The following is a 72089-nucleotide window of genomic DNA, read 5'->3' on the forward strand; positions in this document are numbered from 1 at the left end:
AAGTTGTCTTCCATTCTTTGCTTGCCTCACCAGTTAAGTTCTCTAGTCTATTCTGGACTGATCATGGCCATGGCGTCATGCACTGATCGTGGCCATGGCTTCTTTTGATGATCGTCGCCATGGTGACATGCAGCTTATCATGGCTTGCAAGAGAAGTAGATAGAGGCTACAAGATAGGAAAGCTGAAAAGCCAGGTCAAGGCACAAGGAACAGAGTGCAGGTTGAGGAAAGCACTGGCATGGTATCGAATCGGCAAAATGGAAGACACTTTTGCAACATCTATGAAGGGAGAAAAAACAAGAAGAAAGAAGACTCCTTGCAGAGCATCAATAGCAGTAGCAAGAAGCAGTTGTAGATGCATTTGAGGCAGCAAATGCATTGCCATGAGAGCAAAGAACACAAGCTGTGGTGTCACGATTGGTGGAAGCATTTGAGGCAGCAGAAGTGATGCACAATCGTCCCGATCCAAGAAATCTATGGGCTTCAATAGAACACAAGAAAAGGAGAGACAACCTAAGTGCAGAAGTCACCGCTACAATGACGATGTTTTGGCACAAAAATACAAGAGAAGAAGAAGGGACACAAGGTGTTTGAGGAGCACATCATACACATGCTAGATACAACCTAGGTCAGTGGTGGCTAAACTGGCCCGGTGGTTGTTTCTGATTGAGCTTTGGGATAGTTTACTTGTTTCATTTCTTAAACGAGGCTTGGACTAAATGTGATTGTCCTAAACCAGCTCGATGGTTGGAACATCCATAGGCTGGTTCAGCCCAATCTCCAGTTATGTGATTGTCATGAACCAGTGTGGTTGAATAGACATTAGTTGTTGTCCAGCCCAGTGGGACGGTTGAGCAAAAATTAACAGCAATATATTTCACAATATATTGTTATTTTACTAAACCATCCCGATGGTTGGAACATCATGCAACCGTTGGCTGCTTCAACTCAATCACCAGTTATGTGATTGTCTTGAACCAACGTGGTTGAATAGACATTAGTTATTGACTGGCCTAGTGGTTGAAATTATTGTGTTTCTTAGTACTTAAATTCATTAAATTTTATTTCTTGCTATTCAGGTCATATACCACTATTTCTAGACCAAGATGGCTACTTAATGTGATTGTCCTAAACCAGCCTGGTGCCGGTTCACGACAAACAGCAAGTAGTTACTAACATAGATTGTGAAATTCAAAAATGAAAAGAAATATATTGTTATTTTCTAATTGTGAAATTCAAAAATGAAAAGAAATATTATCTAATATGTGAAGCTGAGACCGTTAGGCTAAACCAACCCGGTGGTTGAAATTGTGAGTGTCCTAAATTATCCCGATGGTTGAAATTGTGATTGTCCTTAATGTGTCCTAAAGCAACCCAGTGGTTGGCTATCCTAAACGTGTCCTAATCCAGCTCGGTGATTGAAATTGTGACTGTCCTAAACCAGTGCAGTGGTTGGAAATTGTTTTGCTTCATTATATACTTTAAATAGACTATGTTTTGTCTTCTTTTAGTACTAGCAAAAAGGAGGCTCACTGTTTTGTTGTTCCCGCATGTTGGGTCAGCAGACGGAGCTATATCTCAAGTTTATGGATCAAGATTTGGACATTTCAATTGGAAAGAGGAGCTTTGAGAATTGTAAGCCTTGGTATGTTAGGAAACTCAAAGACATGAATGTTTGTTGTTGCAAAACACACATAGACTTTGACCTGCCTGGCAAGCTATGAATGACTTGAGATTTGGTCATGTTGGAGCATTGCTCCATGAAGATTGATGCCCATGCCTCCCCGATGAATGCGTAGTCTATAGGCCACCTGGATCCTCATTGTGTGTTGCAAGGGAGGGCAGGTTTTTTAGCCTAAGGCCTTTGTGGAAGCCAGCGGTTTGTCCAAAGGGAGATCGTGAGTGGCACTGGATTGAATGCATTCATGGCACATTCAAGCATTGTAGTTTGAAGCTAAAGAAGAAGACAATCAATGTCTATCCAAATGAAATGAGGATCATGCCAATCCTGAGTGAAGTCTATGAAGGCATTGTAGGAGGACACTTCCAAGGGGAAGCCACAGTAAGAAACGTCCTCCTCATAGGCTATTGGTGGCCAACACTTTGGGCAGATGCCTATGAATATGTCAAAGGTTGTGATGTATGCCAACAGACTATTAAAGCACAACACAAGGACTTCAATCTCCTAACAATAGTTGTTGCACAAAGTCCATTTGAAAAATGGGGGATTGATTTTGTAGGTCCCATCCATCTAGCAATGAAGGGAACACAGGAATGCTACATCATTGTGGCCACACTAATTACTTTACCAAATGGGCTGAAGTAAAGCAATCAGAAAGGTAGATGCCTAAAGCATAGCAAGATTATTTTACGAGAATGTGATCACCCAAATTGGATGCCCCATTGAAATTTTGTCAGATAGACGCATGCATTTTATCAATGTGGTAATCCAAGAACTCTTGTTTGGCTTTATGGAAATCCATAGAAAAAGCACACCCTACTACCCCCAAGGGAATGGATAGGCTGAATCCACCAACAAAATATTATGCATTATCCTCACCAAGGTAGTAGAACCACAACATTTTGATTGGGCAGAGAAACTAAATGCAGCCTTATGGGCATACCAAACCACACTCAAAGTCAATGCAAGGGATACAACTTTTCAATTGGTGTACGGCCTTGAAGCTATGGTCCCACTAGAATTTGTAATACCAAGCCTACACATAGCAATACAGGAATGCATGGGAGATCATGCATCCTTAAAAGAAAGACTCTATTAATTGGAGAAGCATACAGAGACCAAATTAGCCACCTACCATGCCATGACAATAGAAAAACGCAAAAGAAAGGTGTGGTTTGATAGGAATCTTAAAGCCAAAGACATCAAGGAAGGTGACCTAGTCTTGTTATACAATGCCAAAGTACACCAGGGAAAACTCAAGTATCTAGCTCAAGGACCCTACTGAACGAGTAAGAAAAATGAATCCTATCGGAGTTGTGCTGCTAGAAACATTGGGTGGAGTCCAATTCAACACAACCATAAACAGGAGCCAACTGAAGTGCTACTACATCAACACACAAGCCATCCCCAACAAAAATGAAGATTTGGAAACCCCAAGTCTTCCTTAGTTAGTATTAGATTGTATCATAAGCACTCACTTGCATATGTATGTCTTCGCACATGTAGGTAGCATCAACCGATTTCAACCTAGGGGTCAGAAGTGATGCTTGAGTCCTAGGTGCGCTATGAAATTCTAGCAACAACAAAAAGAGCATATAGTTAGTCCCTACCTAGTTACTAGGTCACATGCACTCACATGTTTTCACTTAGACACAAAGTCAATTGCATGAATAATTGTTCCACACAATTTCATTCCACACTCTCAAAGCATGTGTAAAAATACGATCTCTCACAATACACACACAAATGTCATACTTGCATGCCAACTAATCTAATGATCAATGGTACACCATATGAATATGGATCCAGGTTCAGAAACAATGCCGCCACTAAAGAGGATGCGAAGAAAGAGCCCACTGCCTTAGCCACACGACACCCCCTCCAAAGTTCACAGCCATCCACCTCTCAACCATGGTGACCATAGGCATTTGTGGTTTAGAGCTATAGGTGTGAGGAGGATTCTATGCATGACATGGAAATGAAAGAAGAACAAATGCCACCCAGTCACCATCAGCCTACACAACCATCAATGGGGCCCAATCCTTGGAACTTATGTGGCCACCTACATCAACTTATGCTCTTTCCAATGCAACAACATCTCTCTTAGAGCAAAGGGGTCTAGGTAGTTTCTATGAGCGCCTCAATTCCTTGGAGGATAGTCCTACAATGACCACATACATCAGGGACTTTCTCCATTCTTACCACTCCAGCAATGCATAGGTTGGCAAGTATGGCACCATCAGTGTACATCAAAGCCCACTCAACATTATCCTCGATAGTACAGTAATTCAAAGGGCCTTCTCACTCCCAACTCAAGGTACAAAATACCCTACAAGACCTACCAATGCTAAATTTATTGAAATACATCCTCTCCTCCGCCAAGGGCACAAATTTCCATAGGGACATATATTACTTTGCACCATCATTAACCCTCGCCTCAAGGAAGTAGCACAATTCCTATCCACAATCCTGGGGTTTAAGTGTGGCAAGAATGGATCCGTTCCACTCCGCACATTTGTTTTGCTGAGTAGGAAGCTAAAGAAAGACTAGATCCAGCACTTAGTCATCTTCTTTACAAAAAAAATCGATGGTTCATCAAGCCAAAAATGTAAAATTCCACACTTCTACAGGAACGATAAATGACTCTGCCCCAACCACTAAAACCTATTGAGGGCTTGGACATTCCCTTGTCACTAGCATCGGAAACTACACCAACTTCTCCTATTATCACATTGGCAAATGTGGATACCTCAAAAGAAATGCCCATTCTAGAGGTTGGAATTGAGGAATTGTCCCCGAGATGCTACAGCTCGGTGCACAATTGCAACCAATATATCTCCAACAAGAGCAATAGCCAGATCTTGAGGTTACATCGGCACCAACGCCACCCATCAATGCCATGCTAGTCCAAGAGCCACAAGGGGAGCTAGTGCCAGATCAACAATATGACTACTTTACCCAAGTGGCTGACTTACCATTGGAACAACCCCCAACAAGTACGATAGAATCATCAGGATGACTACATGGGCACCAATTGTATCAACAATATCACTAATCCTCATCACCGTCTCTCATTCTCCATCATTAAGCTAGCCAGATGCTTCAAATGTCAAAACTATTCACTAGCTTGGCCAAGGAGGAACATGCATGAGAATTGGAAAGACAGACTATAGTAGCAATCGAAGACCAATTCCATGGAATCGCCATAGAGGTTAGGGCACTTCGGGTGCAAATAGATGAGAAAGAGGTTGAAGAAGTGTGCATAAACCAAGATCTCCATGCTCAAGAGAAGGCAGTGAGGGATGTGACCTCCTACCTCCACCAAAGCCAAATACAGCTGACAACAGCAATAGAAGCTATCGCAATCTTATAGACCTCCTATGACTACTTGACCTTTGCACATGCTCAGCATATGGAGGAACTGGCACAAGTTTGACTCACTCTAATCCACAAAGAAGAAGAGCTCCAAGATTGCCAAGGAAAGCGTGAAGACATGCAACAATATTTGGCAATATGCACATTCAACATTGAAGAGCTTACAAGGGACTACCAAATCTTAAAGGACCAAATTGCTACCACTAAAGGGGCCAACACTTCTCAAGCACAAGTCTTGGACCACAGTCTTGGACCAATGGTCCAATACCATTGAAGTCATTCCTCAACAAGTGCAAGTCACCTTGCAAATGAAAAAGCTTAAGGAGGCATATACAGCCATCTACCATAAGTATAAAGGAAAAATGGATGAGATGCAATCCCAAAAGCTAGTCATCTCCAAGCTTGAACTCCAATTGCTAATGCACAACAATGAGGCAATGGAAGACAACACCAATGAAGTCCCACTACAATGAGCAATGATGGTGTACCAAGACCTTGTGGCTGCTCTTCAAGTGAAAGATCACCTCAAAGCATGAGTGCTTATCTAATGGAAGCAACTCCAACTCATGATCCCATCCGCTCATCCAACAATCAAATGGGAACGTTCCATAGGGGCCAAAACTCTACACATAATTTGCCAAGCCTTGTTCGAAGATGAAAAAGATATATTCTATTTGTCTACACATGCTAGGTTTATAGCACTCAGAACAGATGCTTTCATTGCATAGGTATGCCTCATGGGTAGTCCACCCCTCAAGGTTATTGCTGGTTTTTTGCCATTGCTACAAATGCCATCACTATTATCTACAAGGAATGACATAACCAACATCCCACCCGTGCAGCTGATGATCCCATCACACCAACAAAAAGAAGTGTCAGAGGATGACATGGCCTATCTCACATCCAACGTCCCATATCTAACCACTCTCTATGCCAACCTCATAACCTCACTTACCCTTGCTGCTACCACCCTCTTAACCTTGTCGAAGCTCTAGCCTAACATCTACTCCCTTCATTGTCTCTTTGCTCATGCCTCTCACCACTTTCAACTAACCCAATAGTCACAAACTTACAAGCCCCTCACACCTAACTTCTTCCCTTCCCTTGCTAATCCTACCCTCGAGGATTACCAAGATGCTCAAACCATATGTCCCTCCCCTCTGATTCCACTCCCACAAGTACCACTCTTCCATATTTCTCCCCCATGTCCCCAAATTCTCTCCCAGCCCTGCCATCACCTCTGACACTACTTGTGCTGCCATCAACAGAAAATAACCTAGTATTTAATTTGAATATCAGGATCCAGATAATCCAATTCGGACTCCGATGCCAAATTACAATGATGGGTATGATTTTGATGTGATACTACTTCCTAGTAACCCCATCAAGGATTTTTGGAGAAAATATCCTTATATGAAAACTTGAGGTGGATGGACCTTGGACAACTTCCCTACCAACCTTTGTCAGTATCATGTTTGTGAAGGTTGGGTCAACCAATTGGATCCTCAACTTGATTGGTGCCGCCCCAAGCTCTTTGATGTAATCTTCTTGAAAGAGTACCTGCTTACACCTCCATGTCTCACAACCCATCCCAAGTGCTATTCAGTTCCACGAGGTCAGAGATGGGAGGCCAATATACACACTTTGGGTGAAGATCGTACCATTAATTGGTCAATGATCGAGCCATACTCTGGTGTAGAATGGAACATCCTCCGCTCAGTTTCAATCCCAATGAATGAATTGATGCTCAAATTACAAGCCAACTCTACCAAAGAGTCATGTTCTTAGAAGCACGCCACATATCTCTGTTCAAACGAATGGTTGATACAAGCTACTTGGAAATAGAGCAAAATTTGTATGGTGCCAAGGCTTTACAGCAGAATTGACTGGCATGCCACAAGTTCCATAACCACTGGATTACATGCATGGCATCCCAACTCCATGATCTCAATAAGCCATAACCCGAGGACGGGTAATTAAATGGATCTGGGAGTATGTTTTCTCTATGCCAACATGGACTTAGGTAGCACATAATGTGTGTGTAGAGTAGTGGCAAAGATCCGCTTGTGCTTGCATAAGGCTAGGAATAATCTCTCTTAGGAATCCTCAACATGCGAGTTCTACTTGCAACTCCTACATGCATGTACTACATGCAAGTCCTACATGCGATTCCAACATGTGAGTTCTACACTGAACTCCTACATGCAACATGTGAGTTGTACTTGCAACTCCTACATGCATGTTCTACATGCAAGTCCTACATGCGATTCCTACATGCATGTTCTACATGCGAGTTCTACATGCAACTCCTACATGCAACATGCAACTTGCAACTCCTACATGGAACTTCTATATGCAAGTTCAACATGTAGAGAGAGAATGTTTTACAATTCCTACATGTAGAGAGAGAAGCTCTCAAACTTGTATAAATACCCCATAATGGAATGTATCCCACACTCTTTGGGGCATTGTGTTGAGTTCTACTTTGGTATTCCAAGCAATTGTCTCCAAGTGTCATTAGGGAAACAGGGAGCTCATTTTGGGGCCCTGTAAGAAATTCACTATTTTTTGATTTATTTCTCTCCTAAAAGACCTCAAAAATAGTAAAATTCAGAAACATGGCTCAGAACTGTTAGTAAGGACTACAGAACTATTAGTTCAAAAAGGAATAAGATAATCTTTTGCCTAACTAACACGATTTTGCATTAAATATCTCCTTAGCTTTTTTTTTGTTTCCCGAAGATTCCGCATCTCTTTTACTGACGTGTGCAAGCCTTTCATAAAGAATCCATCACTGAACTTGGTGATTGCATGTTTTTAAAATATTTACATGGATACCGCCACACTTCCACGATTCATGTTACAAAACGACTATGAGATTGACAAGCAAACTTTGCAACCTCAGAAGCATAAAAAATGGCCGATACTAGTGAGTCACTATCTCAGAATAAGCGATTACACCATCTTCACATCGACTTAGAAGAACAATATGCTCCAGCACAAAAAAGACGAAAGGATACGGTGCTGAATGCTCAACAACGGGAAAATATGAGAAGAGAAGGGCTTCAACATATTGACTTATGGTGCGATGGAAGCATATATCCAAAATGTCAAGTAAAAAACTCTACACCTCCATTTGTCAATCCCACCACATTATTGAGGTTTGCTGATGATGGACAAAATGGACTTCTTGGTTATATTTCAACACAGTCTGCATTTGCAGAAACGTATAAAATAATGTACCTACAAGAAAAGGGGGCCAGGATGCAGGAGATAGCCATTCGTGCAAAATTGGAGCAGCAGTTGCAGAATGAAATTGAGGAGCATTCAAAGAGTAAAAAAGAGTTGACAAGAGCAAGAAAGAAGAGAACCGTGCTTGGAGATAGACTATGAAGCAGGAAGATTAAAAACATTGCAAATTTGAAGGCTAGGACTGGTGGATGCAAGCGAAGAATTCAGGAAGCAAGGTTAGATTGAAATTTATCATTTTGTATACTCAAAAAGGCTCTCAAATGACTATATCTATTTCGTCCATTACTGCAAAACAAGAATGGAGGTGTTGAATGATATAGGCATATTGTGTTGTTACTATGGGAAATTATTGGAGCTTGCAAAAGAAATATGGATCCGAACCTTCTTCCTATTAAACAAATGAAAGGATTGCTTTCTTATGGTGTAGCAAAAGGTTTGATTAAGGAAATAAAATACAAAACAGTCAAATGCAATGTTGTAGAGGACTTTGTATCCAATAATCAAGTTGATGGCACTACAATCCAAGAGGCTCTTGATGTTAGTGGAGTTAGCAGGAAGGGATAGTTCGATTTTCCATGCGATATCCTCAACTTTGAAAGATCAAAGGATTAAATGAGTTTTACTGCCAAATCCAGCAACCGTGTGGAGGATAAGAGGTCATTTGAATAAAAGTATAGATGAGTTTATTGGGCAATATATCCATATTGAAGAATTATTTCATGGTGGTAAAGGAACCACAGTGTATGACCCTTGGAACAATATATTTGTAGATCTACAACAACTTCAAAGAAGAATGGTTGAGTTTTATGGAATAACATTTGAGGAGTGCAAAGGCATTTTGAAATTTGTTATCAAACTGGATGAGTGTGAGGTTGTAAAGGAAAAGAAAATGGAAAGGGTTACTATTACATTGATGAATGGAGCACTTGATACATCATTGACTGAAGTGAGTTTGAAGTATTTTAGTGTGCAGTCGGAGAAACACATATGGTGGTTAGGCTCGTTCTAGGTATGATCATTTTTTGTTTCGTACTTGATTTTGGTCATTGTCTTCAAATCTGTTATAGTAAAACTTTTGTTTTCTATAATCTGGCAGGTGAAGACAGAAGACCATGAAACACTAGATTGGGTGTTTCACCACACGAAAATACCAAGAATAATCAAAAGACAAGTGCAAGGCGAGAATCTCCATGTTGCAGGAAAAGGTGATTTTCAAGTAGAGTGGCACATGGCGGGGGATCTTAAAACACTTAAGTGCATGTATAACGTTAGTAAAGGAGGCAACTCAAAGTCTCCTTGTCTTTATTGCAAAGAATCTACTCAAGTAATGGATTCCAAATGGTGGAAGAGAGCACCTAATAGAGATAAAGTTGACCCTGACTTCAAGGCCATTCTGGACATTCCACTATGTAATGTTCACATCTGCACATTGCATGGTCTATGTCGAATTATTGAGAAATTGGTATTTTTGTATATTGGATTTGCTTGGAAACTCCATCGCGAAAAAAATAGAAAGGATGCTCTTCAAGCATTGGAAAAAGTGTTATCTGATATAGGTCTGCATGGAGGAGATGTTCAAATCACAAAGGATTTTAAAAAGTCTACCAATGGCAAGGAGGTACCAATCAAGCTCAAACCAAACATAGTAAGCAAGTAAGGCAAGGCATGTGACCTCGTGTGCAATGCAAGAGATGTAGGCGATGTTTGGAGACGAGCGTTGATTGTAGAGGTTGTCGGCTCCTTGAAGCTGTGGCACCAGCCTTGTATGGAGTCGCCAGGAGAGGTTGGAGCTGCTCAGTCATTGAAGTCGAGACAAGAGCCGTCGGTGCTGCCTGGCTTTGAGTGGTGACTAGCCGTAGGAGAACTGTCGGATTTGGGTCGACGGCGGCTAGGAGGTTGCTGATTGCGTCGCATGCGGTCAAGCTGATTCTCTGAAGACTGGAGGCGCCTCTAGTGGAGAGTCGTCGTGTCCTGTGGGCGCTTCTTGTTTGTTGGGCTGTGCCTGAGCAGAGTTGGATCGGTGCCTGGGCAAGAGGTCATTGATGCAGACATATAGAAAGCATTGCTAGTGTCTAGAAGCCAACTGCTCGTATGCTAGCTCGGCTATGGCAGACGCCTTGTGGAAGGAGCCGCCTATTCTGAGGCGGGTGTTTTAGGTAGCAACTGCTACTCGTTGTGAGTAGCTTGTGAGCTTGCTGTTGGAGCTATTTTTTGTCTCTTTCGTTTGGAGAAGTTCAGGCGGCTTTTGTGTCGCTAGTTTGCTCTTAGTTGCTGGCTGAGTTACCTTGTTGGAGGCGCTGTAGGCTTGCTTTCAGTGGTTGAAGCTAGCTATCTTCAAAACAGACATTTGGGAGGAGAGTCTAGAATCTTCTCTGTCTCATACGAGGTCTTACAATCACTGAAGAACTCAGAAATGAATCTCATAGGAGAACTTAGAACACTAGAATGAACATAAGTGAGGCTCCATAGACCGAAATGATGAACTTTTTGAACCAAAACTAGAGAAGTGCTCTAAGGGAAGAGCTGAAGAGGTGATGAAGGTGTCTCAAAGGGAGGGCTTGTGCCTTGATAGAAGCAAGGAATTAACTCTCTCTCAACGGAAATCCTCTATTGAACTTGACGAATCTCGCTCTCGGAGAAGGAGGATGCCTCACGGAAGGAGGGCTTGACACTCATGAAGGGAGAGGGAGCACCTGGTGCTCTGATACCATGATAGCGGAATTGAGGGAGGGAGAGAGAGGAGTGCACACAATATAGCTACCTGTACACTAAGTTGTATTGAACATGAACATGAAGATATACATGTGAATCCCTTAGGGTTAGGGTCAGGGTTTTCCCCTAATGCCCTAGAGGTATGGTGTAGTTTACACCATCCTCAATAGGGTAAAGTTGGCACTCCATGGAATTGTGTGCACTAAATTGCCCTTATAACCAACCGAACTTAAGACTAATTAGTCTCTTTCACCAGCTGCCCTGACTGTTACTTGGTAGAACCCCTTCCCAAAATCCACCAACCCATACTTGAGCTAGCATGTTTGGTTAAACCATTATTCAAACTCATCTTCTTGTGGCACTCTACCCAAAAAGAACATGAAAACACCTTAATCTTAAAGCCGATTGTATTCTCTATAAATTGATTCCGGTTAAATTTCGACAGCCAGATGTAGCATTTTTCTACTCTCAGGGTCATCTCGTTGCAAAACCTATTCCTTCCTAGTATTAATCTTTTGAAGATCATTTTCCAAACAAGCGAGATTGATCAAATCAATGTTCTAGTTACGTCTACATAGGAAATTCCTTTGCATGTCACATCAGCCTCCATCATAGCTCTTGAGGAAATCTTCATAACTTTTTGCATGTTCATCCTACAACCTTTGGCTAGTTACGTCTGCATAGGAAATTCCTTTGCATGTCACATCAGCCTCCATCATAGCTCTTGAGGAAATCTTCATAACTTTTTGCATGTTCATCCTACAACCTTTGGCTAGATTCCACTCTAATGCACGACCCCTTGTCAAGCATGGTTAGTTGTAGCAACATAGAGTCTTCACTCTCTTAACATTCAGTTAACAGTAACATGCAAAGCCTCTAAGTACAAAAATGAGCTCTAGGAAGAGCTCCGAGGTGACACCCGGGTGACATCAAAACTTGGATCACTTGTTGGTTTTCCATGGTTTCTTCACAAAAGAGAATTTAGGTTTTGTAGTCAACTAATTTTTTCATCCCCCCTACCTCTAATCTCGCCTCCTTCTGCCTTCACTGATCTCACATCCTTCCCTCCACTAGTCAACAATTTTCCTGCTTCACCTCAACAGAATGTCTGAGATGGAAGCAGAGAAGTCTGGGCTTCTCCTGCTAGTTTCCAAGAAGGAACCCAAAGAGGAACCGTTGATCGAGGAAACGTCTTTACCTTTTGAGGCTGTGGAGGAAGCAGGCTGGGAAAGTCAGCAGGTCGTGGTTCTTTCAACTCCAAAGCAATGACAGGTTTGGCCACCTGGACAAGCTTCAACACCCAGCTCCTCATACGCGGGGGCTCTCTAGTAGAGCAAAGGGGGCTTCTTCTCAGCCCCCTTCAGAGAAAGACAAAACCTATTAGAAGCGAAGCATGGGTCCCAGACCACAACTACGAAGCCATCCCAAGAAGATGGTCCATCATCATCCAAGAAGTCCCACAAAGCTAATGCCCCCTCCACCGATGGCACAGAGTAAGGAAACCGAGCACCTAAACTCCACAAGGTGTTCAAAAGCCGAGGCCTTCCAAGAGAGAGGACGTCTACTGAACCAGGTAAAACTAAATTTGTACAGGTTGATGAAGATCTACTTCAAGAGTCTGTCGAATGTCTTGAGTCGCATGCACTTGTCAGGTATCTACATGAAACAAGAAGAAGAAGCATGCAAGAAGGAAGTAGATGCTGCCATAGAAAAACTCTGACAAGAATGGGCCCTAAAAAATCCAATACAAGAGGAAGAAAACATAATAGATATTACTTAGGAGCCTAGTGGACAGACCCCTCCTCACAACTCGATAGGTGGCTAAACCCAAAATCTGACCCAGGAGCAGGTCAAGAAGCTGTAGCCAAGCAACAAACACAGGGACAAGGAACACTAGACACAGTAGCCTCACTGTCCAAATGCCTACCAAGACATGAACACTATATCTCTGATGCATACAACTTTGTAGAAGGCTCACTAGACTTATGTGCAAGGACACGTCCTCCAGCTATGTTTCTTGAGAACTGGTTTAGAACCAACTGGAGTAGGAGAGGCAACTTAGTCACCAATGTTCGCATCCTTAGACGAGGATACTTCATTTTTCTCTTTGAAAAAGACGAGCATGCTTCGAGAGTACTTCTTCATGGTCTTTGGACCCCGTGCTCAATCAATCGCTCTATCAGGATAAGTGGTCTCCTTTCTTCAATCCAGATAACCCACGCTCCACTATTCTCCCGGTTTGGGTAGAACTTTTTGACTTGCCGTTCTCACTCTGTAATCAAGTTGCTTCAATTTGTAGCAGCCTAGGAGAGGTAGTCAGTGTGATTCGGATGACCCATTTAAATTGTGTCAGACCTACTACCCCCAAGGGAATGGACAGGCCGAATCCACCAACAAAATATTATGCATTATCCTCACCAAGGTAGTAGAACCACACCGTTCTGATTGGGCAAAGAAACTAAACGAAGCCTCATGGGCATACCGAACCACACTTAAGTTCATTATAGGGAATACACATTTTCAATTGGTGTACGGTCTGGAAGCTATGGTCCCACTAGAATTTGTAATACCAAGCCTACGCATAGTAGTACAGGAACGCATGGGAGATCGTGCATCCGTGAAAGAAAGACTCTATCAATTGGAGAAGCATATAGAAAACATATTAGTTGCCTACCATGCCATGACAATAGAAAAACATAGAAGAAAGGCATGGTTTGACAGAAACCTTAAAGCCAAAGACATCAAGGAAGGTGACCTGGTCTTACTATACAATGCCAAAGTCCACAAGGGCAAACTCAAGTATCTAGGTCAAGGACCTTTCCGAGTAAGAAAAATGAATCCCATCAGAGTTGTGATGCTAGAAATATTGAATGGAGTCCAATTCAGCACAACCATAAATGGGAGTTGATTGAAGTGATACTACATCAACACACAAGCCATCCCCAATAATAATGAAGTTTTGGGAACGCCAAGTCTTCAATAGTTAGCACTAGATTGTTACACGTGCACTCACTACCATATGCACGTTTTTGCACATGTAGGAAGACCTAATCAACTTAGGGATGATTGAGTCTTAGTTGCCCCATGAAATCCCACAAATAAGCATATAGTTAGTCCCTACCTAATCCAGAACACGTGCACTCACACCATTTTGCATAGGCACATAATAGATTGCATCAATAATAGTATCACACACTTTCATTCCATTCTCTCAAAGCATGCAATGAATTCACAAGCAGGGCAAGAAGCTATGCCAAAATTCAAGATGAATCAGCAAAAGTGTTTGCAGCATTAGCAACGAGACCCTCGCCAAACATCACAGCGATCTCTTAACTGCACAAATATCACACTTGCATACAAACTGATCTACAAGTTCAATGATCCGGGTGCAATCGCATCCAACATGAATGCAAAATAGCAAGAAATGCCAGCCTCGGCAACAACAAGAACCCTACTAAACCTCTTCCCAAGAAGATTCAATGGCAGAGTCCGCAGCCTCAGCAAACGAGATCCCCTCCAAAATTCACAACCATCTACCTCTCCTCAAGTGGAGATAAGCTTCCTAACTACAGACAAAAAATCCACAACCATCTACCTTTCCTCAAGTGGAGATAAGCTTCCTAACTACAAACCAAAAATGGTATGGTCCAAAAGCATTATAGCAAGAGCCACTGGCATGCCACAAGCTCAACAACCACGCATGGCATCCCAACTCTGAAATCAAAATAAGCCATACCCGACGATGGGTAATAAAATGGATCTAGGAGTATGTTGTCTCTGTGCCAACATGGACTTAGATAGCACATAATGTGTGTGTAGAGTAGCGGCAAATCTCTACTTGTACTTGCATAAGGCTAGGAATAATCTCTCTTAAGAATCCAACATGCATGTTCTACATGCACGTTCTACATGCGATTCCTACATGCATGTTCTACATGCAAGTTCTACATGCAATTCCTACATGCATGTTCTACATGCAAGTCCTACATGCAAGTTCTACATGCAAGTCCTACATGCAACTCCTACAGGCAAGTCCTACATGCATGTTAAACGTGCAAGTCCTACATGTAACTCCTACATGCAACTTCTATGTGCAACTTCTACATGTAGAGAGAGAATGTCTTACAATTCCTATGTGCAGAGAGAGAAGCTCTCCAACTTGTATAAATACCCCATAATGGAATGAAGCCCACAGTCTTTGGGGCATTGTGTTGAGTTCTACTTCGGTATTCCAAGCAATTGCCTCCACGTGTCCATGCTTCCTTGAACTCTACATCCAAAAGCATGCCCTCTCCCTCTCCTCCTCCCTCCTCCTCCTCCCTTCTCCTCCCTCCTCCTCCTCGCTCCTCCACCCTCTTCTCCTCCCTTTTGCTCTTACACCTTCTTCCTCTCCCACTCCTACGCTCCCCCTAAATCCTTAGTCCCTCAACCCTTGACCTCCATGATCTACGAGGGAGAAGAGTTCTCTGCCATCTGAACCCTGAACTCTTTCTAAACCTTGGAACCTCCTTCTAAACCCTGAACCTCCCTCTAACCCTCAAAATCCTCCTTAACCCTTCAACCCCCAATGAAGGATTTAGGGAGACGAGTTCTCCACCATGTTCTCTACCCTGAACCTTGGATCCTCCTTCTGAACCCTGAACTCCTTCTAAACCCTAAACCTCCCTCTAACCCTCAAACTCCTCCTAAACCCTTCAACCCCCAATGAAGGCAAAGGCCTTCATTACCCCAATCATGATGGTGCACGTTCCTTTCACACATGCATGCACTATGTTTGCTTACCACACTTAAGCCTACGTCTCTCATCGGAATATGACCTGAGGTCCTAAGCTACAACTACAAATGACGACACTGATATATATGAAGGTGACAAAAAGCCTCGGAACCCTGCATACTGAGAATACCCTGCTCTTTCTGCAGAAGCAGTGGGAAAGAGCCAACAACTGTACCCTCTATGTCAGGTTTAATCCACCATTCTCCTTCAGTAAAATAAATTTGATCCAATCTTTCTAACCTCCAACTACAAGCACCATGATGATTATGCCAAGTAAAGACTTTATAGGGTCTTAATGCTTCATAATCAACCCAATCAACTAGTCTACAAGCCTCAACTAAGCATTCCTAATCACACATTTCTTGATCAATGATTAAGCATATCAGTTCTTATGTGCAATCTATCCCCACTTTCAATTACATTGTTTCAATCACCAAGGCATGTCACATGTTTGCAAGATAGAACTTGCTTGACCTTCTACCATAAACGAGCTCTTTGCATAGAGCTATTGGGTGCATATACAAACCATACACAAAGGATTCACCCAATAAGATTCATTCAATGACAATATATTCGCCATCTCCATCCTCCCTCCATCCATAGTAACTGCATCAACCTTACAAATCGCTCTAATCAAAATTGATGTTCCATCCGTACCAACATATGAACAATTACAAAAGGATTGGTATCTCGGCATTTGAATGATTTCTAGAATAATATTGCCGACTTTTAGCTCTTGTAATGCAATAAACATTGGACCATTTCTATTCACTAAGAACTTAATGATAGCCTTCTTCCATATTGAGCAAGTGCTTATAACATTCTAGGACATGCCCACTACCAAAAATCTTCTTTTTAGTTAAGGCAAGAAGATTCTTGTCTCAATCCAAACATAGTAAGCAAGTAAGGCAAGGTAGAACAGTTTCAAAGATTAATTATGGATTGTGGAAGCAAGTCCATAATGCCGTGAAAGATCATGAGGCAGATGGGGAAGCATGAAATGTGAAGGCAGAGGTGTGGAGGTCTCTTGATCAACTCTTCATGTTCTGTGACAAAGTAACATGGACAAAGAGTGATTACAAGAACTTTGAAGAGGCAATTAAACATTTTGGGAAGTCAATGAAAGATGCATGGACAGCCTGCAATATAACTCACTACATGGTAAGGTTATGTCTTCTTCCTTTACTTAAGTGTGATCCTCTTTTTTTTAATTACTTACTATGCATTCTTATGTCTTACAGCATATCATCTACAACCACCTTCCCTATTCTGTCAAAAAGTATGGATGCCCAGCAATTTGGTCTACCCAAGGCATGGAGAAGTCTCACTACATGGCACATAATGCATTTTTCAGACACACACAACACTATGGAGGGAGTCAAAAGGCAAATAGTCTGAAGGAAGTCTTCCGATGGTTTTACTGAGGCATACTACAGAGGCTGCATGCTAAAAGAAAAGTTGCTAGCTCCAAAGTCAAGCTTGCTTTTCTTCTAGCCCAAAAGCAAAGACGAAGACAAACTCTAGACAATTCAATGGTAGCAGAGAGACATAGACAATGGAGGGAATCGAAGATATTTAGAAACCATAAATGGACAAGTAAACATGAATAGTAGTTTGTAACTTATTGGTGTTTTATCCACATGTTTTCAAACTCAATCAATAGAATTTTTTTTTGTGGAACAAGTGACTCTTAGTGTTATGCCTATATGATTTGAGACTCCATCAACAGTATTTCTTTTGTGAAGCATGTGATCTAAACGTAATACAATTTGTTCACAATTTCAATATATTGTTTGTTTAATATTTAATGACACCACTCTATCTATCCAAAGGACTTTGTACAAATCAATTCATCTTCAACTTATTTTTCATTTATACAAGATCATACCAGACATCAAAGACTTTGTACAATTCAGTTCAACTTCAATATAATGTTTGTGCTATATTTGATGACTAAATCCTATTTCTCCTAGGGCCTGCCGATCGGAACTCTCTTTTTAATCTTGATTGGACTCTTTTTCTTCCTTATTGGCTTGATGTCGACTGTCTGTTTATCAATGCTTGCCTCTGTTGCTTATCTGGGAGGGGTATCCTTTTCTTCAGTTGTCTCCACGTGTTCTTCTTCTTGGATTGTGTCACCTGATGCAATCATGGGTGGTTCTCAAAACCTTATGAGCTTGTGTTTTCCATAGCCCTCCAGACATTTGGGCTCCTTAACATGACATGCTAATGCATAAGAAGTGTAAGACAAAAAGTAAGAGGCCCTAGAGGCCTGCTTATTCACATTATCCCCAAATATATCTATGGCAGACAACCTCTCTATCAAAATGATCTTTTCCTTTTGCCATGAAAGATCATGTCCACCTAAAACCCTGGACAAACATTTTAAGAAGTAAACAATGGCTTCTTCATTGTTGCTGAACTACCTATGGTAAATCAAGATCTTAGCACTACCTAGATCATGAATATAATGAGTTAGGCTTGATAGTTTGCCAACCCAGCCGGCCTGCTTCCACTTGTTCTCTGGAGGAATGTGTCATCCTCAATTTGTAGCTGCCACATATCAAAAGATTGGAGTGAGACAATACAAAACCTACAAAACATTTAAGCAGAAGACAAAGTATTTGATTTGACGTAACAAGATCGTACCTTCTCATTTTCATCAGCAACAAGCAGTTCATCTTTCCAAATATTTATTCCTCTCCCCTCCAGTCCAGCCTCTTCTTTAAGCTTTTCCGTGTATAGTGCTGAGAGATTCATAGCTTCCTGTGTGAGCTAGAAGGCAGCTTTACCTAGCTCTTGGAACTTTTCAGCCTCTTTGAAACAAATAGTAAGGGCCTCTACAGGATCAAAAGTTGTTTCCAAATCCAGTAGTGAATGGTCATCCTCTATGCCAACCTCCTTGTCAAGCCTTGAAGCCTGGGCAATAAGGAATTGGCATAGTCCTCCCTCAAATTGAACATACACTCTATATCATGGGGGAAAACATAATCTTTTCCACTAGTCAAGACACCTAGAAGCATGGGCACTACATAGTTGCTGCTCTAAACATCAAAATCTTCAACTGGTTGTGCTGCCCTAAGAGTTTTTGTCCTTAGTTGAACAAGGTCAAGAGTAGCCACTTGTAGCCCCTCATCCTGGAGGTTGATATCTTCTTCTTTCTCTACCATTTCTGTTACCAAAGGAACATCCTCTTTTTCCTCTGCTTCAGGTGTGTCTTCTTCTTCAGCCTCCTGCCCTTGTTCATTCAGAGAGTCCTGATGGAAGGCAATGTACATAAGGAATGCCATGGTTTCCTCAAGCACTCTACACTTTCTGGTGTGCAAGTTACAGTTGAATTTATATTGATCAGGCAGGCTATCAAATCTTCTATTCACATGGTACCTCAGCCTGTCAATGGAGACAATATGATTTATATGCACAAAAACCTTTTCACCTTCCACAATTCTTCCTGCCTCTATCAGTTGTTTGAAGGTATCCCAATGGTCCAAAAGAAAATCTTTGTGATGCTCCAGTACAGAGCTCATAGTGAACTCCATGTTGAAAATACTATGGTATATGTGGAAGTTCCTCTGAGCCTTGCATTTGTGAAGAAACTCAAATAGGAGCAAATCTGGAGATTTGTCCTCTTCTGGTTCCTTTTGTTTTGAGATGGAAGACTCAGCATTCTGCTCCAGTCTCTTCCTTTTGCCTGTTCCAAAATTTATATACATTGAATTCTATATGCTGACATATGCAATTAGGGAATGCATAGGATATCACCAAATAATTCCCTTCATGAGCTCTCATGACTCACCTGGTGATTGCTGTGGTCTAATTATAGTAGCAGAAAAGTCCAGCTTCCTCTTGAAAGCAAGGGCCTGAAAGTCAACTGTTCCAAAGCAAAAACATTTCTCATCATCAAGGAAGAATTCCACAGGGCCAAAGATAGCAAAACAATGAGGAAGAAGTGAGAACCAAAAGAGACATAGGAATTTGCAGGAAAACATGATGTAGGACCATTTGGAAAATGTCAAGCACTCTCCTCGCATTTTGTTGCAAATTTTCTAGTTCTGTTGATATCCATGTCAAATCAAATGCTAGGATCATCTCACAGATTCCTGGACAGTATGAGTTGATATGCAAGAGAAAGGCTGGAGCTGAGTGAAGCTTTTCATGAGGAATGTGTCGAGAACAAGAATTTGCAGCAAAATGCGATATGGGCTATCTAGAGTTGGATAAAGCACTCTCCTCGCATTTTGTTGCAAACTTCTAGGTTCTATTCATATCCATCTCCAATCAAATTCTAGGGTGATCTACCAGATTCTTGGACAGTATAAATTGAATATGTAACAAGAAGGGTGGAGCTAAGTGAAGATATTTGGACATCAAGAATTCTATGGATGGAAGAAATATATGTCAAAAAACATTGAAAAGAATCTAGAATTTTGACCTTTCTTTTCCTTTTCCATGCTGTTGGAGTTGCTCTGGTGAATCTCCTGCTCTTTCCCAAACTTGAACTGCAGCCTTGGTAACCTAGAGATCTGGCAGTGGTAGTAGTCTTCAGGCAGATTACAGAGTCTGGATGGAGTAGTGTGCTGGGTAGGAAGGGATCAGAGAGGGAAGGAAAAGGATGATGGGAGGGTGCTGGCAGGGATGAAAGATTGGGAGGCAAGGGAGAGAAGAGTGGTTGTGGAACTGATTATGAAATCATGAATGGCACAAGTTCCAAGGCAAAAAGTGTCCCTTTCACATGTGCCAAGTTTCAAATTCCAAGAGATCTGGGTCCCACCTACACGTGTGAAAAAACAACTCCATTCCACACGTGTGAGATTTAGCAGCTACCTTGTTTGTATTTTGCACTAATCTTTTCCCTCCTGTTTAATCTCTCCTATGTCAGCCCTCTTGTCTTAGCTCTCTTGCCTCCCTACCTCCGTACTCTACACCATCAGCACCCTGACCAGCAGCACAGGTTCATCCCTAGCACAGGGTACTCATCAGCAGCACAACACACCCACATATAGCTTCCAGGTCTATAGGACTCTTTATATCCTGATCTTCTTGTTTAATAGTATAACACACATGGCTGTAGGATGTGATGTACCTTGGATATTAGGATAAAGATTATAGGCATTCCTAAGGTTTTTCCACTGCAACCACAAGCAGGAAGACTTTTGAATTGGGCTGGTTGAGTGAGAGATTGATCATCTCTATAGATTTAGCAATGTTTGCAAATCTTAATGTGTGACAATTGCATTTAAGGATAAAACTTTATCTATGGGTTCCTCCTTCAGTCTGTGCACTTTTCTTGCCTTTCATAGACTCAATCCATCCTGCATAAACTTGCAAACACATTGAAATTACTGAAGGCATGTTCCAGCATGTTGCCTCATGAATTTGCAGGAAAATGCGAGGAGAAGGCTTTAGGAATTTCAAAAAGCCGAAATCGCGTTTTGTTGCAAATATTGAACTGTTGCTTCATCCACCCCTGTTATTCTGGTTTTGTGTCTTTCTAAGTTGTCCATGGCTAGACTCTCCTTGCATGGAGTGTGGTGGGTAGGAAGGGATCCGAGAGGGAAGGAAAAGGATGATGGGAGGGTGCTGGCAGGGATGAAAGATTGGGAGGCAGGGGAGGGAAGAGTGGTTATGGAACTGATTATTAAATCATGAATGGCACAAGTTCCAAAGCAAAAACTGTCCCTTTTACATGTGCCAAGTTTCAAACTCCAAGAGATCTGGGTCCCATCCACACGTGTGAAAAACGACTCCATTCCACACGTGTGGGATTTAGTAGCTACCTTGTTTGTATTTTGCACTAATCGTTTCCCTCCTGTTTAATCTATCCTATCTTAGCCCTCCAGCCTCAGCTCTCTTGCCTCCCTACTCTGCAACATCAGCATCCTGACCAGCAGCACAGGTTCATCCCCAGCACAGGGTACTCATCAGGAGCATAGCACACCCACAGATAGCTTTCAGTTCAATATTTATGGGTTCTTCCCTCAGCCTCTGTAATCTTCTTGCCTTCCATAGAAACAATCCATCTTGCATGGACATGCAAACACATTGAAATTTCTGAAGGCATGTTCCAACATGCTGCCTCATGAATTTGTAGGAAAATGCGAGGAGAAAGCTTTAGGAATTTCAAACAGCCGAAATCGCGTTTTGTTGCAAATATTGAACTGTTGCTTCATCCACCCCTGTCATTGTGGTTTTGTGTCATGGCTGTACTCTCCTTGCATAGACTCAATCCATATTTTATTTAGTTGTAAAGATAGAGAAATCAATGTAGGAATGCAGATCTTCAAGTGTGATAATTGCATGTGAGGGTAAAACTATATTTATGGGTTCTTCCTTCAGTCTGTGCACACTTCTTGCCTTCCATAGACTCAATCCATCCTACATGGACATGCAAACACCTTGAAATGACTGAAGGCATATTCCAGCATGCTGCCTCATGAATTTGTAGGAAAATGTGAGGAGAAGGCTTTAGGAATTTCAAACAGCCGAAATCACGTTTTGTTGCAAATATTGAACTGTTGCTTCATCCACCCTGTTATTCTGGTTTTGTGACTTTCATAGCTGTCCATGATTGTACTCTCCTTGCACAAACTCAATTCATGTTGTATTTAGTCGTAAACATAGAGAAATCACTATAGGAATGTACCAGCATGTCACTTCAGGTATTTGTAGGAAAACGCGATTTCGAGCTTTAGGAATTTCAATCTGTTAATATCGTGTTTTCTTGCAAAATTGACAATGTTGCTTCATCCACCCTTGTCATTGTCTTTTTGTGTCATACCATGTTCTCCATGGCTGTAATCTCTTTCCATTGCTTTGTATGCAGTTTGTTAGACTGATGGCAAGAACCAAGTCAACTGCAAGGAAAGCTGGCAAAGGGCCAGGGCTTGTAGCAATAGCAGCTAGGGCAGGTACCAAGAAATTTAGTGTGCCTCCAAAGGGAAGAGGTGCACATGGTAGGAAGGGTAAGCCAATGAGCCTGCTCTAGCAAAAGGCCAAGAGATTGAAACATGGTGCAGGTGTGCTAAGGACTAGTTTGGTGCCTAGCATTCGACTGCGCTTATAATAAAAAGAAAAAATAAAATTTTGTGATGCAACCATGTACTTCAGTTGCATAGAAGGTTGGACAACCTCACAAAACATTGAACTACATGTCTTCTTATCCCAACCTTTATCTAAAAATTGTGGCATGCATGCTAAACTTGTTGCTTTAATTGTGAACATTGTTTTTGAAACCTTCACTGGTGGAAAGGTATTAAACAAGTCCACAAAAACTCTGAGAGGCATACATAAAGAAATTTTTATTATCCTTGTGGCAATATTGGGCATCAGAGCTTTCTGTACTTCTTTGAAAAGCTTGGCCCTATATGCCTGTGTAACACTAAAATGTGGGTGAGGCCAATCCACTGAATTCCATGCCGGAAGGTCTTGTTTCCTTAACACACCATGTGTGTTAGCATTGTCCAACAACTGATAAAAATGATCAGTAAAAAATATACCTGATTGAGCTAGCTCTGTTGCACATCGACCTTGGTATTATTGTTCTCCTATCGATCCATGCAAAACATCTATAAATCCCAAAATACAATCGATGTTTTGCCATGTCTCATACGATGAAGGGTATAAATTTGAAATAAAACAACACAAAAATGTCAATAAGCAAAGAAAGAAAGCTTCATCTTAAAAATCCATACACCTCATAAAGAAAAAAACCACAATAGAAAAATATACAATTAGGCCTGTGTTGCGGAAGATCATTTGGATAGTCTCGCAAGACAAGTTCTTTATGCATGTACACATGCTGAATCAAAACTTCTTTCACCGATATCTTCCCTCTGGTGATTTTAAAATCTCGAACTCTTCCCTTCCATGACGCCAAGAAAATGTCTTTTGTCTGGGGTCTTTTTCTTTTGCTAGGTTGCATGAGCACCCATGCTCCTTTCGAAACACTAAACCTTTCCCAAGTTCCTTCTGTTTTGACTGTACTTGAATTCTCTACCAAAGAAATAGAAGAAGCAGGTCGACGGGGTAAGGATGTGTGGTATAATTCTGCCTTCATAGCATTATCATCCACATAGTGTCTTCCACAAGAATAGCCATGGTTTTTATTCACCATGGAGACCTTGTGAATCTGTAACAACAGCAAAGTAATGTAAACAAGATAACAAATTGAAGTTTCAAGAAAGAGAAAGTGGGCGGATAGATAGTTGACAAGAAACATCTTACTCTACGCCAAACAGGATCAAGGGAGCAGTTTTGGAAAAGAAGAGGCTGCTACACAATGAGGCAGTGGTGTAGAATGGTAGACCTTTCAAAGGAAAGGCAGCATAACATTTCAAAGTTCAAAGGAAGGTGGAAGCGAGAAGGCCCTTGTCAGATAAAATGTCAGACTAGATTCTATCTTCATGTCCAAAGATCTTGTGAGAATAAAAAACCAATCTCCACATTAATGTAGCACGCTTGTACCTACATAAAGTATTGTTTCTTTTTTCTATTTTCTCTTATTTTCGTGAATTTCCAATGTTACGTTGGCCCTCTATTAATTGGTTGAGAGCTTATTTTTCCAAACCATAAAAGGCCCCAAAATGAGCTCCCTTTTTTCCTAATGCCATGCTTCCTTGCATTCCACATCCAAAAGCATGTCCTAACCTTGCAACTCCTACTCCTCTTTCCTCCAACCTTGCAACCCATCCTCTCCCTCTCCTCCCCCCCCCTTCCTCCTCCCTCTTCTTCCTCCCTTCTCCTCCTCCTCCTCCTCCCTCCTCCTCCTCCTCCTCCTCCCTCCCTCCCTCTTCCTCCTCCTCCTCCCTCTCCTCCTTTCTTCTCCCTTTTCCTCCTTTTCCTCCTCCTCCTCCCTTCTCCTCCCTTCTCCTCCCTCCTCCTTCTCCCTTTTCCTCCTCCTCCTCCCTTTTCCTCCTCCTCTCGTTTCCTCCCTCCTTTTCCTCCCTTCTTCTCCTCCCTCCTCCTCCTCCTCCTCCTCCGCCTCTCTCTCCTCCCCCCATGCTCTTACACCTTCTTCCTCTCCCACTCCTATGCTCTCTCCCAATTGAGCATCTAATGTTTGAACCTTTACCTACTATAATTCTTGATTTTTCTTCTCTATGCCATCATATACAGACATTTGAACACTTGTAGCTTGCATAGATGATACTAAATGTTGATTCCAAGCCTCCAACATTGCGATCCTTTTGTCTCTTTCATTAAGCAGAGATTGATATTGGCTATGAAGGCTACTTGCTCCATGACCAATCAACGTTCGATCATATACAAACCATTCTCACCCTTACATAGGAACTTTATTAAGCTATCCAATCCATGGAATTGAGGAGTCTAACAAGCTTGTGGATCTATTGGATATATTTTCCCTTCTAACCACAAATCCATATGTGCTTTTCCTTGATTTCGAAGAGCTACTAAATCACTTTCACTTGCTAAGGAGGATTCATTCCTCTTTAAAAATGGTGCATTCTCTGCATCTATTTGAAAATGGATATCCACCTTTTTTTTTATTCTGAGTGGCTTGCATGATTTCATGCACTTTCCACCTAATATAATATAACATTGACATCAATAAATAATATACAAACATGATATGTTTCAGAAAAGTATCAAACCAAGCAAAAATGAAAACTCCAATTGTATGCAAAATCTAACGATTGAAATCTACAAATTTAAAAAAATATTTACTTATCAAACACTGTTAAACTATGTGAATGAATAATACCTCACAGGGATCTTTGAAGAAAAAACGTGATCAAACTTGTCCTCCTCAATGGTCCCTCTTGTAACCCAGGATGCTGAAATTGATGGATTTTTTTCGAATACTAATTATATGCTTCCAAACAACTCCAAATCTATTTCTAACCATCTTATGTAAAAAAACTCAATAGTAAGAGTGTATCTTTTAAAACAAAAAAATATTTCTTCCTCTTTAAATCATGTATTAAAAGAAAACAACAAAATTACCAAAACAAATGACAAATTAACTGCTTCTTCAAATTGCATCATAAAATCTCATTATTTTCATTCTCTTGCATTGTTCTAAAGGTTTTTTCACCTAAATCTCCATGCAAGTTGCTTTGATAGACCCTAATTTGATTTTGAAAACTAAAAACATTCTAAAACTACATGAATGAACAATACCTGATTCTTGGAGCAAGCTTCTTTGAAATAAAAATGTGATCAAACTTGTCCCTCCCAGTGGTCCCAAATGTGTTTCAGGATTGATGAAGTTGATGGTTCTTGCTTCAAACAATATTTACTAGAAAATCAAGGCAGAAAGAGTAGAGGGGGATGAGCAGCTGCTCCAGGAGGTGTTGTAGCTAGGAATGGGGGAGAAAGAGTAGAGGGGGATGAGCAGCCACTACAGGAGGTACTGTAGCTAGGAATTATAGTTTATTGTCTTTGAGTTAACTGAAGGCGTGTTTCAGTGGTTCCATTGCCAAGACAGTCACCATCTTCCTACAGAGGTGAGCCCTAGTAGTGTTGGGTGAAGAAAGCTTCCATTGCATTCTAGTTACAACCATTTAAACAACAAGCATGTCACATGAGAGGTCATTGACTATCTCAGAGTAGGAAGAAGACAGCTTTGAAGAGGAGCACAATGCCAATGAGGGTGAAGAAGAACAGAATAATGAGGGACAATATGTTCTTTCGGGGCATCTGCACCTAGCTAGAGGTACATGGTGCCTCCCTTGCAAAAGAATCCATCTAAAAACTTATTGTTGTGAACGGCCCAGTGATGTGATTGTCCTGAACCAGCATGGTTGAACAAACATTAGTTGTTGTCCAGCCTGGTGGCATGGTTCAGCAAAAATTGACAGCAATATATTTCACAATATATTGTTATTTTACTAAACTAGCCTGGTGGTTGGAACATCATGCAACTGTGGTTGCTTCACCTCAATCACCAGTTATGTGATTGTTCTGAACCAGTGTGGTTGAATAGACATTAGTTATTGACCAGCCCGGTGGTTGAAATTATTGTGTTTCTTAGTACTTAAATTTGTTAAATTTAAATTCCTGCTATTTCGGTCATATACCATTGTTAAATTGTGAAATTTAGAAATGAAAACCAATATATTGTTATTTTCTAATGGTGAAATTCAGAAATGAAAAGCAATATACTTGTTATTGTCTAATATGTGAAGTTGAGACTGTGAGGCTAAACCATCCTGGTGGTTGAAGCTATGACAGTGTCCTAAACCATCCAGGTGGTTGAAATTGTGACTAACCTAAACGTGTCCTAAACAACCTGGTGGTTGATTGTCCTAAACGTGTCCTTAACTAGCCCGATGATTAAAATTGTGACTGTCCTAAACTAGTGTAGTGGTTGAAATTTGTTTTGCTTCATTACATACTTTAATTAGATTGTGTTTTGTATTCTTTTAGTAGTAGCAAAAAGGGGGCTCATTGTTCGTCAATGTTGAAGGATCTGATAAAAAGAGATGACTACTGTCATATAAGAGCACCTAGCCAAGGGAGCCTATAGGTCACATGGTTCAATCTATACCAAAATATGTGCTTCACAATTTCACGGCTAGTTGCTAGCAGGATACGTACTTTAGGACTTGCCTTGCCAATTTTCCCCATGACACTATTGTATCTATCATAGATTTTGCAAAAAATTATTCTTTTCAAGAACAAGATGAGATACAAAGTGCTCCCTGGTGCAACAAGAAGATAACAATAATTCTTGTACATATCACGTACAATCATTTGCTTGACTCTTCCATGCCTGATGCCAATCTTCTTATGCTGACTCACAGGAGTCTAGGTCAGTGCAACGCACTTTACCATTTTTGCATTTCACATGATAGGGAACATGACACCCTATTTGTGCAACATGCTGTTTTGTTGCATCGGGAATGGTTGAAAAAGGAAAATCCCTATGCAAAAAATATAAAACAACATTGGGTGTGGTCAAATGGTGCTGCCTCTCAATTTAAATCAGTAATGCAGTGCTGTTATTAAGTAAGCTCTGTTTAAACACCAATTAGCATGCCCTCAAGAAAAACTCAATGATGCCCATGATGCTGTAACATGGCTTACAACCAACCTCTCCACAGGTGCACATTCAACATACAATAAACAAAGCCTTAAGAATAATGTATTTTTTCGTGTAAATGTTCACTACCATAGTATGAGATAGAGGTACATATTGATTACAAATGTAATTCAATTTCTTAAATGTGATTATTGCCAATGTAATTCTAACATGTATTTTGTATGAATAGTCTATTGTCTAGTTGTGTCTTACATATGAATTATCCAATATTGTTGTGCCAACATGGACTTAGGTAGAACAAAATGTGTGTGTAGAGTAGCAGCAAAGCTCCGCTTGTACTTGCATAAGGCCACAAATAATCCCTCTTAGAAATCCAACATGCGAGTTCTACATGCAAGTTCTACATACGACTTGTACATGTGAGTTCTACGTGCAAGTTCTACATACAACTTGTACATGCGAGTTCTACATGCAAGTTCTACATACGACTTCTACATACAACTCCTACATGCAACTCCTACATGCGAGTTGTACATGTGAGTTCTACATGCAAGTTCTACATACAACTTCTACATGCAACTTCTATATGCAAGTTCTACATGTAGAGAGAGAATGTGTTACAATTTCTACATGCAGAGAGAGAAGCTCTCCAACTTGTATAAATACCCCATAATGGAATGAAGCCCACACACTTTGGGGCATTTTGTTGAGTTCTACTTTGGTATTCCAAGCAACTGCCTCAAGTGTCCATGCTTCCTTGCACTCCATCTCCAAAAGCATGTCCTAACCTTGCAACTCCTCCTCCCCTCTCCTCCAACCTTGCAACCCATCCTCTCCCTCTCCTCCTCCTCCTCCTCCTCCCTCCTCCTCCTCCTCCTCTCTCCTCCTCCCTCCTCCTCTTCCCTCCTTCTCCTCTTCCTCCTCCCTCCTCTCTCCTCTTTTCCCCATGCTCTTACACCTTCTTCCTCTCCCACTCCTATGCTCCCCATAAACCCTTAGTTCTTCAACCCTTAATCTCCATGATCTACAAGGGAGATGAGTTCTCCACCATGTACTCTACTCTAAACCTTGGAACCTCTTCTAAACTCTGGAACTTCTTCTAACCCTGGAACCTCCTTCTAAACATTGGAACTCCTTTTGAACCTTGGAACCTCCTTCTAACCCTGGAACCTCCTTCTAACCCTTAAACTCCTCCTAAACCCTACAACCCCCAATGAAGGTGAAAGCCTTCATTATGTCAACCATGATGATACATGTTCCTTTTACACATGCATGCACTATGTTTGCTTACCACACTTAAGCCTACGTCTCTCAACAGAACATGACTCGAGGTCCTAAGCTACATGTATATTACAAATGACAACCCCAATATATCTGTAGGTGACAAAAAGCCTTGGAACCCTGCACACTGAGAAAACCCTGCTCTTCCTATGGAAACTGTAGGAGAGACCTAATATTTTGTGCCATTGCTGGGGAGACTAGTGTCTCAAGTAACGAGTAAACATACGTAGGTATGTGTAAAAAACCAAACTACTTCGAACTTTCACGAACATAACACTCAAGGGCAAGGAGAGTAAAATTTTTTTCCATTTCTAGCCAAACATATCAAACCCAAGCATCAACCTTAGGTTACTACCTTAAGAAATTTTCTTAATTTTAAGCCACTTGATAAACAATCAGGCTAGGTAGTAGACACGAATGCGTAGAGCTTGCAATTTTGATCATTTCACCTTTTTGCAGAAGAGCAAACCGAGCTATCCATAAAAAGTTACGGCTCGGGAAGAGTTTAGGGTTTAACCCTAAACCTAAACTCATTTCCTATAAAAACCCACTCCACCCCCTCATTCTTCATCTTTCACATTTTGCCTCCATCCTCTTCTTCATTCCGAGCCCTACGCAAGACACTCCTCCCTCTCCGTCGACCACCAACCTACTCCCATCCTCACATGGTAAGTGACTTTGAGCCCATCTCACAGCGATAACCTAGCTATTCACCCACTGTCCATTGGTCCTCAACAATCCCGTTACATCGAGAAAGACTTGGAGAGCGTTTAGGTGACCACCTCTTCCTCCCTTTGGATTTTCGTCAGTTATTTTCTGTCCGTTAAGTTTTTTTTATTCTTCTCTTTCCCCCCCCCCCTCCCCCCCTCCATCTCCTACCCCTTCCCCCTCCCCCGTCCATCTCCTCCACCCTTCCCCCCTCCCCCCTCCATCTCCTCCCCCCTTCCCCCCTCCCCCCTCCCCCCTCCATCTCCACCACCCCCTCCCCCCTCCATCTCCTTCCCCCCTCCCCCCTCCCCCCTCCATCTCTACCACCCTCTCTCCCCTCCCCCCATCCCCCCTCCCCCCCTCCATCTCCACCACCCCCTCCCCCCTCCATCTCCACCACCCCCTCCCACCCTCCATCTCCATCTCCACCACCCCCTTCCCCCTTTTTCCCCCGCTCCCACCCCCCCATCTACCCCTCTATCTTTCTTTATCTCTCTCTATCCCTCCCCCTCTCTCTTTGTTTCTCTCTCTATCCCTCCCCCTCTCTCTTTCTTTCTCTCTGTCTCTCTCTCTTTCCCTCCCCCTCTCTCTTTCTCTCTCTCTCTCTCTTTCCCTCCCCCTCTCTCTTTCTTTCTCTCTCTATCCGTCCCCCTCTCTCTTTCTTTCTCTCTCTTTCCCTCCCCCCCCTCTCTCTCTCTCTCTCTCTATATATATATATATATATATATATATATAAATCCCTCTCTCTCTCTCTCTCTCTCTCTCTCTCTCTCTCTCTCTCTCTCTCTTTTCCCCCCACACCCTTTCTCTTTCTCTCTCGCTCTCTCTCCTCTCTCTACCCCCTCTCACCGACTGCTCCCTACACACTACCTACTCCTATCCTAAAGCAAGGGCTAAGGCCCTTGTTGTTGTTGCATAGGGCAGGCAGGCAACGTGCACAGTGCCCGCCCATGGCAACGCACCATGGTCGCGCTACCTTGCCCGCCGCGCCTCGCTCCGCCCACCCTGCCCACAACCACCCCCGCCCTCGTCCCCTCTCCCCCCTCCCCCCCCTCCCCTCCCTTGTACCCCCTGCTGTCGCTCCACCCTCCTTCCCTCCCCTGTACCCCCCCCCCCCCCCCCGGGCGCAAAAACCCCCCCTCCCCCTACCCTCTACCCTTCTCCCTTTCCCCCCACGCTCCCTGCTGCCATCGGGCGAAACCCCCCCCGCTCCCACCGCGCCGCTGCCAAGGAAGCCCCCCCACACACAATTATAAAAATAAATTAAAAACCCAACCTAACCACTAAACTAACCCTAGGTTAGGTTAGTCCCACCTAGGTTAGGTTAGATTAACTTAGGTTAGTTTAGTCTAACTAGGTTAGGTTAGTTTAGTCTACCTAGGTTAGGTTTACCTTAGGTTAGTTACTAATATTTAGGTTAGATTCACTAGCCTTCAGTTAGTACTTAACTGGAGGATATAATTTAGTTAACCTAACTAGATTAACTTGGTTCCAACCCCTCAGTTGGACTTAAAGTCCATTCACACCACCCTTAGGACCCCCCCAAAAAAGCAAAATTTACCCCTACTGTAACCCCTCGTAACTCATCCATTTGGGACCCAAACTAGACCCCGTTTGAACCCAGATTTCACACATGGAAACACACGCTACGGGGTATTTTTCCAGCCCATTTCACACCATTTCGGCATCCCTTGCACTTGCTCATTTGCACACCCGTGTGGGCCTCGTTTCGCACAAATTCGCTCGTATCTTCACGCCGTGACCTTCGATTAATGATCTGTCTGCACCAACACATTTTCCTACACACGTAGGACAATCTTAGGCACATTATTAACACAACCTTCCCTACACAAGCTAACACCACTCTAACTCTCCCAACAAAACTACATCCACACCCGCACTTGTGGCAGAGATACCCTTTGCAAATCTCGCCCAATCTGCATGCAGCTACATTTCGGCCAACGCCTTCAACTCCAATGCTTGCCAAATCTGTATACAACTCCGCTGCAACCACCGCCCCTGACAATCCTCTACTCCGAATCCCCCCCTGAAATTCAATGACTCCCTTTAACTCCTCCACGCCCCAACATGGCTGGACGCCATCGCGACAATAATGGGGATATCAACTTCGATGAGAGGCTGACAATTTCTTTAATCAAAGAAGTAATAACAATCAAGGCAGATGCCCCTTGGGAAAACTGGAACTTCCCCAACATAATGGTAGGGGAGATCCAGCCTGATTCCTCCAGCATTTTGATGCCGCATGCCGAGCAGGTGGAGATCAATCCCATGAAAGCAAGGTGGCTTGGTTTCCCATGGCCTTAACTGATGAAGCCTCGAAATGGTACCTCGACCTTCTAGTGGAAGAGCATGCCTCTTGAATGGTCCCCTGAGGGATTGGAAGGAGTATGCGCAGAAAATGAACCCTTATTTGGCAACACCTTACCAGTGGAAAAGTTACCCCACACTTCTGAATGTAAGAAGTTTCAAAAATATAAGCCACATGTGCGGATGAAGCTCGATCAAGAGACTTCAGAAAAAGAAAGTCAAAATGAGCCTAACAAATTGGTAAATGAAACAATGTGACCTAATACACATGGCACATGTCAGGCTAGTTCAACACCATCAGAGGTCGATCTTCGAGAAGTGTCAGAATACTTCAAGAATTACAGAAGTGGAAGTGCACCAATAGCAATGCCAAGACCACTAAGATAATCTGAAGTTCAAGAAACCAATAGCATTAGAGAAACTCCAATCTATGAGGGACCGGCAAAAACACGCACAATAAACCTCACCCTTGAAGGGGAGGAAGAAAAACTAGTTTTCATTGGGAAATAGCTTCGACAAGAAGATGAAACCAAACTCAAAGCACTCCTAATGGAATACTGTGACTGCCTCGCATGGTCATATAAAGAGATGAAAGGAATTTCACCAGAAGTGGCAGTACACACAATACCTATAAGGGAAGGTGCTCACCCTAAGGTATGTGGACCTTATCGCACAAATCCTAAATATGGCACCATTTCACCCAATTGTCATTGTGCCTAAACGCAACAAGAAGCTTAGAATATGTGTAAACTTAAAAAATGTGAATACCGCCACAATTAGGGATCACTATCCCCTACCCTTAATAGAAATATAAGAAAACAATACAACGTCTATGCTCAACAAATAATAGGATCTCGTATGCAAGAGAGAAAAGCAAATAGTATGGAGAATCAAAAATTTGATTACTGTAAAACTGATACAATAGATGGCGCTACCTGCTAGCAGTACGCTCCTATGAGAGAAGGTTTGATGGCATGCTGGAACCAGTAGAGGATGGAGGTTGGATGCTAAGGAATTAGGGTTGCTGTAGCCAGTGATGATAATGGGCTTCATGGGCTTGCTCTTATATAGCCACCACTCGTAGTCGATTAGACTCAATTGGGTGACTGACCTAGTCTGCCCAAAACGGCTGACTCAAAATAGCCACCGACCACACGATAGAATCGGTGCACAAAATAGAGCAACTAACCTACGCTCTCCATTCGGCCCATAGCCATTCAGGATCATCTGGGGCTCCAAACGGGCCACAATCCTTCTGTACTTCATCGGGGGAGGAAGGAGGTTTGGCGGAGGGAGAAGAAGTTTGGAAGACAAAACTCATCCAGGGTAGAGGCGCAGAGGCATTCATAGAGAGAAGACATGCGTGATCCACCACATGACGAGGGCAGTGCACATAGAGCTAGAAAGGGTGCAAAATTGCCATGTGGCATGCCTCAAAGGCCAACACACAGCCACGAGTATAGGTCAAAGGCTAGCTCACATCACGTGCCACCACGACTTACCACTCGTGTCACCCACATGTCCAATCGGGCTGCTCACCTCTGCATCGTTGGGCCATGAATCCATGTTCTGCTACATGCCACAATTCTGAGAGAGTAGACATCAGAGAAGATGGTGCATGTGGCACGAATCCTGCAGGCATCAACTACACATAGCACAAATCCTGTACATGATGCGACACACCCTTGAGTGCCACGATAGACTGAGGTGCACCAACGGAATTGTAGAGTACTGCAGTTGTATTACAAAGAGAGAGAGAGAGAGAGAGAGAGAGAGAGAGAGAGAGAGAGAGAGAATATATTATATATTACACATTCTTCATTATATATTATAATAATATATTATATATTGTATCATATATGTATTTATGTATGTGTGTAAGTTTTAAAGCCCCTTTCTTTCTAAGTCGCCTATAAATTGATACTAGCATCTACATAATATGTCGCTAGAGCTAAACATTTATGCATAGGAGTGTCATCGTATGTTCATTTGGACTTGCTTTGTTGCATTCAATGCTAGAGTTTGTATAGGAACAAATATGAAAAATTACAGTTCTAACCTTAGGCTTAAAAATAATACAAGTTGGTTAGTTGTACATTTTGGAAGACGCTATGCCTATTCCCATTTAAACCTATAAAGAAAGTGTTTAGTGATGGTCTTAACATGATGTAGCACTATGTGAAGTGGCTTTAAAGTTCTCAATTTTGAAAAGTAGGCTACTCCTTGAGGTTACAAATCCATGAACGCTTCATGAAGCATCGTGCTGAAATGACTTGAGATATTGAAAGTAGCATCAGTGCAATGCATCTGCCTATTTAAAAAATATTCGGGGATTATCGATAGTAGATGTGATCAATGCAAGTGCATTGGATTGCGACATCTAGTTGTTTCTCATGTAGTCCACAAGATCTTCAAAAAGATGATGAAGCAACATTGTATGCCTTAAAAGATCATTTGAAGTGAGTATAACCCACAAATTATGCATATGCATTTGTTAAGTTGACAGAAGTCATATCAAGGCCATGTGGGAATTGATTTGGTAAGCATGGTAGAGGCCACAACCTTTTCTAAAACACTTCATTCCACACTATGTGAAGGTGATGTAGGTTGAAAGAGTAGCACTAGGGTGAGGAGGTGGTGTGTGGAGGAGAAGGGCTAAGGGAGAAATGATAACAAGAGTGGAGGTGGAGCAAGAGTGAAGGGATTGAGAGAGAATCAATAAGGAAAGTGTGGTGAGTAGAGGTGAGGGGAATGAGGGAGCCTCCATAAGGGGGAGGGGAAGGTCGAGTGAAGGTGAGGAGTGCAAAAATTGTAGCCCATGAGGAGGGCATGGTGAGCAAAGATGAGGGGTTGAGGGAGTAGTCGCGTTGCAAGGAGAGAGGTAGAGACGAGGGCATGGTGAAATAGCTAGAAAGAGACGAGAAGTAGAGAGGGGGAGAGAGGAGCTTAAGTACCATTGTGCCAAGAGAAAAACAAGAGAGTTTAGAGGTGGAGATGAGCTTTAAGGTCATTAGGGATACATATCAAGAGTATACCTACATCATCGTTCATGAACAGTATGCATATCAAGAGTATACTTGTATCATCTTTCATGACGAGTATAGGTATCAAGAGTATACTTGCATCATCTTTTATGAAGATGAAATTTGTCTTTAGAATACTAGGAAAGATTATGCATGAGGCCATAGTTTTCTGTTTTATTTTTTAAGGAAGAGCTGCCATGTGGCAAGAGGAGCTAGAGTGAAGGGGGAGATGTGCCACGTGCTACTTGGCAACAGAGCATGGGGAGAAAAGCGGGTGCCACATGGCAAGCTTCCTAAGGGCAAATCATGGGTTTTTGAAATTTAGGGAGGAATGGAGATTCAATTTAACATTTTCTTTAAAATTTTCAAAGGTTGAGATTCATAAAAAAACCTTAAACTTTATTTTGCGAAATTGAAGGCAACCTATGATTCTAAGTTTGAGACCCAGTGGAGCAGGTCTCTAACCCATCGTAGATGGGTCAGGCTACTCGTGCACAATAGAAACGAAATAAGCCCATCATGTTCCCATTTTTTGTCAATTGGAATGTAGAAGCCAAAAATGGAAAAATGACAACACACTTGAATAAAAGCAATCTGGAAGCAATCCAAGCTAGTTTTGACCACCTAGAAACCTGTCGTTTGGGAGAACATGGCTGCACACCACCCTCTATTTCAGAAACACAATGGATATGGAATCTGCTCCACAAGAACCTGCCACTGCGACAAAAGATATTGGAGCCCTTCACAACAGATTGCTACCATGGAAGAATCTCCTCACCAGCAAAGGTCTAGGGCTAGTCAAAGAGACATACCCCCAGTGTCCAAAGGCACTCCTCCACATACAAAACAACAAGTGATCCTACACCAACATCTGTATAGGATAAGTTTGATTGCACGGTGACTCTGATGACAAACAAAAGGGGTCTGGATGAGTTTTTGGTGATCCTCAAAGATTTGTTTTCACTTTCACTTACTAACCCCACCCTTTATTAACTCTCTAACTCCCTCTCCTCTTTTTATGTATCCTTATTATTCTTCTTTTTTATGCTTAACCCTAGTACCCACGACCATTTGAGCCTTCCAATGTCATATCAATTTTAATTTAGAGGGCTTTACTAGAACCCAAAATGCAATAAACTTCTTCAGCCATAGTCCTCATTTTAGGAGTTTGGATGGTGTATTGTCAGACTTCTCTTAGTTTGATGACTCAGACAAATCCCTCAATAAAATATAACCCATAAAATGTATTTTGAAAGAACTTCAAAGTAGAGAAGCAAGGAGAAATGTAATGCAAAACTTTGGACTTACAAGCATGGTAGGTCAAAGACATAGCGTGATGAGAATCTAATAAAAGTCCCACTCAAATATAATATGGAACTTAAGGAGGAGCACAAAAATACAATGTACTTACTTTGCTAACCTTAACACCACGAGAATCCCTATTAACACCTTCTTCCTACTAACTTACACCTTATATTTACCTCTTTCTTCCTCTTTCTTTGAAAGGTCTTCAGTACTCATCTATAATCCATCCACCCAATGTCTAACCATTGATATCAATCAAGCCATGCCAATAACAATGGAATCCAATGCTACTTGATGCAATATCCATCTTTCCAGCAATAGTTCTACCACAGAGGATCCAGTGAAGACCTACGAAACACTGCAAATGGCAGAAATTCACATGGGTACTCACTAAGAATGATCTTCATTGACAACGAACCAATAACCATGACCTTCACACGATTTAGGGGACTAGATTGAGAACAGGAACGAGGGGAATGCTAACCCATTGGTTAACAATATGCCACCGCTAGTTAGTGATGTCATTTGATAGATAGTGACAAGTCCGTAGAGCTAGGATTGTGCCTTAGAGCCAAATAGGCCCAAGATGGTTGTAAAAGATTGAGGAAAGAGAGTGCTATAAAGGGAATAGGGTTGGCCCACCCTTCAAAAGGTGACATGTATAAAAGGCCAAGTGTTCCTTTGTGTTTTCCACTCCATCCCCATTCATTCTCCTCTTCTCCGCTCCTTCTCCCTCTCTTCTCCCATCTCCCCTTTCCCCCTTTCTCTCGTGGAAACACATTGCAACAATCCGGGAGTCATTTGAGTGACACTTGCGGACGGCTCGTGCTTTGCATTGCTCGCACAAGGAGTAGCTTGGACTGAAGGCTCCATCGGCATTTCTTCAAGATCCCCACAACATGTAAGTCATCGACGAGACTACACAGTCAAAAAACCTATAAATGCCTATAAATGGAGAATTTATCTTGATATGGGATCAAAAAATTCTAGTATTCAAACATAGGTCGTCTAGCACGTCCATCTCCCATGGCTAGCAAGCCATAGCATCCATGTGATAGGCAACCATCATGCAAAAAGATGCAAAAAGCTAGTAGTTCGTTGTCAGTCCCTCTCTTCCTTAGCTTCGCATACATCTTGAGAAGAACTCATACATCCTCATAAGCTCCGCACTCTCTAAGGAGCCATGAAGCCAAGCATGCCATAGGTAATGTCCTACTTTAATAGTGCAAAATGCTTTCTTTAAAATTTTGCAATTCACTAGATTTTTATGTTGGATAGTATGTCGTGAAGGTGTGAGGTCAACATTTAAATCTTCATCATATCTGATCTGGCCACTTTCATAGACAGAAAGTGGCCCTGACTCCCATCAACCAGGTTCTCATCGCCCACAATTAATTATTAACCCACTGTTAACCACTTTGTCAACAGACATAAAGGAACGACTAGAAAACTTAACCATGGTTAACCACCCAACCATGTTCCTCTAATCCTCCACATAGGGGAATGGGTTAGAGTCACACTTTCGTGGTCAGAAAGTGCTCAGAAATTGACTCACAACCTCCGGCTAACGCCAAATTCAAGCACTTTCCTCTCGAGAAATCACTCTTGGGCCCATTCCCTATAAGTAAAGTTCCATCATCAGCAGAGATTTAATCTGCTGCCCGATGTGGTCATTTTCATAACGGGAAACGAGCCCTCCAACATCAACTCGCACATTCCGGATAACCTTACAAAAGTAACCTTCCCACAATTACCTTTAATAACACGCATGGATTACTAAGAATGAAATGACTGTCCGCAAACAGCTTTTCTCCCAAGGTCAATCATTTGACCCTTTTTGCTGGCCCTTCACGTGGGGGAATGGGCTGTGGTTGGCCTCGCTGATGGTTAGCGCAGTCTGCACCGCCCTGCTCTGTGCAATGGCCCCTACAACTTGAGGCCTTATGACATTGGAGGGGTTTTGTGGGAAATGGAAATTCATATGCTGAAAGGGGTTTTTTGGGGAATGTGGTGGGAAATTCATCCTAGGAAAGTCTTGAAATGGTGGGAAATATTACTTTTTCCCATGTTCTCAATTTCCCACCATATGATTATCCCTGTGGTCTGCTCGATTACTGTGGCAGCCTACGCGACGCGTGCGGATTGGCAGCTGCAATCTGCGCCGCTTCACGCTACGCTCACATCTTGCGGCTCTGCGTCGCCTTGTGCGGCGCATGTTCCTCAGCAAGGTGTGGTAGCGTGCAACATTCGAAGAGCAATCTCGCCACCGTGGCGAGCTGGAGTGGCGCGCTCTTTGTTTCTTCTGCTGCTGCTTTTCGTTAGTTATTAGAATGGGCATGCGTCAGTTGGCCATTGAGCTATGTTGCCCGATTACAGGCTCGAACATTTGCACCGATGCCATTGCCCTCTCTCACGGCCAATTTGTGCATAAACACTTGAGCTTCCGTGGATATGCCCGCAACAGATTCCTGAGTAATCTTCTCGTTCAAATGTACAGCAAATGTGGGCGCCTTGAGTATGCCCGCGCCGTGTTTGACACAATTATTAGTCGATCGGAATTTGTACTCTTGGAACATTATGATCGCTGCTTGTGCGCGGAACGGGAGCTTGGATGATGTGAGAGCAGTGTTTGCAGAGATGCCACAGCGGGATGTTGTCTCATGGAGTGCGATGATCGCTGCTGGTACTCAGAATGGGCGTGGCAAGGAGGCCCTACAACTGTTTGGTGAAATGCAGGTCAAAGGCTTCGAGCCTAACAAGGTCACTTTCATCTGCATCCTCGGTGCATGTGCCAGCGTGGCAGCCCTAGAAGAGGGTCTCGAGCGATCGATGCTACCGTTGCTGGCAACGGATGGGATTCAGACTTGGTGGTGGGTAATAACATCGTCAATATGTATGGCAAGTGTGGGAGCTTAGATGATGCTAAGGCATTGTTTGAAGAAATGCCCATGCAGGATGTGGTCTGCTACAGTGCCATGATTGCTGCATATTCCCAGAATGGGCATGGCGACGAAGCCCTGCAACTGTTCGATCAAGTGCAGGCCGAAGGCTTCCAGCCAGACAAGATCACCTTCATTTGCGTTGTTGATGCATGTGCCAGTATCACGGCTCTAGAAGTTCGATCAAGTGCAGGCCGAAGGCTTCCAGCCAGACAAGATCACCTTCATTTGCGTTGTTGATGCATGTGCCAGTATCACGGCTCTAGAAGTGGGTCGACGGATGCTACTGTTGTTGGAAACGGATGGAACGCAGACGTTGCTGTGGGGGATAACCTCATCAATATGTATGGTAGGTGTGAGAGCCTAGATGATGCGAGGGCAGTGTTTGTAGGGATGCTAGAGCGGGATGTGGTATCGTGGAGTGCTATGATCGCTGCATGTGCCCAGAATGGACACGGAAAGGAGGCACTGGAACTGTTTGGTCAAATGCAAGGTGAAGGTTTTGAGCCAAACAAGATCACCTTCATCTGTATTATGGATGCTTGTGCCAGTGCAGCAGCCCTAGAAGAGGGTCGAGTAATCCATGTTACTCTTGCTGGCTACGGTTGGGACTCAGATGTTGTTGTCGGGAATAACCTCATCAAGATGTATGGCAAGTGCATGAGCCTAGATGATGCCAGGGCAGTGTTTGTACGGATGCCACTGCAGAATGTGATCTCTTGGAATACCATGATCACAGCGTGTGGTCAGAATGGGCATGGTAAGGAGGCCCTGCAACTGCTTGGCCAAATGCTGACCGAAGGCTTCAAGCCAGACAAGATCACCTTCATCTGTGTTATGGATGCATGTGCCCAGAACAAGAGCTTGGATGATGCAAGGGCAGTGTTTGCAGAGATACCACAGAAGGATGTGGTCTCCTGGAGTGCCATGATTGCTGCATGTGCCCAGAATGGGCATGCCAAGGAGGCCCTGCAACGGTTTGATCAAATGCAGGCAGAAGGTTTCGTGCCAGACAAGATCACCTTCATCTGCGTGGTGGATGCATGTGCCAGTGTGGCAGCCCTGGAAGAGGGTCGAGTGATCCATGCTACTGTTGCCTGCAGTGGATGGGAGTTGGATGTTGTTGTGGGGATGGCCCTTGTCAATATGTATGGCAAGTGTGGGAGCATAGACAATGCTAGAGCATTGTTTGCAAAGATGCCACAGCAGAATGTGGTCTCCTGGAATGCCATGATTGCTGCATGTGCCCAGAATGGACATAGCAAGGAGGCCCTGCGACTGTTTGGTCAAATGCAGGCCAAAGGCTTTCAGCCAGACAAGGTCACCTTCATCAGTGTTCTCACAGCTTGCAGTCATACTGGGTTGGTTGCTGATGGGAGGCAATACTTTGTCTCTATGAAAAGACACTATTGTGTATAACTCCCTCAGTGGGGCATTATGTGTGCATGGTTGATCTTCTTGGGCGAAGAGGACTATTGGAAGAGGCAGAGGATCTGATCCTCACCATGCCATATGAACATGTCCCTCTAACATGGTTGAGCTTGCTTTCATCATGTAGATTCCACAAGGATGTGGAACGTGCAGCATGTGCGGCAAATTTGGTTTCTGAGCTAGATCACAATAATGCATCACCATTGTTGCTAGCAAACATTCATGCTAATGCAGGCAACTTGGATGATGTAGTGAACTTGAGAAAGGCAATAATTGACAAAGGTGAGAAAAATGTACCAGGTTGCAGTTGTACTGAGGTGAATAATGTGTTTCATGAATTTGTTGTTAGAGACGTCACATGCTACAGTTGATATAGCCAGAAAGCAATAATGGATAATGGATAAAGGTGTGAAGAATGTGCCAGGTCGAAGTTGTATTGGGGTGAATAATGTGGTACATGAATTTGTCGTTAGAGACACATCACAACCTCTACAGAGGATATAATTGACAAGTTGCAGAGCTTGAGTGCTGCATGAAATACAAGCCTGACACACGACAGGAAGACCATGTGAAATGCTGCTACAGTGAAAAGCCAGCCTCTGAGCTCATTTTCAAACCTCTCCCCCTGACCCTTTATAACTATTGTCTCCCTAGAAACAATTTTTTGTATCACCAAGAGTCCTTGAGCTATCGACATATGTAGAAATCGAACGGGGCATCCTTGTGGATGTGAGGCTACGTAAGTTGGGAGCTCACATGCATATTACTTGTGGTCATGAGTTCATGTCCAAATCAAGGGGCAGCCAATCAAATGAAAACCAAAACAGGAAGGCCTAGCCTGGGAACAAAAAGTGCAAGAAGGGGTAAATGTGCTTTTGATTTACCCTGTGCTGAGAGCAGTGCCAACAGAAGCTGGCAACAGTACGCCAAAACTCCAGAAGGTAATAAACAACAAAAGAGGATAAGCTAATACTACACCATGAACTCAATAGACAACATCAATACGGCTTACCTTTGACCTTTGAGCCAAAAGGAGATATAGAGCCCTAGATCAAAGTTTTATATCTCCTTTCGTTAGTGCCTAGAAATCATGCATGCTTTCTTATGCAATGGGGCCCATGCTACCCAACGCTGTCCAAAATTGGATTCCTAGGTTTATTTGTAACACTATTTGCTTATAAGAGCTCATTGAAATGTCTCTAATGACAAGTCTATCCCTACAAATATTAGTGTAAATATGCAAAGTACATGTGATATTTTTCCTCCTCTTTTTTGTGGATTTGTTTCAGATGCAGGCTTCACTACAATGAAATTGAATTACTAGACACACAATAACTTGAGCCTGTCTACACAAATTATGACTTGAGCCTGTCACTCAAGGTTTTTTGGCATCACTTAGTAGACCCCTAAACAAAAACATAACGTACTGTCAATATATGCTTCAAGAATAGGGCGACTTAGAAAGAAGGGACTTTAAATCTTACGCACCTCAGTCTATCGTGGCACTCAAGGGTGTGTCGCATCATGTACGGGATTTGTGCCATGTGTAGTGGATGCCTGCAGGATTCGTGCCACATGCACCATCTTCTCTGATGTCTGCTCTCTCAGAATTGTGGCATGGAGCAGAACATGGATTCATGGCCCAACGATGCAGAGGTGAGCAGCTCGATTGGACATGTGGGTGATGCGAGTGGTAAGTCGTGGTGGCACGTGATGTGTGCTAGCCTTTGACCCGTACTCGTGGCTGTGTGTTGGCCTTTGAGGCATGCCACATCGCAATTTTGTGCACCCTTTCTAGCTCTATGTGCACTGCCCTCGTCATGTGGTGGATCGCGCATGTCTTCTCTCTATGAATGCCTCTGCGCCTCTACCCTGGATGAGTTTTGTCTTCCAAACTTCTTCTCCCTCCGCCAAACCTCCTTCCTCCCCCGAAACTCTAGAACTCATCCCCAAACCTCCCAATCCTTGCCTCGTGGCCAGTTTGGTAATAGTCTCCTTAAAGAGGTACAAGAAGAGTCTCATGAGCTACCACTATGTTCATGCTTAGAAGATTGAGTGTTTTGTTCATGGAATTTTGGTAGTGTGTTTTGGTCATTTGGATGGTGTTGTTGCATTATATGCTACCCCAGGTGTTCACAAGAGTGTTGTTGCTGTAGGGAGTCCAAGGATGGGGAAAGTAAGATAGCAAGCAAACGTGATTTCGTGAAAAAGTTTCTCGTATACACATCACAAAAAATTTAGTTGATAGCAAGAATCTACGCTCTATGATGAAATGTGACATTTATGTTCGCATTCTATGTGTTGCATATTGCTTTGAGTAATATTAGAGAAGGCAACCCCACCAAAAAAAAAAAGATCATGAATAATTTAAAAACAATGTGTGCTACTTTGTTTGTGAGCTTGGGGAAGGCCTAATTGAAGAGTATGTGCATTAAGGAGTTGCCATGGGGCTCCTTTGATGTCTTGACCTAATAATTTTATGTGTGAGAAGTGGGTCTACTATGTGGAGATATTTGGCTGCACACGTGTAGGAGATATTTCTTTGCATGGCTTGATGGAAATTTTTAGATTTTGTAATCACTCTATGAAGATTGGGCTCATGTTGACGTATAAATTCAACTTTTCGACCTTTTTGGTGCTTCATTGTGTGATTCAAATTCGGTCATTGTTTAAATTTTACTTGACCTCTTGTGAAAATGGATGAATTTTGTAGGAATTCCTATGGCTAAACTATGGGTTTGGACACTAATTGGTGAAATCTCCAAATTTTGTGCTATTCTAGTTATATTTTGGCAAAAAGGCCACAAGATTATGAAAAATACCACCAAATATGTGGACATCATACTTGAAGGCATTGTCCACTAAATTATCCCAATGAACTCCTGCAAGAATTTGGAATGCACAAAACAAACATTAAAAGACATATCATAAGCAATATGCAATAACCATAGAAGATTTTATTTGATGTCATATGTGCTTTGGTTGCCATTGTTGCCTTTGATGGGAAGTCGAAAACTTCCCATTTCACCTGGCCTATTGAAGTTTTTGGACTTGTTCCTTATTCCTCCATTGTTTTAGTTCTCCTCTTCTTTTTCTCTCCTACTCAATGACCATGCACATGATTGTTCTAAATAAAATGAGCAACAACCCTCTTGCTTGAACCCTTCTTTTACTTGATTAGGTGACTTTCAAATTGTGAACATGTTGATATTGCCACTTCTTTGTATTCCACATGTTTTTTGGAATAGAACATCCTTTAATCCCAACTCAATCTCCTCATTGAATGTCCTTTGTTATTTTCATTAGGAGCCATCTTCATTATATCAAAATTCTCAACTAGTGTCTACAAAATGATTTTTCTATTATTGTGCACATTGATTAAGAACAACTCTCATCCCTCTTCAACCTGCATCACACTCCATGTCCACAATGAAACTAATGTGTTCATAGCCAACATCTTTGGTCTGATCAAGATAATGGCATCAATCAACTTCATCAAGAATCTCAAAGGGGGACACACCCTACTAGAGGACCTAATCACTTGGTTGTATCCCCTTAGTCTCCGTCGGCATGCTCGTGAGTTAAATTTGGATACCAAGGAGATATCTTATATCATGAAGACTAGCTAATACTTAATATGTCCTACTAGAGATCTATCAACACCTCATCCCATTGGTACATGATTCTTATGATATCATACAACAAAGGTTTATGGTAGGAACATTCAAATTCTACCTCATGGAATTAATTGCCATCTATAGTAGAAACATCAAATACAACCTCATGGAATTAATGGCCATTATCTTGATGACTTCTATGTCTATATGGTGGAGAAGTTTGACCTTTTCTACATTAGAAATTATCCCAACACTATTGAGAGAGAAGCATTTCATTAAGCCTGACCTCCCTTTTTGCAAACCCTAATATGTAGGTGTGTTTTAACCTTGCCCATGTGTAAAACTGACTGGTAGAGGACGAAAGGTAAAACCTCAAGATGTGGGTATGTTAACCTTGCCGATGTGTAAAATCTCAAGGGAGGAGAAATTATTCAGATTATTACTAGTAATTAGGATATTGGTATGTGACCAAATTTGCCACAGTAAGTGCACATAGTTACAAGTCTTGTTGTTGTTCGTCATGCTTGTGTCCCGTTTGTACTATATATGTGTATCCATTTCTATAAGCAAAGCTCTTGATCAAGAAAGATATTCACAAACTCTCAGTTTTGGCTACTATAGATGTATTTGGTATTTTGTGCAACTGTGCTTTGTCCATGGCACAATACTTGCTTTAGAATGAGACAATATGTACTAAGTCGACGTCAAATGACTTCATGCTAAAGATCAAGCAAAAGATGCGAACATCCATGGAGGGAGTAGTCATAATTTTGATATTATGCAAGAAGATACAATTGACATGTAAAACCCTCCCACCTCAAGACTTTAGCTAGCTTAGTATCTCCCTTCCATTTCTTGACCTCCACCTGATTCTAAAAAGAAACAATGGTCCTCCCATTCTCATGGCTTCCCACTACATTCCCTTATAATATGTTCCTCTTGTCGCCATTGATTGTGTTTTCAATCTAGCCTCTATGCTTTAGATTGTAGATATTAAATCCAAGTCCAAAAGAGCACCAAGATTAACATGACATGCCTGCAATAGCTTCCATTTTGAATGTATTGATGCTCCTCACATGCCCCTTTGGTAGCCTCGCAAGGGATGCCAATTAATGGTGTAGGGTTGTGCTACTAGGTAGAGGGTCTAAATTTAGCACTAGAGCGGAAGACTAGGGTAGAAATCAATCATCTGGTAAGAAGGGTGGAGTGATCTATTATGGCTTGGGAGAGAGAAATATATGTATGAGTCTAGGAATGGCTACAAACCTCCACAACGTTTGCAAGTTTTGGACCCTAGATCGACGGTCAAGATTTGCTACACATGTCACAAATCATCGATGAGGGTTTATGTGGTCATGAGGGTGATGCTCCCATTTTTGGAAGAATTTGATTCATCACCTACATGGTCACCTTGTAATCTGTTGGCCCTTGAGTCAGGGCCAACCCAGATGGAACCTGAAGAGACCTTACCACAAGCCTGAGCAGGTGGCTCTCATGCTTGGTAAACATGGCATCACATCTTTGGCTCTGTCATGGGGAAAGCTGTCTGAAGGCTCTGTCATGGGGGGATCAGTCAATGTAATTTACAAACCTGCAACTCTGTCAGCAATACCAGTGTTAATGGAAATAGGCAGGGCACCCCGTGCCACCCTTGTTTGTAATAGAGCCTGAAGCTTCACAGAAAATTCTAATGAGGCTATCAAGCTTGTCTTCTTTCATATTTGATGCTAAACTATATCGTCAGTGAGAACTTGGAAGCCATTGAAAATTTGCGATACATCCCACCATTAAGGCATACCACCGAATATACATTTACCTATATGGCCTTGCTCATAAGCACCAAGCCCCTCCTAAAACCCACCCTCGAAGAAGTAACTACAAAGCATGTAAAAGAAGCAACAAAATATCATTACCATAACCAAATGTTGTGAAAAGAGTGAAACCAGGAATGCAAGCTTAATTTATGTTTTTAAAATGCAGGCACGACATGAAAGATCAACGTATAGCATAGTAGACACACATAAAAGAATCTGACGTGTTTACATACAAACAATATTCCTAAAGCAAGCAATTCAGATCAGGCGAAAGAGCAAGCACTGATCTTTATAATGTGCATCCCTAAAAGCCAGGGGATAAAATCCATGATGAAGCTTACAACTCTATTTAGCAATTACACAAGGTTTCCATGTATCAAAACATGAGCTAAAGCAACCCCCTCCTTGACGTGAAGCAACATCAGCCATTGCATTCCAGGCACTCTTATCCCAAGCTCTGGCCATAGCTGCAAGTGACACAGGTTGGGGTAAATCTCGAACTATACTAGTGAACTTATCCCTTGCAACACTAGAGATGAGATAATCAGAGTCTGTGTCTGCTGTGGTGCGCACGATTGGAGAACACTCCGGGTAATCTATGGGTATTACCAAAGCCAATGATAAACAAGATGATCCCATATGAAAGATACAAGACACCAGCCCCTCCTCTACATCAGTCAGAGACTCCGACATTCGACCATCCATTTTTTCGACATGTGTAGCTACGAGTGACTCATTTATTCTATTTATCTCTTCTTGGTGATCAATCCTCCTCCTTTTGGTCCTTGACGTTGCTGTGGACTCAGTTTCCAACTCTGAGACATAGCTTCTCTTCAAGCTGTCTGCCAAGCTCCCATTACGAAAAACCACGCTTAAAGCTCTTTCGGTTTCCCTATTCATGGCAGTTTCTCCGTGTGAGTGGAGTTCTCCAGCTGTGTCCCCAACAGCTGATACTAGAGCTTCCAGTGGCATAGAGTTTATGATTTTTAAGAGTCGTTCCAATGGAGGTTCAATGACGGTGTCTCTCTCATCTGGAGAGTTTCCATGAGGTATAGTCTGGGCAGGGACTTGCATACTCATGTTTTGTGGACTAGCTTTTGACTGTCCATTGCTTGGAGTAGCTGCTGCAGGGTGAAGCTTTTGACCACTTGCTGCACTGGTTACCACACATGAGATGGCTGCTGTTGGCTGTTTTGGCTCAGGATCATCTTGACACAGCACTTGATGCTGCCTTTCTTCTTCTTTCTGCTGTTGTAGTACTTGTTGCTGCGGCCCACTGAGGGTCATCCTGCTGCTCTGTGGAAAACTCTTTAATTTGTTTTGATTCAATGCATGTGCATTACTCCCCTGCAGCACTTGATGTTGCCTTGCTTCTTCTTTCTGCTGTTGTAGTACTTGCTGCGGCCCATTGACGGTTGGCTGCAACGTCCTGCTGCTCTGTGAAAAACTCTTTAATTTGTTTTGATCCAATGCATGTGCATCACTGCCCTGCAGCACTTGATGTTGTCTTCCTTCTTCTTTCTTCTGTTGTACTACTTGCTGCTGTGGCCCATTGAGGGTTGGCTGCAACATCCTGCTGCTCTGTGGAATACTCTTTATTTTGTTTTGATTCAATGCATGTGCATTACTCGCCTGCAGACCGGCAATTGTACTTGATTGAGCTGCATTGGTAAGACCCTGCTGCACAGAAGCCATAGCTGCTTGTAATATGGGCAAGGAGTTGCTTGAGGAGATATTTGATTGCACTGCTGCAGTTACCTGATGCCCTATCTTACCCTGCACCAGGCTCTGAGATGACTGCTGTTGCTGATGTGTTTGAACCTCACTAAGATGTGATTGTTGCGGTAGTGTTTGCTGCTGTATTTCTTGCTGTTGAGTCTGGTTGGTCCGCTTAAAAGTCACCATTATGTTTATAATGTGCTTCTCAAGTGTTTCTACCTTATCTTGGTTAAGATCCTTGGGAAGACTCTCTTTAGGAGCCAGCAGATAGGGGATCATTCGATGCAAAACATTCTTATAGCTCGACAGAGTTTGCAATCGTCCTTCTGGCATGGGCTGTTTGGTCATATTTACAAGCATGGCATATATGTCTTTCATATCATGCAGATACTTTTCCTTCAGTGCTTGGAGCTTTCCCCAAACATTACTTTTTTGATCTGTGATTTCTGACAGCCCAGTCTGTGCAGATGATAATACCTCAGAAACCCCTCGCTGTTGCTCAGCCCGGAGTGACTGTTGCTTTTGTTCTTCTATTGAACTTGCTTGCTGCATTACACCACTTGACTGGTGCTCAGCCCAGAGTAACGGTTGCTTTCTTGCTTCTATTGAACTGGCTTGCTGCATTACACCACTTGACTGTAGAAGCCGCTGCTGCTGTGATGAGGGTGGCTGCATTACACCACTTGACTGTTGTTCAGCCCGGAGTAACTGTTGCTTTCTTGCTTCTATTGAACTGGCTTGCTGCAATACACCACTTGACTGTAGAAGCCGCTGCTGCTGCTGCTGATGCTGCTGCTGTGATGAGGGTGGCTGGGTCTGTTGCAACGTCTGTTGTTGCCGCATACCCAACTGCCGGCGCGGTCGTACAGGAGCCATCTGCTGCTGCAAGCTGAGGATCTTGAAGTTGATGTTTCGCAAATAGTCATCCTGGTTTGCAGCAGCACGGAATACGTCGTCCTCAAAGCTGGCAGCGATCTTCCAACGTTGATTCAGGTCGAGTTGAGAGAGCGTGGAGAGTGCTTGCAATGCAGACAAAATGGAGATAGAGTTTTTTTGGCGCAACTGGTGAGGTACAGCCGATCTCCAATTGCTGTTGTCCATAGCTAGATTGCCGTGAGCTCGCAAATTCTAACGCAGGAAGAAGAAAGAATGAAGAAGAACACCTGCAAAGGGAAGCTTTATAAAGATTTCGTTACTTCGCCGACACGTTTTTATTTTCAAATAAATTCTACGTTTTTAGTCCAATTAATTCTTTTTTTTTTTTTTAATCACTCGCCACAAAAAAGCATTGCTTTCGGAGACGCGCTTTTGGCGGTTGAGCTTCGGGTGCTTTCCACTCAAGGCCTCCAAGACTCTTTTGAAATGAGCGTTGGAGCGCGGGTTTTTCTGCATTCTCCTCGAGCATCTCGGAGCTAGTTGTCCTTTTGCCAATCTTGCGCTATCGAAAGTTGTCAACCGAGTGAGCATTCACACTCGTCAGTGACCTGTAGGAACATTTGCCCCAGTGTTCACAGAAAACCTGCAAACTATATACAATGAACCTGCAACATTTTCATTTTCACCAGTAAAAAATATTTCCTCAATTTTGTAAAATTTGCAAAATTTTAGACAATTTAGTTATATTTTGCTAGAAAAATCGGCAAATTCTCAGGGAAAACCTTCAAAATTTGAAACCCCAAGTTTTGTGATTTGTCGAAAAAAAAGTTTTCTGTGAACACTGGTTTGCCCGCCAATCCCACTCAAATAGGCATTGTCGCTCGACTGGCGTCGAGCGGGAACGTCCTCTTACACATCATCTTTTCTTGTAGACTTGCTCAACCTCGTCACACTCTCAGGGTAGTTACACATTTATTTGCCACCCCCCAACATTGGTTTTTTTTGGCTGCTGGCGAGTGGGATTACACACACACGGCCAAAGACGTGGTCAGGTCCATCTCTAGGGCTAACGCCTGTGGCCTATCCTGCTAAAGTAGTAAAAGAGCATCACCGCAACAAAATAACAATATCTTGAAGGATACAACCCACCAGCTGGTCTTTCCTGGCAACCAACATGGCCAAATCCCGCACATTCTCCTTACATTCAATCAATAGCAAAGGTAGCCTCTGCGTTAGAAGCAAAGACCCCAAACATCAGCTGATTCCTTACGGACTAGATCACCATTAACACGGAAGCTCATAAGAATGGCCAATCGCACATTAGTGTACAGTCTCCATCCTCCTCCACAGCTCACGAACTACAAAACATTCCCAGAATAGGTGTCAGATGTTCTCCTGCGCAAGACCACATAACAGGCATAAAGGGTTCAATTGCAGCCATCTAGCTTATCTAGTTCTGACCAGGAGCCAACCATACATAATCTTCCACAAGAGGAATTTAAACTTCCCCAGGAGCACACTCTTCCAGATTTCAACAGCCCTCGCTCTCCACCGAGACTACGACCTGTGGATTTTCCATAGTGAATTAAGGTCATGAGTCTTCACCTGCCTGTTCAAGAGCTCTTTGTAACATACCCTAGCTGAAATCTTTGATGACATGGTCTTTCTAACTTTCTAGTGATTTTCCCACCATTGACGGGAAGGGCAGGAGTTGGAAGGTCAGGATTGAGGCAAAGCAGCCACTACACTACAAAGAAAACGAGCTTCCAATGCAGTGAGACCAAACTCTTGCACCACACTACACAAGGGCTTCCAAAAGGCCTGATTGACATCCCAAAGGTCAAGCCAACATCTCACTCCTTTTCTATAAAGAGCCCTGGATCTCTAGATGTCAACAACAGCTAACGGCTTCCTTTCCATTGCTGTTGCTAAAGCCCACTAGATACTTTCAAACAGGATGGAATCCGCGCTCTCAGCCCATCTCATCCCTTCCACTGCAATATAGGCATGCAAGACCACCAATCCTGGACAAGCTCAGAGCCTTGGATTTTCAGTGGGAACCATGACATTAATTTGTCATACCAAGAAAGATTACCCCAGGTTCCAGTTCTAATCCCACTCGCTTTCACCACCACGAAGTCCCAGATGACCTTGGACCACGGAGCCGAGCCTTTAAGAAGCTTAGGTAGCCATTTAGCAATAAGAGACAGATTTCTAAGTGAAATATCAGGAAGAGCCAGGCCTCCAGCACATTTGCAGACTAAACTACTTCTCGGATGGCAGTTTGACTCCCCTCATCATCCCCAAATCTACTGACTGTTTTATAGCACAAATCAAAGGTACTGTACAAACAACAAAGAGAAATGGAGCCAAGAGGCACCCTTGCCGAATAGATCTACATAGCTCAAACTTGCCCACCACACCACCATTGATACACAAGATAGCTGAGGCATTTCCAAAGAGCGTACAATATTTTCTGACCAGTTGAGCACCAAACCCCATATGATCAAGAACCACTTTGATAAACTCCCACGAAATCCGAACATACGCATTGTCCAAATCTACACCCAAAACCATACATTTCTGACCAGAGGACACCGCATAATCCAACACCGAGGAAATGTTAAGAATGTTTTCTAAGATATCCTGACCTTTAATGAAAGCATTTTGTTCTTTATCCTCATTCTTCATGCACACTGTCTGCACTCTGATAGCTAGAACTTTTGCAATTAACTTGTAGGAGACATTTAGCATAGTGATTGGCCTCAAATCGCCAACTCTCAGCCCGTCCGAATGCATGGGGAACAACTTCAGAAGCCCATCATTCATGTCCTCAAAAAGAGTACCCCTCTCTACTGAGGCATTAGCCGTATTGACAAAGTCACATTTCAAAAGATCTTAAAAGTGCCTAAAAAGCTCAACTGAGAATCCGTTAGGACCGAGAGACTTGTCCTTCATTACTCTCAAGGCATCCTCGAGTTCTTGAAGAGTAAAAGGATGAGCTAAACTGGCATCCTTTATTACTCTCAAGTAATAAAGGCATCCTCAAATTCTTGAAGAGGTGGCATGTTGAGTAAAAGGACGAGCTAAACTGGCTCTTTGATATAGAAGTAGAATATAGTTCCTGTGCACACCATAGAGCATGCAAGGCAATGGATTGTGGCATGTTTTGGGAACTCTGCTAGTAATGAGTGGATGGCTTAGATTTTGTGAAATATACTTAGATATAATTTTGGGCTTGTCTATTGTTTTTTAATCTTTTCTTATGAGTTTTCTCTTCCTTCTTTTCTATTGAGGTTCTTCTATTGCATATACCTTATCCGTTTATATATTCACTGTTCCATGGAAAAGCTTGCCAAGGATCTAGGTTCTTCTATCAAGGATCTAGGTTGTTCTATTCCATACACCTTCTCCATTTACATCTCCACTGTTCCATGGAAAAATAGCCGAGAGATCTAGGTTATTTTGACATGGATTAGAGCCTTGCTACCTATCTAGAAGTGCCTTGTGACGATCATGTGCTTCAGGGTGAGATATAAATCCAGGAGGTATATGCATTGGTGATCAAGCAACCTAGTAAGAGACTAGCTTTGATAACTCAAAAACAAAAGCGGCTTTCGAGGAGTAAATATGTGACAAGAAGGTTAATGCGTGTAAGAATTCCCATTGCAAAAAAATCTGGGTGGGGGGGAGAGAAAAAAATGAGGCATTGGGGTGTTCTAAGATAAGGACATAAAAGGGGGGGAAGAGGGGACAAGAGAAATCCAAGGGGATCACACAAGGGGTGAGATACAAAAGGGAGTGGGGGTGAGAGGAAATACAAGGAGGGGGAAGTGAGAGAATCATTGGTCTATGTGCTTGTCACATCATAATAATTATATAAATTGCCATTTAAATAATCTAATTGGTAAAACTTTTCAACAATGGCACTAAGCATCACAACTATTGAGAGGTTCACTAGGGAACGGTTCCACATCCAGGCTACACAAATGAAGTACCTCTCAATGCACAACACACACCACATCCTAGACTCATGGGATTATCCATCCACTCATTGATTCCATCATACACACTAATCACTGTGTGGTTTCTGGTGTGACTCACATGTCATGGGGATCTTGGAAGAATGCCGATGGAGCCTCCTACTCCATGCTACTTCTTGTGCGAGCAATGCATGCATGTACGAGCCATAAATGTCATGCAAATGGCTTCCGGAGTTGTTCTAATGCAAATCCTCATGTCAAAAAGGGGGAGAAGGGAGAGGAGAGAATTAATGAAATTTTGCATTTGGTAGGTAAGGCCATATGCAATAGCCACATTTGGAAAGTCGAAGCAAGGAAGATCATAGATGACATTGGGGTTACTTTCTTGGACCGTTTGGAAGAGGCCCCAGTTCCAACTGGCAGTGGAGAGGCATATATGTTGGGTGGATATGTCGATCCTGGCATGCATTACAGTACATGTGCTAATAATTTTGCTACTTCAAGAAATGAATCCTCCAAGCTAGTTGTACTCCAGCATTTATATCCACTATTAGCCTCTGGACTCCAGCTTATTTGTGGCCTACCACTTCCAAATTGTCTTATCTACTATGAAAGTGGTCAGGGAATGAACCTCCATGATGTCCAAAGCCTTTAAGTCAAATCTTTGTAGCTTGCCCTTCCATAGACTAAGATTGGTCATGTCTTCAAATGGCTTGCACTTGTGTAGCACCCCATATGACTTGGGGTCTTCAAGATGAATTTCTTTGATTTGGTCCTCCCTGTCAATTCAGAAGTGATATGTCTCTGTCAAGAGCTAGTCTTGTGGAGGATGCTCAGCTGAGACAAAGGTTGGGTAGATTTTGTTATGGACTTGCTCAGGGGTAAACTTAGTGGGTTGATCTTGAGATTGTCTTGAAGGTGGCTTCGTTGACCTAATGTGTGTGCTCGTGGAGGGCTATTTGTGTGGAGGGGTTAGGGAAATTAAGATATGTATTAAGGGGAGAAGAAGGTGGGTGGTTAATATTGGTGGAGGGGTGGGGCAAGTGAGAGGTACTAGGATGGACGATGGAATTGAAGATGACTATGGTGAGGTCAGACTCTTCTTCTGTTAGTTGTTTTGGATAGGCGTCATGCTTGATTTCAAAATGGATAAATCCTTCCTCGAGCATCTCTCTCTCTCTCTCTCTCTCTCTCTCTCTCTCTTCCCCCCTTATCTCCTCCATGCTCAAGTCTTCTCTCTCATCCAAGTCTCATCTTCTACCTTTCTACATTCTCTCACTCTCTTTCTAGAGCTCATAGATCCTAGAAATCTTGGTAGGATATGGGATACCCCCCTTGGGTTTCCACCAACATGTCAAACATCCAGTGCAACTACTGTCATAAGTTTGGACATGATGAAAGAGATTGCCGCAAGAAGCAGTACGACCAAGGTGGTCAATCCAGTAGTAATCGAGGGAATTTCTACGGAAGGGGAAATCATCGTGGTGGGCATTCTAGTCACAATCATTTTGCAAATGAACATGGGAATATGTTTCTTGCAAACGAGGAAATGCCAAAAACTGATACAGTTATACACTGATTGCAATCCAAAAGATGATTTCAGCTATCAAGTCGACCAAGTAGAACATGATCCTTAGTACATCGACAGCAATGCATCATCTCACATGACAAATCATCAGGAATGGTTCACAGAGTTGAAACCATTAGAAGGTCAAAAGAATGTCATCTACACAGTTAAATAATACACCAAATCCAGTTCAAGGGACATGCATTATCCCCATGAACAATTTCATTGGTATATGAAAGGATTGATGAAAGATTTACTCTACGTTCTGAAGCTCAACAAGAACCTCTTGTCAGTAGGTCAAATGACGGAACACAACTACCAAGTCATCTTCGCCAAAGATGAATGCACTATCAGAGATAAATCCAGAAGATTTCAGCTAGTAGGAAAAGGTGTGAAGGAAGGAGGGTCATTAATTGCTTGGGTGTAGCCATTTTTGGTGAGGTTTAGGGACTTTTCTGTATATAGCTACCTTGCATGACCCATAACTTATGCATTGCTCAATGGAATTCGGCAAACTTTGTCTTCAAGTTATAGTACACATTCCAAACTTAAACATGAGAGCAAAAAATTATGGAATAAGGATTTGGAACAAGACCATTAAAGCATTACAAGTGCCATGTTTTATGTGAAGCATGCATCTTGAAGACTATAGGATATAGTAATTTATTCAAAAAAATCAAAATTTTATTCTATACATACATGCAACCAAGTAATAATTCTAAAGTATACTACGTGAGCTTCTCCGCAACCTAAGGACACACCTAAATGAGATGATTATGTATGGGTCAAAGGGCCTCCAATGTTGTGCTAAAGTGATGCATACCCATTTGAGGGCATGCTCCATAACTTTTTTTTAATTTGTTGAAAACAAAAAAGGATTGAAAATTTGGAATGCAAACTATTGGGACTTGTGCATGGTGGTCTTAAAACATTGATAGTTGTTGGTATTGGTATCTAGATTCATCCTAAAATGAAAGAAGTTGGAAAACTGCAATTTGTGCATGTGCAAAGATATTTTAATAAATCCAACACTATTTACATGTTTCTTTTTCCATGCACTTGCTTGCAATATGGCTCATAAGCATGCCAAAGGTCATTGCATTTAATAATACACAGCATCACACACGATAGCGTGCCCTTTGGCCTATTTGTGTTTTGAAGCATTTTAGGCCACATGGCACTTGTTTGGGATATCCAAGTCTACTGACATGTATCACTAGAGGGGGGGAAAACCGGTGGCTGAAATTTTGCTACTCCCACAAATTTTGAATTTTCACATCTCCCGCCTATCAAATCTTGGAAGATTAAGTACCTGCAACCTGCCCCCGCTCTGCAAACGCCTTGCAACCAGCACACACCTAGACGTGACCTTGCTTAGACTTTGGTTTGCCATTGTCTTCTTTCGGGTAAGTTGTCTTCTATTCTTTGCTTGCCTCACCAGTTAGCTTCTCTGGGTCTATTTTGGACTGATCGTGGCCATGGCAACATGCAACTCACCATGGATTGCAAGAGAAGCAGACAGAGGCTGTGAGACAGGAAAGCTGAAAAGCCAGGTCAAGGCATAAGGAATAGAGTGTGGTTCAAGGAAAGCGTTGGCACAGTATTGAATCGGCAACAAAGACACTTTTACAACATTTGCGAAGGGAGAAACAACGAGAAGAAAGAACACTCCTTGTAGAGCAGTAGCAAGAAGCGATTGCAGATGCTCACATTTGATCATTGCAATCGGAGTAAAGAACACAAGCTATGGTGTCACAATTGGTGGGAGCATTTGAGGCAGCAACATTAGGCCATTCAGGTGATTACCAGTCTCGAGTCTTCACAAGCTTTAGCCTACACCCTAAAGTTTGTAGGGTAACAATCCTACCAACATCTCCAAGATGCACGCCCAAGAGGCGATGCTCTCTAACCTGAGAAATGGCCTACAGAAAGTGAAAGGGGTGCACAACTTAGATCAACTAGTTGCAAAGAGGGCAACATTGGCTATGTTGGTGTCTCTTGAAACAAAGGAGAAACGGCTTGGCGCACAATGTCGAAGATGTTGTCAATCAAAAGGACCAATGTGGCTCCAACGGTTAAACATAGAGTAGAAGCAATGCACGATCATCCCGATCCGAGAAGTCTGTGGGCTTCAACAGAACACAAGAAAAGGAGAGACAGCCTAAGTGCAAAATTCATTGCTATAGTGATGACGACGTTTGGTACAAAAATACAAGAGTTTCTCCAAATAGAAAGGACATCTGTAAGAAGTGAATGGGACGAAAGGTGTTTGAGGAGTACATCCTGTACATGCCAGATACAATGCAGGTCAGTGGTGCCTAAACCAGCTCGGTGGTTGTTTGTGGGATAGTTTACTTGTTTCTTTTCTTAAACTAGGCTTGGACTAAATGTGATTGCCCTAAACTAGCATGGTGGTTGGAACATCATGCAACTGTAGGATGGTTCAGCTCAATCACCAGTGATGTGATTGTCCTAAACGAGCGTCATTGAACAGACATTAGTTGTTGTCTAGCCTGGTGGCATGGTTGAGCAAAAATTAACATCAATATATTGTTATTTTACTAAACCAGCCCGGTGGTTGGAACATCATGCAATCGTGGCTGCTTCAGCTCAATCACCAGTTATGTGATTGTTCTAAACCAGCATGGTTCAACAGACATTAGTTATTGACTAGCCCGATGGTTGAAATTATTATGTTTCTTAGTACTTAAACTTGTTAAATCTAATTTCCTGCTATTCGGGTCATATACCATTGTTAAATTGTGGAATTTCGAAATGAAAAGCAATATATTATGGTGAAATTCAGAAATGAAAAGAAATATACTTGTTATTGTCTAATATGTGAAGTTGAGACCATGAGGCTAAACCATCCCAGTGGTTGAAACTATGACAGTGTCCTAAACCATCTTGGTGGTTGAAATTGTGACTATCCTAAACGTGTCCTAAACCAGCTTGGTGGTTGACTGTCCTAAAGTGTCCTTAACCAGCCCGATGATTAAAATTATGACTGTCCTAAACCAGCGCGGTGGTTGAAATTTTTTTTTTTCATTATATACTTTAATTAGACACTGTGTTTTGTATTCTTTTAGTAGTAGCAAAAAGGGGGCTCATTGTTCCATCGTTCCCGCATGTTGGGTCAGCAGACAGAGTTGTATCTCAAGTTTGTGGATTAGAATCCGAACATTTCAATTGGGTAGAGGAGCTTTGAGAATTGTAAGCCCTGGCACATCAGGAAACTCAGACATGAATGTTTGTTGTTGCAAAACACACATAGAATTTCACCTGGCCTGGCAAGCTATGAATGACTTGAGATCTAGTTGTGTTGGAGCATTACTCCATGGGGATCGATGCCCATGCCTCCCCAATGAATGCGTAGTCTGTAGGCCACCTGGATCCTCATCATGTGTATATGTGTGTACTCTCATCTAGTAAGAGCTATTAAGTTCTAGATGCAACTTGTGCCACAACGAAAGAAGGGAAAGAGTGTCTTCGAATTGGATTTAGACACACATGAGCACATCTTGGAGTGGTGGACAAGAACAACTGAGATAGTACTAAGAAAATGTATTTAGTCTCATTGCAGCGAAACAATATGTCCACTTGTCCTACAAAATGGAATTTGTTTTGAGACTGCTTCTTTTTAGAATATATCCCAAACAACCACTGTGCTGGTTTTATTAAATTATTTTTGTAAATCCCAAACGATAAAACCCATGCTTGTTTTTAGTATATCCCAACAACCACCACGCTGGTTTCCCATAATGAATCCACACATCCTACAAATCCATTCATCTTGTAATAATAGAAGCAAACCATCGTGCTGGTGGCTGTTAATATCCTAGTACAAACCAACCACCGTGCTAGTGATAACTTATCCTACAACCATGCTATCCCTACACTATTGCCATGCTATCCTAAAATTTGTTGCACATTGCTATACTAAAACAGTGCCCTTTAGACTGTTTATCATTTTGTTAACCGTACTGCGTTGGTGGCTGTTCATATCCTAGTGCAACCAACCACCACACTGGCAATAACTTATCCTGCACTAATCCTTCACTACTACCATGCTATCCCTACACTATTGCCATGCTATCCTAAAATTTATTGCACAGTGCTAGTGCCCTTTAGACTGGTTATAGTTAATCGTCAGATTTCAACCACTGGGCTACTTAAAACATTCAAGTACTAACATGGAAGCAGGTCGATACAAAATTAGGTATTACGAGCACCATGAGAATATCCACAAGTTCAAGAAATGTCTGCAAGATTTTTATTATTTCAAAACATGACATTTTGATTTTTCAAGGAAATTCCAGACTCCCAACTATCTTATCAACCTCTCTATAGCAAGCATCTCCCATCTCTTGAGGCCAGTTTGCTGCACAATGGCAGACCTCTTCACACACTCGGATTACACACTACTTGCTTGACTCTGCTGACTTATATGCCCACAGTAACTCCTCCTTTAGCTAGGGGTCCTCTTCATCCTGGTCTTTACAATCTATACATCTCCGCGCCTCTATCATGTCCTGCCAAAAGAAACCTACATCATGAGCTTGACAAGTACCTTAAAGGAGCAAGAAAAACAATAGCCAGGGAAATTAATATTCATTGTCTGTGCGGACTCCAAGTAATACACCCACCACCGAAGCATGTCCTCCTTGCACAGCTATTTTCCTCCCCCTTCTCAATTTTGTTTCTACGAGGATGCCATCCAACATCATTTTTAGATAGAACAAAAGCATTCCAAAGTCTTTTGGGTATGCCATAGATTCATAGTAGGTGGATTGGTGTACAGAGTTTGGATTGCTGTACAGACTTTTGGGGCTAGATTTCGTAATGGGCTCTTAGTTGTGTCTGCACTACACTTAAATAGGGAGAGAGTTCATTGAGCCCGGCCTTCTCATTCTTCAGTCTCATGTTAGTTGTCTAATCTAAATCTTTTGTCTCACATTCGTTGTCTAATCGAAATCTTTCGTCTCACATGAGTTGTCTAATCGGAATCTTTCGTCTCACACTAGTTCACTAATTAAAATCTTTTAGTCTCACATTAGTGATCTAATTGAAATCTTTCGTCTCACATTACTTGCCAATTCAAAATCTTTTGTCTCATTATTATCACCGCACTGGCGTGGATCAAAGGACACTATGTAGTCACATAGCTAAGAAAACATTGCCCAAGTAAACTCTGGAGAAGATTAACAATTCAATAGATTACAATCTCAAAGACTCCTTTACTTCATATTACATCTCAAGGACTCCTTGTTGAGCTCCCTAATTGCAAGCTCGGCCCTCCTTGCTCCTTTCTAGAATGGGGCTGGTTCCTTCCTGCAGGGGCTCGGCCCTTCCCTTCTTAATTTGCGCTTCCTGGTTGCAAGCTCGGCCCTTCTTGCTCCTTTCCTGAAGGGTGCTGGTTCCTCCCTTCAAGGTCCTTTTCCTCCAGTCAGGCTCGATCTTGGCCTTCTTCGATTTGAGCTCCTTGTCTTAACGATCTTTTGCCCAAATGGAAAATTGAGCTGAAGCATCTACTTTCTCATCGATAGCTGTAGCAGCCAGGCACATTTGATCTGTCCATGACCTGGGCAATGGCAAATGGCATTCTCTACATAGAGATTTTGTATGCACAAACACTCCAAAGCAAAACACATGCATAGGGTGGCAGCACGCAAGGCCATCGGATACAATAGTCATCTATGATGGGGGTATGGCAAACCATGCATTTCAGATCTTGCTGCATAGCAGAATAGGGATCCGATTTAACTGTTGTGACTGTCAATACCACAGTCTTGCTTTGTACATGATGAAGTTGCTTCTTGATTCCTTCCTCCCTCATCCTAAGGCTGCAGATGTTCTCCTTCATCTCCTCCACTTTTTACTCTGTTGAAGGTACATAAATTGCTGAAAAACACCTTCATGGCCATTTCCAAGACTTCCACTCTAGTTTGGATATCTCTCAGGATAGTGGACTAGTTTTCATAACTGTCAAAAGCCACGGCAAGCTTGTGCAAACATCTATCATGATCTTCTTGCAGGGTCTTGTAGCTTGCCCTTTGGACTTCCAACAATGTTTCAAGAAAACAACCCTCACCGCGGCTGCTACAATTACTCCACCACGATGGTTGGAGCTTGCTCCACTGTGGTGGCTGGAACTTGCTCCATTGTGGCTGTTGTCTACATCCTTCTTGGCCTAGGGAGCTACCTCATTGTCTTCTACACCCTGGCTGCCCTCTACCCCATCCTTCCTAGCCTTGAAGCTCTCTTGTAGTTCTTGCATCAACTTTTTGGTTTCTGCATTCTCCCTTTTCAGCTTCTCCATCATCTGGTCTTTTTCAATGTTCAATGCGTTCTGCATGTTGCAGAGCCATTTGTAAAGACCCTCCTTTTTGGCTCTCTGATCTTCAAGATTCTTTCACATCTTTTCTAGCTCCTTGTCCACCATGTCCCTGTCATTTCTCACTTCTATGAGCCTATCTCGAAGCTCCTTCATGCGCTTCTCTGCTTCTTCTCTTCTATGCCTTTCCATGACTAATTTTGTAGTGGCCTCAGCTTGCTCTTATGCTTGCAAGGCCCTCGCTTGTGCCTCCTCTACCTTTGCACTACCTTTGCTGCATCAGTGGCTTTCTCTTGTAGAAAAGTCACCTTTTGAGACATCTACTTATCATATTGCTAAAAAATCCCTTTAAGGGTAGATGCCATCAAGTGCATTGCAGCTCCATTGGAGTGAGATGACAATTGGGATTTGCCATCCACGTAATTCTTCAGCTTGGTTAACATGTTCTTGAAGATCACCCTTGAGAAAGATACATCACGTCCTTTCAGTTGCTCTACTGCTGCTTGAACCCGCTAGAACTTGCAGGTTCCTCTCGTATCATAAAAGAAGTGAATGGTCTTCTTCACCACATCCTGGAGGTCTATTGGCAAGCTCGAAATCTTGACTCCACCATCTTTACTAATTTGAGCATTGGGGTATACATCTAGAAGATCCTGTCTCTTCCACAGCTTCTTGAAAAAGTGTGCTTGCAAACTGCCTCCAGAAATTCCTAGAGCATTTTCAATCACGCTTTCATTGATGGTAATCTTCTAACCTTGATAGACTAGTTGCCCCTCCTCATTCACCTCCAGTGCCAACTTGGTGAAGTTTTGGAGAGCATCCAAATTAGGCTTTTGAAGAGCAAGAGAGGAGCTCCCATATGTCATGATTCAAGATCAGGGGAGAAGGGGCTCTTGCACTGTGCTGTAGAGGGGGAAGAAAGATTGTGTGAGGAGCTCCCAGACTGTGCAGGGTCCATTACGAGAGGGGATAGAAGTTGTAGGAAGAGTGAAAGGGAGATAGAAACGGTCAAGAGGGATACAAGATGTAACAGCAAAGGAAATGGAATAGTGGAGGCTTGAGTTTGTAGTCCGATTGCAAGCTTGGAGAAAGAAATGGTTGACAGGGATAGAAGATCAAGCAGTGATGGAAATGGAATAGCAATTTGTAGCCTGACTACAATGTCAAGGTGAGAGCCACCACGATGGTTGTAGCCCGACTACTGTCAAGGTGAGAGCCACCATGGTGGTTGGCCTGAATTTTGAATAATTCAAGGTGGCAGTATTGACTTGCATGGTAATGAATGATTAGAGGTGGTGGCATCTAAGATTCTCAGCCACATCTGTGGTGGCGGCTAAGACCCACCAAGCTGGCAGTTAATTATCAGCCACCGTAGTGGCCCGCAATTACTCAACTTCCAGCTACCACCATCGGGCTTGCATGCATGATTACTTTGAGTGTAGATTACCAGACACCAGGCTTACATGCTCAGGAGAGTACTAGAGTGCATGGTGATGAGGGATCGAAGGTGATTAGGCTTCATGATTTACTTTTGTGGGAATTACCGCTCAATGGTGGTGGCTGTCATCAGCCACGTCTAACGTGGCTATGATTCCACCATGCCACCACTCACCCACCACCGCGCTTTAGCATGCATGATCACTACAAGTGCAATAAAACTTACGAGTCACCGAGCTCGCATGCTTAGTAGAGAACTAGAGTGCATGGTAATGAGTGATTAGACATGGTAATGAGTGATTAGAGCTTCATGATTTACCTTTGTGGGAATTACTGCCCAGTGGTGGTGGCTCTCATCAGCCATGTATGTCATGGCTAAGATTCCATCGGGCTGGTTGTTAATTACCAGCCACTGGAGTGGCACCACATGGCGTCTTCTTCATGATTACCAGCCTGTCTGGGGGATATCACTGCAGTGGCCTGCAATTAATATGGATGGAACCCTAGGATCCTACCACTGTGGTGGCTCAAACTTTATAATATATATATAAGATGCATGGCATTTGGCATTTTACTACATTGCTGTGATCCACCCATGCTCTACCAGTTTGTTGCTCCACACACTCTGCTACTTTGCTCCACACCCCTCCTCTAGCTCTTTTCCACCCCTGCTACTCCATGCTCCCTCCTCCAACTCTCGTCACTGCATTTTCTCCACTACTCATCTTTTGCTCACTGCTCCACTACTCATCTTCTGCTCACCCACTCATGTTCAGCATGCCTACTACCACCCCCCTCGATGATCTGTGATCCCAATAATATGTGCCTTCTCATATAAGGTGATTCCATTGCACTTACCTGGAGTAGAAATGCTAGCACTAGTGGAGACCCTTCGTTCCCATAGGCGACGATTCCCCACACATCTGAATGTCATCACCTTAGATGACACGCTCATAGAGGGCCTCTTTATGGTTGTGTTGTATGGGTTCCCCCTAGATGTCGACGAAGGCCTCAATGTTTTTAGAGCAGAGTACTCTTGACTTGCTAGGGGGTCCGTAATATGAGTCTTGGCAATGTGCATGGTCTTCAGCCTCTCCATCGTATCCTTCTTTGGCTCCCTAAAAATTTTTAATGCAACAAGCTAGAGTGACGAAAAGCTGAGTTGTACAAATTCCCTCTTGCTTAGACGAGGCTCTAAGCAATGGCTAGATGTAATCTTTTGGGCTCTAAATGATGTTTTGGCTCATTGGATGTAATGTTTTGGTCTCTAAGGCATTTATGTAATCTCTTTTTGTTCAATTTGAGGCTCTCATTATGCACTATTGCTAACTTTTGTATATGTATTTGAATGGTTATGCCACTACCTATAATCTTTTGGCCGTTAAGGCTCTCAGCAATTGTCCAGTTTTTATAAATATAAGATCCTCTATTCAATTTTTGCTCGGTATAAGTTGATAATTTTTATATAACCTATTATTGGACGTAGATGTACGTTGTAATCTCTTTTGATTAATTTTCACTCGATAAATTATACTTTTGTCCTCATTTATATCTACTGCAACTAGGACTAAAATACAAGGATAGAAGGACTACGATTTCCTTGGTTTATGACCAAAATAGCGCTAAAATAACTCCAACGATCCCACAGTTGTGGTTGCATGGAGATACATCTAGAAAAATACAATTAAAATTTCAAAAAATGCAATTGATGATATGGCCCTTGAGGGGTCCCCTCTAGGGGCAAGGGCCATATCTACATGCATTATACAATATCTACAATGCCACTGGATAGAAATGGCATGTCAATATGGCCCTTGCCCTTAAAGGGGACCCCTCAAGGGCCATATCGTCAATTGCATTTTGCTTGGTTGCACAACGGAATACATTTTATTTGGTACACAAATACATAACTCCAAGAACCAGCGCAGTGGCTTTCATAGATCTCCTTCTGTTTCCTAGCACACTGGTCATCATAGACCTCCTCCTATAATATGTAAAAATAGGTAACAGAGCTATAACTCTAAGAACCAACGTGGTGGTCTCTCCAAGACAACCTTGAATTCTAGGTGATGACAGGTCGTTAGGCTAGAGACTGTGCTGAGGCGATGCTCAAAATGATAGATTGCGTCTCAATATTATGCCAAAAACCAGTGCAATGGTCTCTCCAAACCAACCTATGATTTGCATGGGCTGCGGGCAAAGATGTGGCAAAAGGCAACATGATGACAAGTGGCCACTGTGCTGTGACGGTGTTCAAAATGATAGATTGCATCTAATTATTATGCCAAGAACGAGCACGGTGGTCTCTCCAAGCCAACCTTCAATTTTAATAATCTACATGGGTGCGTGCCTAGTGATAGGTGGCAAAGTTGCAGCAAAAGGCTGCACGATGATAAGTGATCACGAGGCGTAGCCTAGAGACTGCACTGCACAAAGCAGTGCAAAGATGCCATGTGTCGAGTTATGCAGTGTTCTGAACAAATAGATTGCATCTCATTATTATGCCAGTGCACCTTCATGACATCGAAAAAAATTTTGGTGAGAGGTTCGCACAAAATTCAAATATTCCCCAAGGAGCACATCATGTTGCAGCCCCTAAATGGCCATGAAAATAGTTTCGCGATTGGCTATACCCAAGCAAACATTGACCTAGGATCCTTGTAGAGAATGCTAGCTACAGTACCAGATAAGCATGCCATGTCATCTCAATCGCAACAGATGCCACTATCTACAAAATGGCACAAGAGATATGGTCATGTCAATTTCAAGAGCTTGTTAGATCTCATGAATCAGAATATGGAAATTGGGATTCCAAAGCTACAGTTTCTTGGAAAAGTTTGTGAAGCATGCTGCTTTGGCAAACAAAAGCGAACCAACTTTGCCAAAAGCACCTCTCGAGCAAGAGGTGTTCTTGATTTGATACATACATACGTATGGGGTTATGCCCAGACCCGCAACATCAATGGTTCACTTTACTACTTGACTTTTATCGATGACTACAGTAGATATTGTTGGGTCTACTTTCTGAAACAGAAATTTGAAGTGTTTTCTAGATTTCAAGAATTCAAAGCCATGCTAGAAAACCAGACAGGAAGAAAGATCAAAGTCATGCGATCAGACAGAAGAGGCGAATACATGTCTTCATCATTCATGAACTTTTGCAGAAGTCACAAAATTCAAAGATGATTCACTTGTGTAGATACTCCTAAGCAGAATGCAAGAGCTGAAAGAAAGAATGGTACTTTAGCAGATAGTGCTAGAGCAATACTTAGTGAGAATCAATGGTTTAGGAGTGAAAATTATTGAGAAATTATCTTAGCAAATCAAATGGTAAAGTCTTTCATCCAATGACTACAACAGCTTATTGACGCCAATCTAAAGATGAACAATAATATTTGGTATTACTTCATGCCCATGTACTTCCAATAAGTATTCTTGGCACACCAAACTCAGTCCCCTTTTTATTTACTTGTTATTTGCATCTAAGAATGGCTACTTTAGATTGGGGTTGCTTTTAGACCTTTACTCAAAAGCTTAGTCATAGCCTATTCAATTATCTATTGTGTTCGATACACCAATAAAGATATCCTGTGGTCAAAAAATAATTTAGATCGATCAATTCAAACTATGAGAATTGATGAAGGCAAACTGGTACTAGGTGAGTGACTAGGGGCATTGGCCAAGGCGGACAATTGGTGAAGTCATGGTGGCAGGAGTGCTTTCGTAGGGAATGATTCTGAGCACTTGAGTGATTCCTTTGCAAGTAACGAAGGAGATATTGCTATGAAAATGTCATTTTCCTTAATTTGAGCATTATTTATTGTGTAAGCTTATTAGATGTGTTATGAGTGTGTTATTGACTACCTCTACCCATAATCACTCGAGCGTTGGAAGAAAGGTTACAACAAGCAACAGGGGTAGATTTGCAAAGCAAAAATTATGCATGAACATGTGATACTGGGTGATCTTCTGTAGCAAGGCTGCTGGCTGAAAATTTGCACTCTAATGGCTTTATCTATGGGGATCAAGAGCGACAATATTTTTTTTATTTTGAGCAATGTAGTGGCTCGTGTTATAGTCAATAGTATCTCAAAGAGCATTGATCATAACCATATCAATGAATTCCCATAGTGATTGCACATACACGAGGGACATCCATCTGATCAACGATACGGGCATAAGCCCCAGAACAATGACAAGCAAGCAGTAGTTTGTCATAGTGGATGTATGCAATCAGCCAGGACTCCAAAAGCAACTAGTAACCATGCTCATTTCACCAAAGCTTAGATCTGTCATTCCAACTGGCAACATGAGTAGATTTTTAGAGCAGTGTGATGGTCAAGTTTAGATAACAACAACTTGCACAACATTGGCAAGGGCACACAGAGTTAGAATGGAGCTGCTTTGATGGATTGCTCCAACATGGACATCTCCTGAACAGACATCTGATTGCTATGTTGATGCACAGATGACATGGTTTCACCTATTCTCTCCTACCATAGCAAAATCCAAAATTCCCAGCACTAATTTGGGACAACTGAATGATTGGTGACGTACTTGAATAGAAAATTTTCCATTGGGTACAATACCACACACAACTTTATTGATCTGATTTTGATGGCCTGTTTGTCCATGATTTTTAATCTTTCATCTAATCAAAAGTTCAGAATAGCCTATTTTCTATACTCTCCTCCTACTATGATCAGATTTGTACAATGAACAACATCATTGAGAATCTACAAAAGCATCTTCATGATGCCAACCTATAACATGGCACATAGGAGCACATAGTTAGCATGCCAATCGCCAACCTCTCACCAGCACTACTCTCTTGTTTGACTTTGCCTTCGTGCCAACCTTTGTCTAGACGTTCTTTTGCTACTAGCCCATCGACCGTCCATGATCTAGTTGACCTCCCACTTTAAAATCCTCTGTTGGGAGTTGGTCATATGTCCAATCATTTTTCCCATTTGATAAGTAGCTCCATTTCCATAGTTGCAATTCGATATTTGTGACCTACCTCACTTGGTTTCTTGCCACTCGCCGTGTTGACATTGTTTCTACCTCTTGATTCTCCTCTTAGAGGAAAATTCACATTTGATGAGAGGTGAGGAGAATACACAAACCTTTATGAGATCATATATGAGCATTGTATAGCCTTATAAATCTTTAACATCAAGAAGCATAGAAAAGGCAACTGACTATTCTTGATGTAGAGAGCCAAAGATGAAGTTTGAAGGAATCGACTATTTACTATACCATAATTATCATAGAGACAATTGTGAATACTGGGCAGGTGATCTCGAGTAACAAGGCTGATCATTGAATATTTGACTCTAGGTAGTCCGCATAGGTAACCTGTTGGTGTTGCTCCTATCTCAAAATGTTTGATGGTAACAATTGTGTGCCGACACCAGTAGAGAAGCAAGCAAAGTGTCAGTGGGATGATCAAAGTGGCTGTCTCTCCTTTCTTGCAGTCTGTTGAAGCCCATAAACTACTTGGATTGGGATGATTAGGCATTTCTTCCGCTCTGCATGCATCTCTCAAGGTGTTGGTAGGGTTGTCACTCTAAGAACTTTAGGGTGCAAGCTAAAGCTTGTCAAGACTCGAGACTGGTATTTACTTGAATGGCCTGATATTTCTTCCTCGAATGCTACCACCAATTGTGACATCATACCTCATGTTCTTTGCTCTGATGGCAATGATCGAATGCATGAATCTGCAAATGCTTCTTCTTGCTACTATTGCTCTGCAAGGAGTCTTCTGTTCCTTGTGCCCTGACCAAGATTTTCAACTATCGTGTCTCGCAGCCTCTGTTTGCTTCTCTTGCAAGCCATGGCAAGCTGCATGTTGCCATGGCGATGATCAGTGAAAGACGATAATTCCAAGCCAAAATAGAGAGAAGCTAGCTTGTGATACAAGCAAAGAATAGAAGACAACTTACCTAAAAGATGACAATGCCAAACCAAAGACAACACAAGGTCACATCAAGGTGCATGCGGGTTGTAGGGCGTGGGTGGGGGTAGGTTGCAAGTACTTAATCTTCTAAGATTTGATGGGCGGGAGGTGTGAAAATTCAAAATTCATGGGAATAGCAAAATTTTCAGCTGTCGGTTTTCCACCTTCTAGTGATACACGTCAACAGAATTGGATATCCCAAACAAGTGCAATGTGGCCTCAAATGCTTCAAAACACAAATAGGCAAAAGGGCATGCTATTGAGTTTGATTATGTGTATTATGAAATGAAATGACCTTTGGCATGCTTATGATCCATATAGCAAGCAAGTGCATGGAAAAGGAAACAATTCAAAATTGTGAATAGTGTTGAATTTATTAAAAGATCTTTGCAGATGCACAAATTGCACTTTTTCAACTTCTTCCATTTTAGGGTGAATCTAGATACCAATACCAACAACTATCAATGTTTTAAGACCACCATGTAGTACTCCCACTAGGGGTAAAATTTTTAGGCAAGTGGCCACAGTTTAGGCGAGTGGACCTAGGCGAGCGGGTACTGTTTAGGCGAACAATCACACTCTATGTGAATGTAGGTAGTGAAAGGCTCTCCCCACCATGGGGGCCTTACTCTCCATGCAACAAGCCATAGAACCTCCACCTCATGCCATGTATATGTGCTCCTCTCTCCTACGTGGGCTTGAATGAGCTATGGAGTTTGTGAACCCAATGCCACACAATCAACAAGCTTTTGGAACGTGTCTTTTGGACATGACATAGTTGCGTAACTATGATGATCCTTGCCTCCAAATGTACTCTTGATCCACCAAACTACATGAAGTCTAGCAAGAAGGGAGCATAGAGGAAGGAAACTACCTTCGAGTAGAGAGGTCCCCGGTGGTGAGCTCTTCCTTAAAAGAGCTGCGTACCTAGCTTTCGCCAGTTTTTGCTCTCTTAGCATTGGTCGAGGGCATGAGCCCATGGTCAACCCCCCTCCCCTTTTTTTTGTACTCCCTTGGTCCCCTTTCTTTTTTGGCGGCCTGATGAGCCCTCCAAAAAAAAAAGGGATCGAGAAAACAAATTTGAAAAAAAATAAAAATTGCTCTGGGCTGAGCCATTTGCACTTAGTGCAAATGGCCTTGCCTTTAGCACTTGATCTCCACCGCAGCAGCAAACCCATGAATGTTTTCCCTCGAAGATGATCCCTTAGTCGATCGTCACTACCAACAGTAGCTTCTATTCCTACTGCTATTGTTGCTTGCCGTTGATGTTTGCCCCTGCTCTAGGAGGACTCCATGGCGTGATTCGACGCTCCCCGCTCTATAAATCTTGGCGCAGCATGCAGGCTCTTTGTCCACTCACTAATGCTATGCACGATGTTGCGATCCATCCTCTCATCATAGCCGCTGCTGTGCCCTAGAGAATCCCAAGCAGAATGACATGGAATCCATGGGGTGTCGTTGATTGGTGAGCGTGAATTTTTGCATCTATAATAGTAGGGTTATGGGAGCTACCGAATTTCTAGAGCGACTACCACTTCCAACCATGAAATCGTCAGAGGGGGGTGCATTAAGGCAGAGAAGGAGATGGATTTATGCGAGATAGGTGACACCACATGCCCGTTTGTTGCCAAAATTCCATAGTCAAGATGATTGCATCTACGAATGAGATTTCAAGGCCTTCTCAATTCTTGCTTAGTAGTGGGAGGGGAACTAGGTGGAGGTGATGGAGGGGAGGGACTTGAGGGGGGTGCTTGAAGTGATGGAGGGGAGGGGCTTGAGCAACGAGCTCTGAGCTCTATGTGTCAAGAAGAAGATGGTGATGAAGATGAAGATGAAGAAGATGGTCATTGCAGAGTTTTCATAAATTGTGTGTATAAATGATAACATTGAACCCTATACTTAGAGATCTATTACAAAAAATGAACTCAGACTACTCTCTTCTGCTCGCCTAAACTACAATCGTTTGCCTAGGTCTGCTCACCTAAACTATGGCCGCTCACCTAGGTCCGCTAGCCTAAATTTCTTATTCTTCCACTAGTTTGGATTCCAAATTTTCAATCTATTTTGGTTCTCAACAAATCAAAAAAATATTATGGAGCGTGCCCTCAAATGGGTGTGCATCATTGTCGCACAACATTAAAGGCCCATTAATCCATGCCTAATGTTATCATTTAGGTGTGTCCTTGGTTTGAGGAGAAGCTCACGTAGTGTACTTTTGAATAATTACATGGTTGCAAGTATGTACAAAACACAATTTTAATGTATTTGAATAAATTGCTATATCCTATAGTCTTGAGGATGCATGCTTCACATGCAACATAACACTTGTAATGCTTTAATAGTCTCATTCCAAATCATTATTCCATAATTTCTGCTCTCATGTTTAGGTTTGGAATGTGTACTACAACTTGAAGACAAAGTTTGACAGTTTCCATTGAGCAATGCATAAGTTATGGGTCGTGCAAGATACCTATATACAGAAAAGTCCCTGAACCTCACCAAACACCCAAGCAAACAATGAATTTGTAGGGATGTGAGTGTGCAAACTCATCTACATCCCTCATGCCACCACAACAACCTTGACCCTTACTACTCTTTCTAAATGTATTCTCTATTTACAATTTGGTATTGGTCCTTTTTCGATGAAATTATTGCTATATATCTCATAAGCATATCAAAGGTCATTGCATATCATAAAATGTAGCATCAAACTTGATAGCATACCTTGGGCCTATTTATATTTTAATGAAATTTGGGCCACGTTGCACTTTCTTGGGCGCAACTTTGTTGATGTGTATCACCGAAAGGGAAAAGTCACTACAGTTAAATTTTTCTATGCCCATAGGACTTCCAAATTGTTTCACCTCCCATCCTACAAATCTTTGAATATTTAAGTACATCCTCCTCTTGCTACCTTGGAACCTGCACCGTGCAAAGTCAACTTAATGTGACCTTGTTCTTTTGGTTTGGCATTCTCTTTTTTACTTGGGTACGTTGTCTTCTATTCTTTGCTCACCTCATAAGATAGATAATCCTTGTTCTAGTGGGTCTATTCTAGCAATTTGTTGGTCATCTCACAATGGCAACAATGGCAAGATGCAACTCATCATGGCATGCAAGAGAAGAAAACAGAGGCTATAAGATAGGAAAGTTGAGAATCTTGGTCAAGGCGTGGGGTGAGAAATAAATGGCTTAGTATTGAAGCATCAACAGAAGTCACTTTGGCAACGTTTGTAGAGGGAGAAACAAGAAGAAGAAATAAGCCTCCATGCAGAGTAGCAGCACGCAATGGTGGTAGATGCACACATATAATCATTGCCATCTGAGCAACATCAGGGAATGGTGGTAGATGCACACATACGATCATTGCCTTCTGAGTGAAGAACATGAGCTATGGTCTCACAATCGTGGGAGCATTTGAGGCAACAACATTAGGCCATTCCGGTGAATATAAGTCTTGACAAGCTTTAGCATGTTCCCTAAAATTTTGTAGAGTGACAACCCTAACAACACCTCCTAAGATGCATTCCCAATTAGATATTATGCTCTCTAACATGAGAAATGGCACAATTAGATATGATGCTCTCTAACTTGAGAAATGGCAAATAGAAATTGAAAGTGGTGCACAACTTAGATCAACTAGTTGCAAAGAGGGCAGCATTAGCAAGGAGAAATGAATTGGATGCACAATGTTAAAGATGTTGTCAATCAGATTGATCAATGTGGCTCTAGAGGTTTGATGCAAAACTGAAGCAATGCGCGATCATCCCGATCTGAGAAGTTTGTGGGGTTTAACACAACATAAGAAAAGGAGAGAGAGCCTAAGTGCCACAACCATTGATAGAGTGAAAACATTCTAGCATGAGAATGCAAGAGTTTCTCCAAATAAGGACATTTGCACAAAAGCGTACTGGATGCAAGAAGTGGGACGATCACATTATACAAATGCTTGATACAATACAGGTCACTT

At 42.4% G+C, this 72089-nt stretch overlaps 2 protein-coding genes across 2 annotated transcripts; one reads left to right on the forward strand and one right to left on the reverse strand.

Moving 5' to 3' along the window:
• Nucleotides 1-12124: 12124 nt before the first annotated feature.
• On the forward strand, nt 12125-41349 carry LOC147901242 (pentatricopeptide repeat-containing protein At3g24000, mitochondrial-like). The gene is made up of 7 exons (XM_087376454.1): nt 12125-12251; nt 38567-38671; nt 38941-39179; nt 39239-39523; nt 39635-40266; nt 40941-41130; nt 41287-41349. The coding sequence occupies exons 1-7, from the start codon at nt 12125-12127 to the stop codon at nt 41347-41349; spliced, it is 1641 nt and encodes a 546-aa protein (XP_087232580.1).
• Nucleotides 41350-46589: 5240 nt separating this feature from the next.
• LOC147901243 (uncharacterized) lies at nt 46590-49064 on the reverse strand. The gene has a single exon (XM_087376455.1). The coding sequence runs from the start codon at nt 49062-49064 to the stop codon at nt 46590-46592; it is 2475 nt and encodes an 824-aa protein (XP_087232581.1).
• Nucleotides 49065-72089: the final 23025 nt, after the last annotated feature.

This window comes from Dipteris shenzhenensis, chromosome 6, assembly GCF_047967505.1.
Source record: "Dipteris shenzhenensis isolate YYH24624 ecotype China chromosome 6, Dip_SZ_1.0, whole genome shotgun sequence".
In the NCBI taxonomy this organism is placed as follows: domain Eukaryota; kingdom Viridiplantae; phylum Streptophyta; class Polypodiopsida; order Gleicheniales; family Dipteridaceae; genus Dipteris; species Dipteris shenzhenensis.

What these genes read in the sequence shown, in the direction of transcription:
- LOC147901242 (XM_087376454.1), top strand. Translation starts at nt 12,125, where the DNA reads ATGTCTGAGATGGAAGCAGAGAAGTCTGGGCTTCTCCTGCTAGTTTCC. An exon ending in GGAGGAAGCAGGCTGGGAAA is followed by an intron (nt 12,252 to 38,566) that starts GTCAGCAGGTCG and finishes TTACTGTGGCAG; the next exon opens with CCTACGCGACGCGTGCGGAT. An exon ending in TTGGATGATGCAAGGGCAGT is followed by an intron (nt 40,267 to 40,940) that starts GTTTGCAGAGAT and finishes TTCATCATGTAG; the next exon opens with ATTCCACAAGGATGTGGAAC.
- LOC147901243 (XM_087376455.1), bottom strand. Translation starts at nt 49,064, where the DNA reads ATGGACAACAGCAATTGGAGATCGGCTGTACCTCACCAGTTGCGCCAA.